The 72,089-nt window shown below is 42.1% G+C and overlaps 2 protein-coding genes across 2 annotated transcripts; both read left to right on the forward strand.

The window, feature by feature from the left end:
- The first annotated feature begins 5,775 nt into the window (after nucleotides 1–5,775).
- Nucleotides 5,776–24,612, forward strand: LOC127585768 (stanniocalcin-2-like). Its single transcript, XM_052043441.1, has 6 exons — nucleotides 5,776–5,832; nucleotides 7,088–7,141; nucleotides 20,862–21,021; nucleotides 22,102–22,247; nucleotides 22,858–23,066; nucleotides 24,085–24,612. Exons 2-6 carry the CDS (start codon nucleotides 7,136–7,138, stop codon nucleotides 24,164–24,166), a joined length of 603 nt encoding a protein of 200 aa, XP_051899401.1. The 5' UTR covers nucleotides 5,776–5,832; nucleotides 7,088–7,135; the 3' UTR covers nucleotides 24,167–24,612.
- Nucleotides 24,613–59,859: 35,247 nt separating this feature from the next.
- LOC127585752 (stanniocalcin-like) lies at nucleotides 59,860–64,507 on the forward strand. The gene is made up of 4 exons (XM_052043437.1): nucleotides 59,860–60,095; nucleotides 61,411–61,556; nucleotides 62,149–62,360; nucleotides 63,359–64,507. Exons 1-4 carry the CDS (start codon nucleotides 59,957–59,959, stop codon nucleotides 63,576–63,578), a joined length of 717 nt encoding a protein of 238 aa, XP_051899397.1. The 5' UTR covers nucleotides 59,860–59,956; the 3' UTR covers nucleotides 63,579–64,507.
- The last annotated feature ends 7,582 nt before the right edge of the window (nucleotides 64,508–72,089 follow it).

Genomic DNA, 72,089 nt, shown 5'->3' on the forward strand with positions numbered 1-72,089 from the left:
TCATGATTGAAGCCTTCCGCTGAAGTCAGACTAACTGGTAGTTTTCTGTATCTCACAGTGGGATCACGGTGAATGATGATTTGTATACAAGTGTTCAGATGTATGGCTTGGATCTGCATAATAGAATCTTCGTTTTAATACTCAGTGGTTGGGGGAAAAACACAGCATTGTTGTTTGATAATTGAGGAAACTCTTCTGCTTCCAACAGGTGAAATAAATGCCTGTCTGCACCACGTATCAGATGTGGGATGTGATACTTTTGCATGTCTGGAAAACACAACCTGTAAACTAGATGACAACTTGTATGAAATCTGCACAGACTTTCTTCAGAATGCAGTCAACTTTGATGTACAGGTAAGCTTGGAGACATTGTGATTAGTCTTTCCTTCAACTTGAATAATGAATTGGCCTTTTTTCTAGTCATGGTGAGTTACTTTGCAACTAGGTTAAACTTAATGTGAATTAGATGTCAAAATTGAGCCCTGAAAAAAATTAAGATGTAGTAAATTGTCTTATTGAAGGAAAAAAGTAATTCAGTCCCTATCCCAAGAAAGCACTAAGATGTCCTCCGTTTATCAAAAAGGGGTTCTTGCAATATACATGATGCATCTTGAATTCCAAAGTTTCTGGATAATTGGAATTGAATGTTCATTGTGAAGGCAAAAGTTCTCTGCAGATTTGTTGTGAGCTGGGTGCCTTTGGGATTAGAAGACATAACACTGCTCTGGTGCCAACCTACAGGAAGGGCCAATGTGAATGTTTGCACTCAAGACCTCAAACTCTGCTTTGGATTAACTTGGTCTGCTAGGTGGACATCAGTTTGGAGTCAATACATAAAAATTGAGCTGCTGATGTGGTTAGAATGTGCAGCTGCTTCTCTCTACACCTGTGTACAGAATAGTAACTGAACAAGAGGAAGTGGGAATACCTTGACTTGTGAACTTTGTCCCCTTCCAGGGAAAGCTATTCATCAAAGATTTCCTGAAGTGCAGTGCCATTGGGATCAAGTCCAGATTCAGCAGCAGTGTTACCAGATGTGCTGCAGTGTAAAGGATCCTTGTTCATGTGCAAGCAAAATGTTACCAGCAACATAACATCTGTGCTGCAGCAAACAGCAATATTGATGCTTTAGTGAACATGATTGATCTTAACAAAGTACTCTTAAATGGGTGAGTAAATATTGATTTTACTGTATGTATTCACTGCTATCAATCAACCAAGCACTCAATCTGTTTGTTGGAATGGGTGAACTTGTCATATTTGCCTCAACTTTATTTCCAGACATTGCCTCATTGGTACTTGGTGTCCTGTCCAGCATTTAATAGGACAGTCTGTTTTGGGGCAGGTGACAGAGTAGTATCATGAAGTGTGCTTGCTGTCAAAAGTAGACTTTTCCACCTGAATTTCAATGCATTCAGCATAATACAAAATGATTTGCTCAACTTCATCCACTGAGGTGCTTGCTTGCTGCCCTCTAGTTATCATGTATAATTTAAATGGGAATTATCCTAAAGCAATTTGTAACAGAACTTCTCCAGCAAAAGCAAAGCTCTTGCATAATAAACCAACATTACAGAACTGAACTTTGCATTCCTCATTTTTCAAATGAATGTCAGGTCTGTCTACCATAGTTCAGAACTTTAATCAAACAATCCCAGGTGACATTTGGAGTACATCCCTAGCAACTTCAATTCCTGGAGTTCTGGTGAGCCACATTTCTGATGGACAAACATTTCATTCAAATGATTCCATGCCCAATTTTGTCCCAGCTTAGTTTAACTGGAGACTCCGGCTTTGAGTCCATGAACACTTTCAGCTGAAGAAACTTGTCACACTTCAAGGAAGGACTGGATGGGGCTTTGAAGTGATTAAAATCACACATGACCTCTAGGAGCCAAATTACTGAGCTTCCACCCCCCACAATGCTTAGCTTGTGGTGCCTATGTTGCAGTCCAAACAAATTTGTGACATGGCTAATTTGAATTGAGATGAGACTCCTGGATGTTGATCTCAGGTATGGATAAGACTTTCATCTGTTTTGTTGCAGAATATATTGATCATTATCCTACTTGGTGCAACTTAAATCCTTCTAACTGCCATGAGTTGCCTGATCCAAATGTAATATATAATTCCTCTATTTAACAGGGCATACTTGGAATATGTGAGGTTCCTGTTTGACGGTGGTAATGACATTACTGTTGCCATAAGAAGTCATCTACAATCATGACTTGATTCATCTTTTAGCATTTTGAGGGAATTATTGCAAGATTCTTGTACCACAATGGTGATAACACCAGCATCTACTACTGAAGGACATGTTCTACTACATGACAATACTAAAGATGACAATTGGAAATGAGGCAACTAAGGAGCCTTTATATGGGACTCAATGTGGCATGCAGTAATGAGATGGTATTGGTGCATTTGGCTGGTGTTTACCATGAGGATCTGGTGTTAGTTAATTTGAAGGCATTCTCTCCTGCATGATCAGCTCCTGAAATTGATCCTATTTCAAATGTCACCAATCTCCCTGGATGTTTTTGGTTGCTATTATCACAATCTACCTCCAAGTTCTGATTTGCATTATTTCTGGATTTATTGTAAGAACTGGAAAAGATGTTGTACAAATGTTTGTTCATGCAACTTTATTCCATTAAACATAATGTATTGGTTCATTTCAATTCAGTGTTTTGATTCTGTTCCAGACCATTTGAATTGGTAATTTACAATTGGCAAAACTTTCAGGCTGCAACTGTGCTGGTCTTCATGGGAGGGTCATTGCAAGGGATAAGTTTGCTTTGTTTGAAAGCACATGGGTGTGGTTCACAATTCTGGCCTGCAGCCTGCTTGGAGTTCCCTGTGCATAATGGTCTGATTTGGCATCAGTCAGCTGCAGTGCATGAAGTAACATATTTTGAACAGAACAAATCCTGAACAGAACAAATCCTATTCCTTACTAATACTTGAGCACAGGAGGGGAACAGTCTCCAGCCATAAACCTGTTGGAGATGCATTCATCTCAAAAGTACATTTAGGTATTTCAATTGTTCCATTGTACATTTGTGTTGAATTAACATTTAAACATCTTTAAATCTGTCATTTATATTATTTGTTTCCAAATCTGACCATCATCTTAGTTAAGACAAATGATCAGAAGTTCATCAGTGTAATCCTTGGACAGGGTATCAATTCCCATTACTGCTCAGTACACTATGGATTGTGATGTTCACAGTTCAGCACTACAGTCATAAAATTTAGTGTAACCAAGGTGGCAAACAGGACACAGGCTGGGATCAGCACAATTTTGTCCATTGTCCAACAAAAATTCAGCATAATGCCTCAACTATTCATTATACTAGTGACTTAATGGACATGACAGTGAACCATACTCAAGTTTTCCTGTGATAAGATAAGTGGGCAGCAAGTTGTCTAAATGAGATCATAAAATGAAAATGGCCACAAAGATTGAGTAAAATTGGAGAAAACAAATTGTAATGAATGTAACTAGGAAGACATTGAAGTTGGCCCAAATAAAGAACTAGTATACTTAAATTTTGAAAACTAGAAGTGGCCTGCTCATGATCTTCAGGGGGTCATTCACATTAAAATGTTGTAGACACAAAATGTTATCAAAAATGCCAACAGAATTGTTTGTCTTCAACTGTAAGTTTAGTGCATAAAGCATTAGAGAGGTGGATGCATCATTGCAGTGAGCCAGATCTCATACAATGAGGTGGTGTACAGAAAGGAGAGAGAACCCTGTGCCATGGTGTCAGGACAACAAACTTTCCCTCAGTAGCAGTAAAACCAACAAGCTGGTTGATGATTCAGGAAGAGTTCATATCAGTGGTGCAGAGGTGGTTGAGAGGTTCAAGTTCCTTGGTATAAGTATCACCAGTAACTTGATGTGGTCCAGCAACATAGACACCATGACCAAGAAAGCACACCAGCACCTCTACTTCCTCAGAAGGCTAAGGAAATTCAGCAGATCTCCAAAGACTCAATGTTTACAGATGCACCACAGAAAGCATCTTATCCAAATGCATCACAGCTTGGTATGGCAGTGGGTTTGCCTGTTGCTGTGTGAATTCTAAGAATGTTGTGAACACAGCCTGGTCTATAATGCAAGCCAGCATGCACTCCATTGACACTGCCGACACTGATGTCATCACCCAGAGCTATTGACCTCAGAGAGGCTGATGTGCATATTAAGCTGTCTGTCATAGTTGACTTGTTTGAAACTGACCCAAGCTGTTCAGTCTGCTTCTCAAAAGGTTTCTGCCACCTGCCACATTAATCAATAAGGATAAAAGATAAACTTTCGTGTATAGAGGATTATGGAGATGGTTTACAACACCATAGTGGGTCAGATCTCAAACAACGTTGAGATAGAGTACAGGAAGTAGATATCGAACCTAGCAGCATGGTGAAAATACAGCAATGCTTCCCTCATATCAGCAAAACAAAAGAACTGGTGAATGACTTCAGGAAGCAGGGCAGAGTGCACACCCCTGTCTGTATCAATGGTGCTGATGTGGAGGTGATTTGAGAGCTTCAAGTTCTCAGTATAAATATTAATATTCAATTGACTTGGTCCAGCCACATAGACACAGGGGCCAAGAAAGCACATCAGTGACTCCACTTCCTCGGAAGGCCATGGAAATCCTGCATGTGCCCAATGAACATCACAAGTTTTTACAAAAGCACCATAGAAAGCATTCCTTCTGGATGCATCACAGCTTGGTATGGCAACTGCTCTGACCAAGACCTCCGGAAGTTGCAGAGAGCTGCGAACGCAGCCCAGTTTATCACGAACAACGGTCTCCCCTCCATTGACTCTGTCTACATTTGCCGCTGTCTCAAGAAAGCACCAAACATAATAGAAGTCCCCTCCCACCCTCGTCATTCTCGCTTCTCTCCCCTTCCATGAGGTAGAACATACAAAAGCGAGAATACATACCCAGCAGGCTCAAGAACAATTTCTATCCCACTTCGATAAGACTCTTGAACAGACCTCTTCTGCGATAAAATGAACTTTTGATCTCAGTCTACATCGTCATGGGCTTGCACCTTAACACTCTAACCGCTGCACTCGCTCTGTTACTTTCATACAGTATTCCGCATTCTGATTTTTTTTCCTTTAAGTACTACCTCTATTTATTTATACATTGATCTGTTTGATGACAGGCAAACAAACATTTTCACTGTATCTCGGTACATGTGTCAATAATAACCAATCACCAAATTGCTGCAAAACAAATACGAGTTAAACCAGATCTGAATGCCACATTTATTAGACAATCTTCACTGGTGATGCTGGCAGGAGCCGACATCTCTGTCGTTTATTTTTATTCATTTACGGGGATGTGGCAATAACCGGCATTGCCTGTATTTATTATTCATCCCTGATTGCCCAGGAACTGAGGAATCCATTGAAGAGAAACACAACGTTGCCGAAATGCGATACAAGCTGGGGCTATTCTTGGGGATCATTTAAAAAGCAGAACATTCCTGAAAGTGGCACGTGTATATTTGAATGTTCAGTTGATTTGGGGCGTGGGAAACAATTTAGGGAAAATAGTATAAAATGTCCCACCTGAGCGTTCTAGGTTACAGGTTGTTTGGGTGCTTCTCGAAGTAAAAGAGGAGTACTTTTGTTAGACATAGACTTCTGTTTTCTCTGAAGTGTTATCCTTCCGTAGAGATGGAGGCTCGCGTGTTGCTGCTACTTTTCACCCTGCGCTGTCTGCTCGCTGCTGCGGGGGCTGCTGATGTGACTGAGCCGCTCCACCGCCACGTCGGAGGAAGAGCGAATGCACCCGCAACGTGCAGGTGAGCGGAGGGTAGAGGCTCACCCGGACACGGAGTGGGTGACAGCTGGGGAATGCTGCAGGGTGTGCGGGACCTGAGGCAGGAGATGTGTTCACCTGTCTGCTTTGGGTCTTCCACATTCTAGTCTTTCTGCGAGAGGTGTTGAGACAATAGAGGCGGGTGGGGTACTTCCGAAATTAACTTGGTGCCTGTGTAATCTCATTGCCCGCCTGTTTTTATTTTGACATTTACACCGTGTGGCTCATCTATGCATGGAGACGGAGTCGCTCAAATGACGAAAAGGATAATAGCATCAGGATTGTTTAATGACGAGGGTTAAGTCGATCTGAATGTTGTTCGTTCATGGCACAAGTTCCGACTAGTGATAGTAAATTCATGTTTCAGTGTGTGCCAGGTCGAATGATTGTTTTTTATGGTGAGCAACAAAACCTGTGTATGATTACTCCTGCACGCAAGTCGTTTGGTGTGTTAATATTCATTTTAGCCTGTTCTGCTATTCGTTAATTAAAGCCGTCCATCTACCTCGGTGTCTTCCCACACTAATAACATCCTGTCCTTCTAGAAATCCACTTCATTAGTGAATGCAATACTATCTACCAGTGGTTCCTCTCTTCATCCTGGAGAGATTTTAGTTCTTGGCCACTCTCTAATCTTGTCCCTATCCCCTCTTGAAACCTCTACCTTTCCCTGACTCTCAATCCCACCAAATTTCCTATCACCAAATCTGGTGGAGGGGAACACCCGGTTATTTAGCCAAATCCTTGCAGGTTGATTGTTGCCCCCACATGTTCCTTTGCACCACCTGCCCTGGCCTCCCACTCAGATTTATCACCATTTTGCATTGTCTGAGCCACTTCTCAATCCATGTCAGTATTTCTCTTGAACTGTTCTCTAATTGTCAACTGACCACCTGTGCAGGTCACTGAAAGACAAAATTCAAATATACATCCACTCACTTCCCCTTTATCTATTCTATTAGTTGCATTGTCCAAGGATTCTAGTGGATCAGTCAAACATGATTATTCTATACTTCCTCTGCTGAATCCTGTTCTCCAAGGTTTTTCATTGTTGCAGGCTTCACTTTAGACTCCCCTCCACTGAGGTCAGCCTAACTGTTATTTCCCTGTTTTCTCCCTCACAGTCGAGTTGTGTGGAATGTGGAGCTGTACATAAGTGCTCAGATGTATGTTTTGGATCTGCATAATGTTTTAATACTCAGTCAGTGGTAGAAAAACACAGCATTGTTGTGTTCCAGATGGAAAGGATCACAGAGATTGAGTAACATTGCAGAAACCAAGTTGTAATGAATGTAAGTATGAAGACATTGGCCCAAATTTAAAAAAACTGGTATATTTAAATTTTGAAAATAAGTGGCCTGCTCAGATCTTCAGGGGGCTCATTACACTAAAATGTAGTAGACACAATGTTACCAAAATGCCAACAGAATGGTTGTCTTTAACTGTAAGGTGAGTGCATAAAGCATTGGGGAGATGGTTTACATCACTGTAGTGAGCCAGATGTCAAACCATGATGAGGTGCAGTACCAGAAGAGAATCTGGTGCCATGGTGTCAAAACATCAAGCTTTCCCTCAATATCAGGAAATTGAAAGAGCTGATCAATGATGTCAGGAACTAGGGAGGAGTACTATTTGTACCAATGGTGTTGAGGTTCAGGTTCCTTGATATAATTATCACCAGTAACTTCATGTGGTCTAGCAACATAGACACAAAGCCCAAGAAGGCACACTAGCACTTCTACTGCCTCAGAAGGCTAAGGAAATTCAGCAGATCTCCAAAGACCCTCACCAGTGTTTACAGATGCACCATGGAAAGCATCCTATCGAAATGCATCAGTTTAAGGCAACTGCTTTGCCCACAGCTGTGTAAATTCTAAAAGTTGTGAACACAGCCCATTCTATCATTTGCAGACCAGCTTGCACTCCATTGACAGTACTGCCTCTTCCACTGCCTCACGAAAGCAGCCAACATAACAAGAGTCCCCTCACCCTTGTCATATTCTTCTCCCTCTTCCATTAATCATTAGGTACAAACAGTTGAGAACATATACCACCAGGCTCAATGACAACTTCTACTCCATTGTTATAAAGTTCTTGAAGAAACTTCTTGTATGTTAGAGATCTCTCAATCTATCTTATCATGGCCCTTGCACCTTAACCACCTACCTACACAGCACTCTCAGTAACTGTAACACTATATTCTGCATTCTATTATTGCTTTCCTCATGTACTAACTCAATGTAAATATGCATAAAATGATTTGTGCATGATGTGCAAACAAAGCATCCATTGTACCTCAGTACATGTGACAACAAAAACAATTACCAATTAGATAAAGCCCTTGTTAGACCACATCTGAAGCACTGTAAGGGCCATTTGATTTGGACAGTCTTCAGTGGTGATACTGGTAGGACTGGACACTATTTATATTCACAGGGATGTGGCAATAATTGGCATTGCCTGCATTCATTACCCATTTGTATCCGCCCAAGAACTGAGGAATCCATTGAAGAGTGACAAAATGTTGCCAAAAGGTGATGCAAGCTGGGGCTATCCCTGAGAATCATTGAAAGGAATAACTCTCCTGAAATTGTATGTGTATATTTTAACACTCAATTGAAATGGAGCAGGTAAAATGTCTCACCTGGGCACTCTAGGTTATAGGTTTAGATGCTTCTAGAAGTAAAAAAACATTTGAACTTAATCTTCCAGCCTCTTGGTGTTGTCCTGCAGTGGAGATAGAAGTTCACACGTTGCTACTCTTTGCCCTGTGCTGTCTGCTTGCTGCTGCAGGGACTGCTGATGTAACTGAGCCAGAAAATGGTGATGAAATCTCAGTGGCTAGTGGGGTAGGGAAGAATAGTGTGGGGCAGCTTTCAAGCTGCATTCTTGATTTAGACAAGTGTCTAAATGTTCTTTTCCAGGTTTGTTGATACTAAACTAAATGGGATTGAGTCAGGAATGCAGAGGCTTCAATGGGATATGGACAGGTGAAGTGAGTGGCCAACAAGAACAATGCAGATGCAATACAATGTGGCAAAATCTGAAGTTATCCAATCAGGTGCACAAAAGCAGATTTTTAAGTGAAGGAATTGGCAAATATTCCAAGGATATCCTTGTACCCAAATCACACATAATGATTTTCTCCAACTATATGGTGTGGTGAAGCTTGGTGAGACAGCACTCAGAATGTTGTGTAGAGCTTTTGTCACCTTACTAAAAGAGACAGTAGCCATACCAAGTGCAGTAAAGATTCACTGGGTTGGCTGCAAGGATGATAGGTTTGCCACAGGAGGTTTGAATACACTCAGCCTTCATTCAAAAGTTTAGATTGTGGAGATAGCTCACTGAAGCTTTTGATAGGGGTCTACAGCTGCAGGGAGGATGTTTCTCCTGGATGGAAAGACTAGAACCAAGAGTAGGCCATCTAAAGCAAAATTGGAAAAATTCTGCATTCAGTGCTGATGCATTGTCTTTGTTCCAAGTGGAGCATCAGTGATTATCCATTGAATTCATTCAATGCTTTTTCAGCTCCATAGCATAGGAGGATAGAGCTGGTAGATTGGCTGCCTTGATCAATGAACTGCAGAACAGGCTCAGATTGTCAAAAAAAACTGCATGTACAGATGTCACTGAATTTTGGTGCAAACAGCATCACAGTGTTTGTTTTGTTGTATGACACTGAAGACAGCAGCAGCATTAGAAGTGGCACATATGGGGGGGGGAGAGAAAATCTACTTTTAGTAGTTGGGACTTCTGCCACACAGGAATACCATTAATCAGATTATCACCATTCATCAAGCAAGCCTGATGGAACCATCCAGCCCTTACCTGCAACAAGTCTGTATCCATACATTGATCAGCCAAATGGCATCAAGGGTGAAATAGACAGGTGGGCAGGTAGTGGTCTAACATTAACCAAGTTATCCACCCCCACTCAATCAACAGAAAAATGTAACTGTCAACATGGGAGACCTAAAGCAGACTAGTGAACAAATCTCCTACCTCATGTCCCACACTCGAGCATTTCTCAGCTATCACCCAGATCCTGTACAGGACAGCCTTTGCTCACTTGCATGTTGCATGTGCATTTGCCCTTCCCCAGAGTGGCTCTCCCTCCAGGGGAGGTAGGATGGAGTTAAAGTATGAGGAGTTGAGTTCAATGGGGCAAGAACAGCCAATGGGCCTACCAGCAGAGTCTTGTTTGTGGATCCTGCATGAGAGCTCCCAACCCTGCACTTCTGTCAAGTTGGAGATGAGATCTCTAAATACTGGACTGCTTATGTAGTCAAACTGAGACTCTCAGTTTGAGAGCCATTACTATTGCAAATTGTTAGAGCACAGGAGCATGCATTTCTGAAATAAGTGAGAAAGAATTTTATTGTATCAAACTACCTTCTGTTCCCTCAATCAAATAACCAATGCATAATTTTTAATTGAAGAGTGCTTTTGTTTCTAGTTGTACACTTCCCTGTATTACAAATTTCATATTCCTAGGTTAACCCTCTAAACAGATTTGCAATGCAGTTATAAGTACTGTAGGATAAACAGAGGAGGAAACGGGTGTTCAAATCAGATTCCTTGAGATTTATTGTTGCATTAACAACAATATCAAAGTTGTCACTCCATGTACTGCAGATCACATGTCAAATTAGACCATTAAGCACTGGAACCCTGAGCAGTTCCAGGCCAGAATTATGAACCACTCCACTGTGCTTTAAAACACAATGCAGGGGATAGTATTCAAAATGACTCTCCACTTCATGAAGACCAGCTCAGTTGCAGTCTCATTGTTTTGACAAGTGAAAATTAATTAAATTTGCCAGCTGCATGGCTTTTATTTAAAAGGTTTCACATGGTCATCCAAGACTGTCACATTATAACTTCATGTAGTTTCACTTCATCTAGTCCTGCAATCTGAATTAAACTATTGCAAATGACTTCAGCCAAACAAAATGACAAAATATCGGTTCCTTAAAATTTGAGACAAGATATTTATCTGTCACATGTACATTGAAACAGTGAAATACATCTTTGCATTGCTAAGAATGTTCTGGGGGCAGCCTGCAAGTGTTGCCATGCTTCTGGTGCCAACATAGCATGCCCACAGCTCCTAACCTGTATGTCCTTGGAATGTGGGAGGAAACCCACATGTACAAACTCCTTACAGGCAGCAGTGGGAATTGAACCCAGGTCACTGGCACTGTAATAGCTTTACACTAACAGCTATGCTAACAATCTATAAACCTAGAGTGCCCAGATGAGACACTTTACCTGTTCCATTTTGATGGTTAAAATATACACATACACTTTCAGGAATGTTATTAATAGACAAGTTGCAGAAGAAAACCTTTGTACATTTCCTGTTCTTACAATAAATCTGAAAATGGTGACATTTGTAATGAGAATCGAGTACTAACTTCAGAAGTTTTGATCATGCAAGCGAGAATGACTTCAAATTCACTAATTCCAGATGTTCATGGTAAAAAGTCAAATGCACCTGCACCATATCATTACTATATACCACAACAATATTTGAACAAACCCATTTCTAGACTCCTTTGTTTCCTCATTTCCAATTGTCATCCAGTTGAACATGTCCTTGAGAAATTGATTCTTCTGTTTTCTCCATTATGATACAAGAATCTTGCAATAATGCCCTCAATGCTGAACAATGAACCAAGTCAAGATTGTAGCCAACTTCTTATGGCAATAGTAATGCTGTTACCACAATCAAACAGGAACTTCACATACTCCAAATATGCCCTGATAAATAGAGGAATGATGCATTATTACACTTGGACCAGGCAACTAATGGCAGCTGCAATAGTTTCAAGTGGACTATGAAGGATAATTTGTGATTAATACATTCTACAACAGATCTGTTTGTCAAGTCCTATCCATGTCCAAGAAATATCCTCAAGCATTATTTCTCTCATCAGAAATCAGCTATGTCTCATTTGTTGGGCCTACAAAATAGGCACCACAACCTAAGTATTTGGGAGAGGTTGGGGGAAGAAGGGGGTGTGCTGGGCTTTGCCAGTAATGTTGCCCCCAGTGTTAATGGAGAGTAATTTTATCACTTATGGTTTGTGCACAGTCCTTCCCTAAAGCGTCACAAGTTCCCTTGCTGTCATGGACCGAACACAGCAAGAGGCTCCGGGTAAACTAAACTGGGACAGAGTTGTGCATTGTATCATTTGGAAGGATCTTGGTCTATTAGAAATGTGGCACCAGAATTCCAGGAATTAGTTCCTAGGGCTACATTTCAAACTTCACCTGTGATGCTTTGATTGAAGTTCAGAACTATGGTGAACAGACCCTCACTTAGTTGGAAAATCAGCAGCAATTGCAAAGTTCAGTCCTGAAATGTTGGTTTATGTCAGTTTTAGCAAGAGAAATTGTTCTGTTCCAAACTGCTGAAGAAATCAAGAACTCCCACTGCAGTGACACATCATTGTAACTCCCACTGCAGTGACACATCATTGTAACTCCCACTGCAGTGACACATCATTGTAACTCCCACTGCAGTGACACATCATTGTAACTCCCACTGCAGTGACACATCATTGTAACTCCCACTGCAGTGACACATCATTGTAACTCCCACTGCAGTGACACATCATTGTAACTCCCACTGCAGTGACACATCATTGTAACTCCCACTGCAGTGACACATCATTGTAACTCCCACTGCAGTGACACATCATTGTAACTCCCACTGCAGTGACACATCATTGTAACTCCCACTGCAGTGACACATCATTGTAACTCCCACTGCAGTGACACATCATTGTAACTCCCACTGCAGTGACACATCATTGTAACTCCCACTGCAGTGACACATCATTGTAACTCCCACTGCAGTGACACATCATTGTAACTCCCACTGCAGTGACACATCATTGTAACTCCCACTGCAGTGACACATCATTGTAACTCCCACTGCAGTGACACATCATTGTAACTCCCACTGCAGTGACACATCATTGTAACTCCCACTGCAGTGACACATCATTGTAACTCCCACTGCAGTGACACATCATTGTAACTCCCACTGCAGTGACACATCATTGTAACTCCCACTGCAGTGACACATCATTGTAACTCCCACTGCAGTGACACATCATTGTAACTCCCACTGCAGTGACACATCATTGTAACTCCCACTGCAGTGACACATCATTGTAACTCCCACTGCAGTGACACATCATTGTAACTCCCACTGCAGTGACACATCATTGTAACTCCCACTGCAGTGACACATCATTGTAACTCCCACTGCAGTGACACATCATTGTAACTCCCACTGCAGTGACACATCATTGTAACTCCCACTGCAGTGACACATCATTGTAACTCCCACTGCAGTGACACATCATTGTAACTCCCACTGCAGTGACACATCATTGTAACTCCCACTGCAGTGACACATCATTGTAACTCCCACTGCAGTGACACATCATTGTAACTCCCACTGCAGTGACACATCATTGTAACTCCCACTGCAGTGACACATCATTGTAACTCCCACTGCAGTGACACATCATTGTAACTCCCACTGCAGTGACACATCATTGTAACTCCCACTGCAGTGACACATCATTGTAACTCCCACTGCAGTGACACATCATTGTAACTCCCACTGCAGTGACACATCATTGTAACTCCCACTGCAGTGACACATCATTGTAACTCCCACTGCAGTGACACATCATTGTAACTCCCACTGCAGTGACACATCATTGTAACTCCCACTGCAGTGACACATCATTGTAACTCCCACTGCAGTGACACATCATTGTAACTCCCACTGCAGTGACACATCATTGTAACTCCCACTGCAGTGACACATCATTGTAACTCCCACTGCAGTGACACATCATTGTAACTCCCACTGCAGTGACACATCATTGTAACTCCCACTGCAGTGACACATCATTGTAACTCCCACTGCAGTGACACATCATTGTAACTCCCACTGCAGTGACACATCATTGTAACTCCCACTGCAGTGACACATCATTGTAACTCCCACTGCAGTGACACATCATTGTAACTCCCACTGCAGTGACACATCATTGTAACTCCCACTGCAGTGACACATCATTGTAACTCCCACTGCAGTGACACATCATTGTAACTCCCACTGCAGTGACACATCATTGTAACTCCCACTGCAGTGACACATCATTGTAACTCCCACTGCAGTGACACATCATTGTAACTCCCACTGCAGTGACACATCATTGTAACTCCCACTGCAGTGACACATCATTGTAACTCCCACTGCAGTGACACATCATTGTAACTCCCACTGCAGTGACACATCATTGTAACTCCCACTGCAGTGACACATCATTGTAACTCCCACTGCAGTGACACATCATTGTAACTCCCACTGCAGTGACACATCATTGTAACTCCCACTGCAGTGACACATCATTGTAACTCCCACTGCAGTGACACATCATTGTAACTCCCACTGCAGTGACACATCATTGTAACTCCCACTGCAGTGACACATCATTGTAACTCCCACTGCAGTGACACATCATTGTAACTCCCACTGCAGTGACACATCATTGTAACTCCCACTGCAGTGACACATCATTGTAACTCCCACTGCAGTGACACATCATTGTAACTCCCACTGCAGTGACACATCATTGTAACTCCCACTGCAGTGACACATCATTGTAACTCCCACTGCAGTGACACATCATTGTAACTCCCACTGCAGTGACACATCATTGTAACTCCCACTGCAGTGACACATCATTGTAACTCCCACTGCAGTGACACATCATTGTAACTCCCACTGCAGTGACACATCATTGTAACTCCCACTGCAGTGACACATCATTGTAACTCCCACTGCAGTGACACATCATTGTAACTCCCACTGCAGTGACACATCATTGTAACTCCCACTGCAGTGACACATCATTGTAACTCCCACTGCAGTGACACATCATTGTAACTCCCACTGCAGTGACACATCATTGTAACTCCCACTGCAGTGACACATCATTGTAACTCCCACTGCAGTGACACATCATTGTAACTCCCACTGCAGTGACACATCATTGTAACTCCCACTGCAGTGACACATCATTGTAACTCCCACTGCAGTGACACATCATTGTAACTCCCACTGCAGTGACACATCATTGTAACTCCCACTGCAGTGACACATCATTGTAACTCCCACTGCAGTGACACATCATTGTAACTCCCACTGCAGTGACACATCATTGTAACTCCCACTGCAGTGACACATCATTGTAACTCCCACTGCAGTGACACATCATTGTAACTCCCACTGCAGTGACACATCATTGTAACTCCCACTGCAGTGACACATCATTGTAACTCCCACTGCAGTGACACATCATTGTAACTCCCACTGCAGTGACACATCATTGTAACTCCCACTGCAGTGACACATCATTGTAACTCCCACTGCAGTGACACATCATTGTAACTCCCACTGCAGTGACACATCATTGTAACTCCCACTGCAGTGACACATCATTGTAACTCCCACTGCAGTGACACATCATTGTAACTCCCACTGCAGTGACACATCATTGTAACTCCCACTGCAGTGACACATCATTGTAACTCCCACTGCAGTGACACATCATTGTAACTCCCACTGCAGTGACACATCATTGTAACTCCCACTGCAGTGACACATCATTGTAACTCCCACTGCAGTGACACATCATTGTAACTCCCACTGCAGTGACACATCATTGTAACTCCCACTGCAGTGACACATCATTGTAACTCCCACTGCAGTGACACATCATTGTAACTCCCACTGCAGTGACACATCATTGTAACTCCCACTGCAGTGACACATCATTGTAACTCCCACTGCAGTGACACATCATTGTAACTCCCACTGCAGTGACACATCATTGTAACTCCCACTGCAGTGACACATCATTGTAACTCCCACTGCAGTGACACATCATTGTAACTCCCACTGCAGTGACACATCATTGTAACTCCCACTGCAGTGACACATCATTGTAACTCCCACTGCAGTGACACATCATTGTAACTCCCACTGCAGTGACACATCATTGTAACTCCCACTGCAGTGACACATCATTGTAACTCCCACTGCAGTGACACATCATTGTAACTCCCACTGCAGTGACACATCATTGTAACTCCCACTGCAGTGACACATCATTGTAACTCCCACTGCAGTGACACATCATTGTAACTCCCACTGCAGTGACACATCATTGTAACTCCCACTGCAGTGACACATCATTGTAACTCCCACTGCAGTGACACATCATTGTAACTCCCACTGCAGTGACACATCATTGTAACTCCACTGCAGTGACACATCATTGTAACTCCCACTGCAGTGACACATCATTGTAACTCCCACTGCAGTGACACATCATTGTAACTCCCACTGCAGTGACACATCATTGTAACTCCCACTGCAGTGACACATCATTGTAACTCCCACTGCAGTGACACATCATTGTAACTCCCACTGCAGTGACACATCATTGTAACTCCCACTGCAGTGACACATCATTGTAACTCGGAGGCCAGTAAGCAAGCAGCTCAGTGGTTGAAGTTACGGTATCTGAAACATCTTTCATATTATGCTGAAGGCATTCAAATTCAAGTGGAAAGGTCTGGTTTTGACAGTAAGCACTCTTCATAATACTGCTCCATCACCTGCCCCAAAACAGAATGGCTAATTAAATACATCCACATGACACCAAGTGACAATGAGGCAATTTCTGGCAACAAAGTTGAGGCAATTAGTGCAAATTTACCCACGCCAACAAACTGATTCAGTGCTTGGTTGTTTTAGTGGTGAGTACATACAAAAAAAATAACATTATAACATCTGTGCTGCAGCAAACAATATGTTCTGGTAACATTTTGCTTGCACATGTACAAGGATCCTTTGCACTGCAGCTCACCTGGGAACACTGCTGCTGAATCTGGACCTGATCCCAATGGCACTGCACTTCAGGAAATCTTTGAATCATTTTCCTTGGAAGGGAACAAAATACACAAGTCAAGGCATTCCCACTTCCTCTTGATCAGTTACTTCATACACAGGTGTGAGGAGAAGCTGCAGCACGTTCTAACCTTATCCAAATATCAGCCAAGTTACAGATATCTGCACAAGCTAAGTTTGTAATTAAGTGTTAATTCTGACCCATGCAAAAATCCCATGATTACGTGTCAATGTTACTGTTCATGGGCCCAGAAATCAATCCAGGAAAAAGACTTGAAACTATCTGGTCATATAGCTGTTGATGGACAAATTATTTACAGTGACTCACAGGCAAGACTAACCAGGCTTTGATTAAAGCCATCTCAGCCAGATGAAATCAGATAGTTGCTAGTCCAAATACAGTCAGGTTGCATGAAAATTGAGGGCTCTAAATCAAATTTCAAAAGCTAAAATCTCAACCTAAATTTGAACAGCTGCAAGTCCAATTCAGCAAAAGAGTCTGCTGCAACCAGAATATTCTGTCTGGAATGCAGCCATTGACAAATCATGCTCAACAGCAGATCTGGGTAGAAATTCAACCATAGGCTCGAGGAAGTATTTCTTATTACTGCTCAAGAATAGAAACACTGCACAAAATGCACAAGACTGCAGCCACTTACAGCAGAAGATCTTAAAGCTTATTCCTCAAGGTGCTCCTGACTAAGATTGAAATACAGGATGTGTCACTGACACAAATCAAATCAGTGGCAATGTTGCATGCTTAATCCACTGCTGTAAACACATTCCAATTAGCTTTGACAAATTCTATCAACTAGTTTCCCCAGCACTACAAATACATTTAGTTCTTGTATCCTGGCTCATACCCCATGCATAAATGTTCAGGAACATGGAAAACTGTCCATTAATTAGGATCAGACTAAAGCTCTGAATAGAGCCAAGAAGTGCTTTCAAGCAGAATATATAGTAAGAGAAAGTTCCCAAATAAGGCATAGACACCAGAGATGCATGTGCAAGAGAACAGAAAATTGAAGCACAGATCACAGGTAGGATCATGACTCATGGTGAGGTGTTTTTTAAAAAAAATCTGGAAATACTCAACACCAAATATTTCCATCAATGGTACCTGTCCTGCTGAGTGCTTCCAGCATTGTTGTTATTTCCAGCATCTGCGTTTTAATTTGAGAGAACTGAACATTCAGGTACTGCTGGACCTAAATGGTCAAATAGTATGCAACAGGATCTTTACTAGCATTTCTGATGACCAAGTGATGCAGATTAGGGGCTAATTATGGTATAGCACATCAGGTTCTTGGGTCAAGGACATAGTCAATGCAAATTGTTGATACTAAAATTCATCTGCCACTCACCTTCAAAAACCAGCTGGTTAATAAAAACAACTTCAGATATATTGAACAACTGAGTAATTTTATGTAATTGAACTGTACTATTTATAAAATAGTAAATCTCACATCATATTAGTCAGTGATAATAAACCTGATTCTTTTCATCAAGTCCAGGTCAGATGGTCAGCCTGTACCAGCAAGCATAGCATGTAAAATGAACTAAAGAACTTGGCCACATGCTCTTCCTTTACACTGCAAACTGGTCTAAACCAGTTAGATAAGGAAACCTGTGAACAGATTGAGTTACACTTCAGTTTTAAAGACAATGAAACTACAGCAATACAGAACCAAATATACTGCAAGTTACTGAAAGTTTACAGACATAGGTGTTTATGCAAACATATAAGCAAGTGTAAGGAAAGCTAAAACTACAAATAAAACAAGAAAAACAACACTATGGACCCTCATCCAACAGAATATGATAGATATAAGATCCACAAATCTGAGCTCTCCTGCCTTTGGACTCAACAACTTTCAGAACTGGGGCCTTGTCATTGTACCAGCTACACACCTGCCAGAAACAGATTCTTTATAATAGTTCTCAGCTTCCATTTCAAAGATACATCCAGATGTTTTAGTATTATATTTCATTGCATATTTATGTTTTGAATCAATGAACAGTAGTTTCATATGTCTTTAAATAAATCTATTTATTTTAGTTGATATTTTGACTATTTCCAACTTCCTCTGTTGATCAAGCTAGCAGAAGTTCATCAGGGTGATCCTTGGGCAGAGCAGTGGTTCCCACCTTATGTGGTCTAATTATTGCCAGCAATGCTCTCTGCCTTTTGGAAGGGTTGCAGTGGTGATGTTCACAACTGGGAGCCACACAGTTGCAAAATTCAGTGTAACCAAGGTGACAATTGTGACATACAGGCTGGGATCAACAATATTTTACCACTGTCCCACAACAACCCAGGATGGTGCATCAACTATTCATTTTATTAGTGACTTAAAGGATATGGCAGAGAAAGATATATTCATATTTTCCAGAGAGTTAATCATTGGTGGGTCACAAGTTGTTTATATGGGATGATAAAATGCAAGGGGTCATTGATAGATTGAGTAAAATTGTGGAAGACAAATTTAATATCACTATGAAGACATTCAAGTTGGCTAACATGAAAGGGATAACATGTAAATAGAAGTGACCTTCTCAAGAAGTTCAGGGGTTCATTCACACTAAGATTCAGTAGACACAAAGTATTCAACAATGCCAAATGAATCCTTTCCTTAAAGTGCAAGTTTAGTGAATAAAGGATTTGGGAGATGTTTTACACCACCATCGTGGGCCAAGTTTCAAACAACGATGAGAGAGTACAGAAAGGAAATGGAAAACCCAGTAGCATGGTGTCAAGACAGCAACCTGTTCCTCAATGTCAGCAAAACAGTGGAACCGGTCATTGACTTCAAGTGGCCAGAGTACCCGACCTGTCTACATCCATGGTGCTGAAATGGAGCTATTTGAGAGCTTCAAGTTCTGAGGTGTAAATAAATAACCAATAACTTGATGTGCTCCAGCCATGTAGAAACTGTAGCCAAGGAAGTGCACCAGCACCTCTACTTCCTTAGAAGGCTGTGGTAATTCTACATGTCCCCAATGAAATTCACCAATTTTTACATTTGCACCATAGAAAGCATCCTATCTGGATCCATCACAGCTTGGTATGCCAACTGCTTTGCACCAGAGCTCAAGGAGTTGCAGAGAGTTGTGACCGCAGCCCAGTCCATCATGAAAGCTGCCCCCCCCCCCCCCCCCATTGACTGTCTCCATTTGCCGCTGCCTTGGGAAAGCAGCGAATAAAGTCCCTTCCCACCCTGATCATTGTCTCTTCTCCACCCTTCCATTGGGCAGAACCTACAAATGTTTGAGAATACATACCACCAGGCTCAAGAACAGCTTCTATCCTGCTGGTATAAGACTCTTAATTGGACCACTTCTCTGATAAAGATGAATTTTTAATCTCTTAGTCTGCCTTGTCATGGTCATTGCATTTTAACTAACTGCTGTACTGTTACCATAACACTGCTTACTGATGTAATTTCCTTTAGTACTACCTTTATGTATTTATGTATGAAATGATCTGTTTGATGGCATGCAAACAAAGCTTTTCCCTGTATCTCGGTGCATGTGACAATAATAAACCAATTAATGACAATTAGATAAAACCCCAGTTAGACCACACCTGAAGCACTGTGTAAAGGGCACAGTTATTAGACAGTCTTCACTGGTGACACTGGCAGGAGCCGACATCTGTTTTTATTCATTCACGGGGATGTGGCAATAACCGGCATTGCCTGCATTTATTACCCATCCCTGATTGCCCAGGAACTGAGGAATCCGTTGAAGAGAAACACGACGGTGCCGAAATGCGATACAAGCTGGGGCTATTCTTGGGGATCACTTAAAAAGCAGAACGTTCCTGAAAGTGGCACGTGTATATTTGAATGTTCAGTTGAGTTGGGGCGTGGGAAACAATTTAGGGAAAATAGTATAAAATGTCTCACCTGGGTACTCTAGGTTACAGGTTGCTTGGGTGCTTCTCGAAGTAAAAGAGAAGTACTTTTGTTAGACATAGACTTTTGTTTTCTCTGAAGTGTTACCCTGCCGTGGAGATGGAGGCTCGCGTGTTGCTGCTACTTTTCACCCTGAGCTGTCTGCTCGCTGCTGCGGGGGCTGCTGATGTGACTGAGCCGCTGGGGGAGAGCGGCTCCGCCGCCGCCCCAGGGGAAGAGCAACTGTACCCGCAACGTGCAGGTGAGTGGAGGGCAGAGGCTGTCCCGGACACGGACTGGGTGACAGCTGGGGAATGCTGTAGGGTGTGCGGGACCTGAGGCAGGAGATGTGTTCACCGGTCTGCTTTAGGTTTTCTACGTTCTAGTTTCCCTTTGAGGAGTGGTTTAATTCAGAAATTAATTTGGTGACTATGTAATCTCTCATTGCCTGCTGTCTTTATTTTGTCACTTGCTCCAAGTGGCTTATCTCTGCGTAGGTACAGGCTTTAGGTTTTTAAACCTGTTCTGCCGTTCATTGATCAATGCAGTCCATTTACCGCGGTGCCATTTTCCCGCATTATCTGCATGCTGTCGTTCCAGAAACCTATTGAGTTGAATACAATACTATCTACCAGTTATTCTTTCTGCAGCCAGGAGAGAGATTATGGTGCTTGGCCACTCTCTAAAATTGCCCATATCCCCTTTGAAACCTCAACCTTTCCCGGACTCTCTCACGAGGTTTTGTATCCCCAAATCTGGGGTATGCCAGTGGTGGAGAGGGTGGACGTGAGGTTATTTAGCCAAATCTTTGCAGATTGATTTCTGCCCCTGCACAGTTCCTTGCACCACCAGCCCCAGCCTCCATCTCTGAGATTCATCACCATTTTGCATTTTTCTGAGTCACTTTTCAATCCATGTGGGTGTATTGTTATGAACTGTTTTCTAATTGTGTCAACCGACCACCCGTGCAGGTCCTGGAAAGACGACAAATCCAGCTATACCTCCACTGGCTCCCCCTCATCTATTCTCTTAGCAGTACTCTCCAAGGACTACAATGAATCAATCAAACACGATTATTCCATACTTCCTCTGCTGAATCCTGTTCTCCAAGGTTTTCATTGTTGTAGTCCTCACTACAGACTGCTCTCCACTGAGGTCAGACTAACTGGTGGTTTCCTGTTTTCTCTCACTCAAACAGTGGTGTTGTGTTGAATGTTGATTTGAACATAACTAAGATATTTTGGATCTGCCTGATACAATCTTTGTTTTAATACTCAGTGGTAGGGAAAAAAAACTGCTTTGTTGTTTTCAATAATTGAGGCAACTCTTCTGCTTCCAACAGTTGAAACAAATGCCTGTCTGCACCACATATCAGATGCAGGATGTGATACTTTTCAATGTCTGGAAAACACAACCTCTAAACTAGATGACCCCTTGCATGAAATCTGCACAGACTTTCTTCAGAATGCAGGCAATTTTGATATACAGGTGAGTTTGGAGGCATTATGATTTCACTCCTTACACTCAAATACTGAATCACTTTTGTTGTCATGGTGAATTATTTTGCAACTGGGTAAAATTTGAGATGGGAAATAGGTGTCAAAATTGCACCTTGATATTAAAATTAAGTTGCAGTAAAGTTCCTCAAAGGAAAATCATAATTCAGTCCCTATCCAGAATTGCTGTGCAAGTCATATTGGAGAATGCATGAAGATGTGTTCAGTTTATGGAAAAGGTGTGCTTGCAATGGTACATCATGCAAAGTTACCAGATAATTCTAATTGAATGTTCATTGACAAAAGTTCTTTTCAGCTTTGTCTTGAGCTTGTTGCCTTTTGGGATGAGAGGATGTAACACTGCTGTGGTGTTTCAGACTGCTGGAAGGGCTAATTTGAATGCTTGCACTTGAGGCCTCAATCTCTGCTATAGATTAACTTTGTCTGCTTGGTAGAGGTTTTTAAGTCAATACTGTATATGGAAGTTAAATAGCTCATGTGGTTAGAATGTGCTGCTGCTTCTCTTCACACCTGTGTATGAAGTAGTAACTGACCAAGAGGAAGTGGGAATGCCTTGATTTGTGTACTTTGTCCCCTTCCAGGGAAAACAATTCAAAGATTTCCTGAAGTGCAGTGCCATTGGGATCAAGTCCAGATTCAGCAGCAGTGTTACCAGATGTGCTGCAGTGCAAAGGATCCTTGTTCATGTGCAAGCAAAATGTTACCAGCAACATAACATCTGTGCTGCATCAAACAGCAATATTGATGCTTTAGTGAACACGATTGATCTTAACAAAATACATATGAATGGGTGAGTAAATATTGATTTTATTGCATGTAGTCACTACCATAAGACAATCAAGCTCCTGATTTGGTTGGAATGGTTTAACGTAGTATTTGCCCAAACTTTGTTGCCAGAAATGGCTTCATTGGCACTTGGTGTCCTGTCCTGCATTTAACTGGACAATCTGTTTTGGGACAGGTGAGGGAGTAGTATTATAAAGTGTGCTTACTGGCAAACCCTGACCTTAAATTTCAATGCATTCAGCACAATACCAAGAACATTTTGGATACTGAATTTCAACCACTGAGGTACTTGCTTACTGGCCTCCCAGCCTATATGTAATTCAAGTGGGAATTCTTATTTTTAAGCAATTTGTAACAGAACAGCTGCTCCAGCAAAATCAAAGCTCTGACCTAATAAATCAAAATTACAGGACTGAACTTTTCCCTAATTTATTTTTCAAATCAATGGCAAATCTGTCTACCATAGTTCAGAACTTTGAAACAATCCCAGGTGACATTTAGAGTACATCCCTTGCAACCTCAATTCCTGGAGTTCTGGTGAGCCACTTTTCTGATGGACAAACATTCATCCAAATAATTCCATGCCCAACTCTGTCCCAGTTGAGTTGAACTGGAGACTCTGGCTTTGAGTCTATGAACACTTTCTCAACTGAAGAAACTTGTCACACTTCAGGGAAGGATGGTGCACAAAGCCCTGAAGTGATAAACATCACACCATTACCAATAGGGGCTAAATTACCAGCACCACCCTCTCTTTCTCTCCGCCCCCCCCCCACCCCCCCCCCCCACCAATCCCTCTGTTTGGCTTGTGCTGCCTTCATTGCAGGCCTAATGAATTGTGACATGTGACTAATTTGTATTGAGATGAGACTTCTGGATGTTGATTTCAGACTTGGTTAAGACTTTGCTAGCAGTTTTTGTTTCAGATATATTGATCATTGTCCCATATGGTGCAACTTAAATCCTTTAACTGCCATGAGTTGCCTGATCCAAATGTAATGCATAATTCCTATATTTAACAGGGCATACTTGGAATATGTGAGGTTCCTGTTTGACTGTGGTAACAACATTACTGTTGCCATAAGAAGTCATCTGCAGTCTTGACTTGGTTCATCTTTTAGTATTCTGAGGGAATTATTGCTAGATTCTTGTACCATAATGGAGACAAACCTTCATCTATTACTGAAGGACATGTTCTACTTGATGACAATACCACTCAAGAAGACAACTGGAAATGAGGAAACAAAAGAGCCTAGATGCGGGATTAACTGTTGTGGTACACAGTAATGAGATGCTATTAGTGCATTTGACTTGCTTGCTGTGAATATCTGGTGTTGGTGAATTTTAAAGTCATTCATTCATGCATGATCAACTCTTCAAATGATACTTGATACCCATTTCAAATGCCACTAACTGCCCTGGATGTTTTTGATTGCTGTTAGCACAATATACCTCCCAATTTCTGATTGCATTATTTCCTGACATTGTAAGAACTGGAAAAGATGTTGTACAAATGTTTGCTCAAGTGACATTAAACATTGGTTCATTTCAATTTCATGTTATGTTTCTTTTTCCAAACTATTGGCATTTGTTGAGTTGGCATTCGTTGAGTTGGTAGTTTTCAGCTGGGAAAACTTTCAGGCTGCATCTGTACTGGTCTTCATGAAGAGAGTCATTGCAAGGAATAATTTTGCATTGTTTGAAAGCACAAGGGAATGTTTCATAATTCTGGACTGGAACCTGTTTGGAATTCCCTGTGGATAATGGTCTGATGTGGCATCTGTCATTTGCAGAGCATAGTGAGAGCTTTCCTGTTTTCAAGAGAATAAATTGGATATTCTTTGCTAGATACTTGAATACAGTTTTACCCCTCCCCTGTTCATCCTCCAGTACTTAGACCTGCATTACAAAGTTGTTGGGAACATAGTAAAGCTGGATGTTGTCATATAGGAAAACTTGTGTTTTGAAACAAAAGCAAGTTCTTCAATAAATATTACATGTTGAGTATTTGGTATGAGTACATGAAAGTAGTTGCTAATAGAAAATTCTTTGTGCCAGTAGTTCCAGAAAAATGCATGTGCCTGTGCTCTTATCAACTGGCCATACTGAAGGTTTTCAAACTAGTAGAAGTCTTTTAGTTCTACCACATAAACAATTCAGAATATAGATCTCATTAGACATCCAACTTAATAGAAGATGCAAGTGCAGAGTTGGGGCACTTCCTACTTACCCAAGATCAACAAACAGGACTGAGCTGGTAGACCTACTGTTTCTGCCTGCTCTTGCTCCAGTGAACAGATCTCACCCTGACTCTATTCTGCTGCCTCTGGTCCATCCAGGATGCCACATGTTCACACTTGTTGCAGTTGGTCTTTATTTGCCATGTGGTTGCAGGCTGCTCCTCAGTGGAGGCAGAATGTATCACTTCTGCTTGCCATTCATGTCACAATTCACTCTGTTGGAGTAACTGCAGCATGGACATTGGGAATGTAATAATAAGATCTGCACATTTGAGCTCTCCCTCTGCCCTTGGACTCAAATCATAACTGGGTCCTTCACCTTATTCCAGCCATACACCTGTAGGAGACACATTACACTCAATATTTTTGGGTATTTTAATAGTTTCATTCTATATTTGTTATGAATTAACTGCAGTTTCATGCCTTTAAATGAATATTATTTAGGAATGTTTCCAAATTTCTCTGATCAAGCTAGTTGACAAAATATCTGAAGTTTAAGAGGAAACTTTGAGCAGGATGTTGGTTCCCATCTCATGTTCTTATTACTGTTACCAGTACACTCTGCCTTATGGATGGATTGTGGTGGTGATGTTTGCAGTTCAGAGCTACTGTCACAAAATTCAGTGTAACCAAGGTGGCAAATGTGATATCAGGATCAGCACAATGTTACCCACTACCCACAACTGTCCTGGATGGTGCCTCAACTATTCATTACACTAGTGACTTAAAGGACACGACAGTACAACATATTCCAATTTTCCAGCAGCATAAGGATCGGTGGGTAGCAAGTTGTCTGAAGATATCAGAAAATGGAAAGAGTCATTGAAAGGTTGAGAAATTCTGGTAGATAATTATATGCGTTAAAACTTATGAAGACATTGAAGTTGGTCTAAATGAAGAGTTAACTAGCATATTTAAATTGTGAAAAAGACAAGTGGCCTTCTCAGGACCTATAGGGGTTCATTCATACTAAAATGTAGCAGGCACAAAATAATACAAAATGCCAACAGACTATTTGCCTTTAAGTGTAAGTTTGGTGCATAAAGCATTAGGGAGGTGGTATACATCACTGTTGTGAGGCACATCCTAAACAATGACAAGGTGGAGTACGGGAAGCCTCTCTGAAGTGTCAGCTTGCCGTGGAGATGGAAGGTCACGTACTGCTGCTACTTTTCACCCTGCGCTGTCTGCTTGCTGCTGCGTGGCCTGCTGATGTGACTGAGCCGCTGAGGGAGAGCGACTGCAACTTGCAGGTGAGCGGAGGGCAGAGGCTGTCCCAGACACAGACTTGGCGACAGCTGGGGAATGCTGCAGAGTGTGCGGGACCTGCGGCAGGAGATGTGTTCATTGGTCTGCTTTAGGTCTCCTATGTTCACATTCTTGTTTTCCTGCAGGTTGAGGGGGAAACAAAAGTAAGTCGATGAACATGTAATCTCTCACTGCCCACTTCTCTATGTTGTCATTTGCACCAAGTGGCTGATCTCTGCATGGCTACAGGCTTGTTGCAGATAAGGGAAGGATGGTAGCATTAGGTTTGCTTGGTGAATGGGGTTGTCGATCTGAAAGTTCCGACTATTAAAAGTAGTTTAATGTTTTGGAATGCAACTCACATCAGAGTTTCTTCATTTCATGTTTGTCAAACCTGTCATTCCTTGAATTAAATTGGTGAATCTTTGCTGCACTTGGCATGGCTAGTCTATTTCTTTATATCTCTACATAACATTCTAAATGTTGTCTCTCCGAGGCTCCCAATTTAACTGCAGTAACAAATTTTGTTCACATTCGAGAGCCAACATACAATTTGTGTTGTTTACTTGCTGACCCTGCATCTTGGCTTGTGACTTGGGTACAACAATATTCAGGTTTGTTAGAACATTAGCCAATTCTGCCATTCAAATCTGCTTTTGTACAGGCAGACTGGATAATTTTAGATTTTCTACATTATCTTGCATCTGCGATGTTCTTGCCCACTCACTTAACTTGGGTCCATATTCTCTTGAAGCCTTTATTTTTCCCTGACTCTCAGTCCCACCTAGTCTTGCATCAACAAATCTGGAAAAATAACATTTGGTCACTTAGCCAAATCATTATTGTAGATTGATAGCTGCCCCCACCCCACTACCCACAGGCTCTCAGTCTGAGATTTAGCAGTATTTTGCTTTATCTGAGCCACTTCTCCATCCATGTCAGTGTATGGCCTTCAACTGTAATTGTGTCAATTGGCTTTCTGTGCAGGTCCTTATTGAAATTCTGGAAATAGAAATATACATCCACTAGCTCCATCTTTATCTATTCCATTAGTCACATCCTCCAAGGACTCCAGTGGATCAGTCAAACATGATCATTCCATGCTTCCTCTGCTGAATCCTATTCTCCAGGGTGTTTGGTTATTGCATCCTTCTTTGTAGTGTCCTCACCACTGTCAGATAAATAGTAGTTTTCTGTGTTCACTCCCTCAGACATTGGATTCGTATTCTCCATCCCAATGTGCAGGAACAACTTCCCATTATAAATTCTCCTTTCCCTGTAATGTACCCACATTTGCCCTTATAGTCTTTTCCTTCACATAATTATGAGCTAGTCTTTTGTTCCTTCCCAGTTTGTTGTCGTATTATTTAGCTTTGTATCAACACTTTAGTCCTTTGTATCAACACATTCTGCCATGAATCCAATAGTGGAGTCTTATCCATGTCTGAGATCAACATGCAGATCTCCCATCTCTCTCAATGCAAATTTAAATTATCTACATGGCCCAAATTTGTCAGGCCAGCAACATAGGCACCACAAGCCAAACATTCAAAGCTCTGCACAGTCCTTCCCTGAAGTGTCACAGGTTTCTTCAGCTGAAAGTGTTCATGGACTGTATGAAGCCAATGAGGCTCCAGTTAAACTAAACTGGGACAGAGTTGGACATTGCATCATTGGAAGTATCTAGGTCTATTGGAAATGCTACCTCAAGATTTTGAAGAATTGAAATTCCTAGAGCTGTATTTGAAATGTCACCTGGCATGGTTTACCCAAATTGTGGTAGATATATCCTCCTCTGGTTAGAAGATCAGGGGAAAGCTGTAAAGTTAATATCTGAAATACTGATTATTCTGCAAGAGGTTTAGCTAGTGAAGTGGTTCTGTCAAAAATTGCCTAAGAGTTCAAGAATTCCCACTTAAATTACCTATTGCAGCTACGAAGCCAGTAAGCCAGCACCTCTGGTTGAAGTTGCCAGTACCTGAAATCTTTCATGTTAAGCTGAAGGCATTAAAATTCAAGTGGAAATGTCCAGTATCACCAGTAAGCACACTTCCCAAAAGTTATTTCACCTCCTCTCCCAGCCCGACTATAAATGTTTTGGGTGATCAAATGATGCAGGACAGGAAACCAGGTGCCAATGAGGCAAGTTCTGGACAGTAGAACAAATTTATCCATTCCAAGAAACTGATTCAGAGCTTGGGTGATGTATAGCTGTGAATATTTGCAATAAAAATCAATATTTACTCACCAATTTGAAAAGCATTTTGTCGAGTTCAATCATGTTTACAAAAGCATCAATATTATTGTTTGCTGCAGCACAACTTATGTTCCTGGTAACATTTTGCTTACACAGTAGAAAGGATCCCTTGTATTGCAGAACATCTGGTAACACTGCAACTGAAACTTGACTTGATTCTGACAGCATTGCACTTCAGGAAATCTTTGCAGAATTGTTTTCCTTGGAGGGGACAAAGTACACAAGTCAAGGCATTCCCCCTTCCTCTTGGTCAGTTACTACTTCATACACAGGTGTAAAGGGAGGCAGCAGCATATCCAAATATTAGCAAAGTCACAGATTCCTGTTGAGCTTGTGTCATGTGCTCAAAATTGACCCATCTCAAAAAATTACCTCACCAGAGAGCGGAGAGTGCTGGAAATTAACGAGGAGCGATTTTTTTTTTTTTCTTGCGTTCGGGATAGTGGCGAGTGACTGCGCAGGCGCGTGACGTCACTCAGAAGCACGCGGGCGATTTAAATAGCAGACCAACATATCTAGCGGGCAGCGTCAGCGGGCAGCTGAGTAAGAGGGAGCAGAGTGGGTTAGGCTTTGGCTCAATGGGCTTCGGCGAGAGCGGGAAAGAGGCGAGACTAATAGAGGGGGGTAAGTTATTAGTTTATTTGTTGAACTCAGTGGTATTCAACAAGATGCATCTAGGGTTGGTCTTATGTTTGGAGTGTCAGATGTGGGGACCCTGGGAGACTACCAGACTCCCCGATAACTACATCTGCGCAAAGTGCACCGAGATGCGGCTCCTCAAGGAACGGATTGAGAGTCTGGAGCTGCAGCTCGATGACCTTCGGTTGGTTAGGGAGAGCGAGCAGGAAATAGATAGGAGTTATAAAGAATTTGTAGACAGCACCTCTGTGGCGGTCCCCCTCAAAAACCGATATCTCATTTTAGATTCGGTTGGAGAGGATGACCTGATAGAGGAAGACCTTGGCACTGTGCCTGGTACTGTGGTCCAGCGGAGGAAGCGAAATGCAGTGGTTATTGGGGATTCTATAGTAAGGGGTACGGATAGCAGATTCTGCGATAGCAACAATGAGTCTCGGATGGTGTGTTGCCTCCCTGGTGCCAGGGTATGGGATATCATGGACTGGGTCCAGAATATTCTGAGGGGAGAGGGTGAGCAGCCAGAAGTCTTGGTACATGTAGGTACCAATGACAGGTAGAAAAAGAGAAGAGGTCCTGAAGGAGGAATACAAGGCATTGGGGAGAAGGTTGAGAAGTAGGACCTCAAGGGTAGTAATCTCAGGATTACTACCTGTGCCACATGTCAATGATAAGAAGAATAGAAAGCTCTGGCAGATGAATGCGTGGCTGAGTGACTGGTGCAGGGGGCAGGGCTTCAGATTTTTGGATAATTGGGACCTTTTTTGGGGGAGGCATGACCTATTCACTAAGGATGGGTTGCACCTAAACTCCAGAGGTTCCAATATCTTGGTGGGAATGTTGATTTAGTTGTAGGGGAGGGTTTAAACTGATCTGGCAGGGGGATGGAAACCAGGATGTTAGGTTACAAGATGCAAAGGTAAAGGAGGGAGTTTATAGAAACAAGTCCAATGAGGATGGCAAGAAGGACAGGCAGGTGAGAAGTCAGGATAATTTGCTGAATAATAGAAGTACAACAAGTCAGGATGTTAGGATACAGAATGTTAGGATAGGGGATGAGGTATATAGGAACATGTCTAAGGTAGTATGTAGTGAAGATGGTAAGAAGGATAGACAGGTGGAAAGCCATGATAATCTGCTGAACAATAGAAGTACAACAAAATTAATAGCAGATACCGGACTAAACGTACTATATTTAAATGCACGTAGCATTAGGAATAAAGTAGATGACCTAGTGGCACAACTACAGGTCAATAAATACAACATTGTGGCAATCACTGAGTCATGGCTTTATGATGGCTGTGATTGGGAACTGAATGTCCAGGGGTACACAGTGTATAGGAAGGATAGGCGGGGAGGTGTGGCCATGATGGTTAGTAGTGATATAAAATCGATAGAAAGGAAGGATATTGGGTCAGAGGAGGTGGAATCCTTGTGGGTGGAGCTAAGGAATAGCAAGGGTAAAAGGACAATAGTAGCAGTCATATATAGGCCCCCTAAAAGCAGTCAGCAAGTGGACGATAAGTTGCAGTTTGTCACTCTGGCATGCTTTTTCTATCTCAATGTGAAGATAATTATGGGGGATTTTAACATGAAGGTGGACTGGGAAATCCAGAATGGCGGTAGTACTCAGGAGAGGGAGTTTGTGGAAAATCTAAGGGATGTTTTTCTAGAGCAACTTGTTGAAGAGCCCACCAGGGGATCGGCTGTTTTGGATTGGGTGCTGTGTAATGAACCGGAGGTGATTAGGGAACTAAAGGTAAAGGAACCACTGGGAACCAGTGATCACAATACGATTGAGTTCAGTTTCAAGTTTGAGAAGGAGTAACTGATAACTGGTGTATCGATATTTCAGTGGAATAAAGGAAATTACAATGGTATGAGAGAGGAGTTGGCCCTAATTGATTGGAAGAGTAAACTGGCTGGAGGGACGGCAGAGGAGAAATGGAAGGAATTTCTACAGGAAATAAGGAAATTGCAGGATAGATATATTCCAAGAAAAAAGGTTTATAATGGATAAAAGGCACAAATGTGGATAACGAGAGAGGTGAAGGCTAAAATAAAAGCAAAAGGGGCAGCGTACAGAGAAGCAAAAATTAGTGGGAAAACAGAAGACTGGGAAGCTTTTAAAAACCTGCAGAGAGAAACTCAGAAGGTCATTAGGAAAGAAAAGATGAATTATGAAAGGAAGTTGGCGGATAACATTTGAAAGGATACTGAGAGTTTTTTTTAAATACATAAGGTGTAAAAGAGACACGGGTTGATATAGGACCAATTGATAATGGTGCGGGAGCTATTATAATGGACGATAGAGAGATGGCAAAGGAATTGAATGAATATTTTGCATCGGTCTTCACCGTGGAGGACATCAGCAATGTGGCGGTTAGTCAGGAGTGTCACGAAATGGAATTGAGTTCAGTTAAGATTACTAGGGAGAAGGTGCTAGAAAAACTAAATGGACTAAAGACTGATAAGTCTCCCGGACCGGATGAGGTGCATCCCTGGGTTCTGAAGGAGGTGGCTTTAGAGATAGCGGAGGCATTGGCGATAATTTTCCAGAAATCGATAGATTCCGGTGTGGTTCTGGAGGACTGGAGGGTCGCAAATGCAGTTCCATTGTATAAGAAAGGTGGGAGGCAGCATAAAGGAAATTACAGACCTATTAGTCTGACGTCAGTGGTGGGAAAGTTATTGGAATCTATCCTCAAAGACTGGGTTACGGAATACCTAGAGGCGCAGGGCAGGGTAGGTCCTAGCCAACATGATTTTGTGAACGGAAGATCCTGCCTGACCAACCTATTGGAGTTTTTTGAAGAAATCACAGGTAAGGTGGATAAGGGAGAGGCGGTAGATGTTGTGTATTTAGACTTTCAAAAGGCCTTTGATAAGGTGCCTCACAAGAGACTGATTAATAAGATGAGAGGTCATGGAATTACGGGTAGGATAACAGAATGGGTGGAGCATTGGCTGGTTGACAGGAAGCAGAGTGGAAATAAAAGGATCTCGTTCTGGTTGGTTACCGGTTACTAGTGGTGTGCCGCAGGGGTTCGGTGTTGGGACCGCTCCTTTTTACCTTGTACATTAACGATTTGGATGATGGAATAAATGGTTTCGTGGCTAAGTTTGCGGATGACACCAAGATAGGGGGAGGAGTAGGGAGTATTGAAGAGATAGGAAGGTTGCAGAGGGACCTAGACAGTTTAGGAGAATGGGCAAGGAAATGGCAGATGAGATTCAATGTAGGGAAATGTGCAGTTGTACACTTGGAAGCAGAAATAAGCGGGCAGATTATTATCTAGGAGGAGAGAAAATCCAAAGCACAGAAGTACAAAGGGACTTGGGGGTACTCGTGCAGGGTACCTTAAAGGTTAACCACCAGGTCGGATTGGTGGTAAAGAAGGCAAATGCTATGTTGGCATTCATTTCGAGAGGTATAGTGTATAAAAGTAAGGAAGTGTTGATGAGGCTCTATGGGGCACTAGTGAGGCCTCATTTGGAATATTGTGCGCAGTTTTGGGCCCCACCTCTTAGGAAGGATGTGTTGACGTTGGAGAGGGTTCAGAGGAGATTTACGAGGATGATTCCAGGAATGAAAGGGCTTACGTATGAGGAGCGTTTGTCGGCTCTTGGACTGTACTCGCTGGAGTACAGAAGAATGAGAGGGGACCTCATAGCGACATTTAAAATATTGATAGGAAAGGACAGAGTAAATGTGGCTAGGCTGTTTCCCTTGGTGGGTGAGTCCAGGATCAGAGGGCACAATCTTAGAATTAGAGGGTACAGTTTCAAAACAGATGAGGAAAAGTTTCTTTAGCCAGAGGGTGGTGAATTTGTGGAACTCCTTGCCACGTACAGCAGTGGAGGCTAGATCAGTGGGGGCGTTCAAGGAGGAGATAGATAGATATCTAAATAGTCAGGATATCAAGGGATATGGGGATAAGGCCGGTAATTGGGATTAGAATAGTGTTTTTTTTTTCTTCTTCCCCCATTCCCCATTTCTCATTTCTATTTCCCTTTCCTTGGAGCAGACTCGATGGGCTGAATGGCCTGCTTCTGCTCCCTTGTCTTGTGATCTTGTGATATGCATGTCTGTCGGTTTTACTTTCAATTTCTGATAAATCAATCCTGGAAAGAATTCAAGTTTTCAAATTCCCTGCTCGTTTTATAACTGTTGATGGACAGATTGTGTAAAGTGACAGGTTGGCATGACTAACCAGACTTTGATTAAAGCCATCTTAGATAGAATAAGTCAAATAGTTACCATTTCAAATACAGTCGGCAGGTTACATGAACATTGAGGGCTTGATAAATCTCAAATTTATAAAGTCAGAATCTCATGAGCTATATTTGAAGAACTGCAAGTTCAATTCAGCAACAGAGTCTGCTGCAGCTGCAGTCTTCAATCTGGAAAACAGCCATTGACAAACCATGCCCATCTGCAGATCTGGTTGGTCTGGCAGATCTGGTCAAACTACATTTACACTATTGTGAGCAGTTATGGGCCCCATGTCTAAGGAAGGATGTGCTGGTGTTGGAGAGGGTCCAGAGGAGGTTTACGAGAATGATCCCAGGTATGAAAGGGTTAACAATCGAGGAGCATTTGATGGCTCTGAGTCCAGTACTGATTGAGTTTAGAAGGATGAGGGGGGATTTCATTGAAACCTACGAAATATTGAAAGGCCTGGATAGAGTGGATGTGGAGAGGATGTTTTCAATTGTGGGAGAATGTAGGACCAGAGGGAACAGCCTTAGAATAGAAGGACGTCTCTTTAGAACAGAGATGAGGAGGAATTTCTTTTGCCAGAGGGTGGTCAATCTATGGAATTCATTGTCACATTGCTGTGGAGGCAAAGTCATTGGATATTTTTAAAACAGAGGTTGATGGGTTCTTAATTAGTAACGACATCAATGGTTACAGGGAGAAGAATGGGGTTGTGAGAGAAAAAAAAATCAGCCATGAAAGAACATTGCAGATGCATGATAATGTAGAAAAATATGAAGTTATCCAGTCTGGTGCACAAAAGCAGATTTAAGTGGCAGAATGGGCTAATGTTCTAAGCAACCTGGATATTCTTGTATCCAAGTCACAAGCCAAGATTTCTGAATGGTCCATGAATGCATGAACACACACCTCATTATTTGTCTTTTACACTCTTTACTTATTATTGTAATGTAGTAATTTTTACATCTTTATGTCTTGCACTGTACTGCTGCTGCAAAATGACAAATTTCACGACCTATGTCAGTGAAAATAAACCTGATTCTGAAAACAAACCTGGGAGCAGCAGAAAAGCTGCAACAATTAAGTGCTCCAGCCCCACCTGGACCATTTTATTGCACGTACAAGTGGATTACGTTACGCTACCAAAATGTCAAGGATACTTGGATGTACTGGTAATAGTGGACAAGTTCTCAAGGTGGGGGGAGGCTGTTCCAGCAAGAAAAGCCACTGCCACACATACAGCAAACACTCTGATTAACGATGACAACCCTAGATGGGGATTGCCATGTCGGATTGACTCTGACCAAGGGACACACTTCACTGGAAGTGTATGTCAGGAGTTATGCCAACTGATGAACATTGAACAGTCCTTCCACTGTCCACATCATCCAGAGTCATCAGCACAGGTGGAACAGATGAGTGGAAGTATCAAACAAAGACTAAGTATCACGAGGAGGGTGTACCATGGCCTACAGCCCTCCCCATGGCCTTATGCAGCATCAGCATAACCCCAAACAAGAAGATGAGATGAAGCCCCTTTGATGTGGTGACACTGATGTCATTACCCAGAGCTATTGACCTCAAAGAGGCTGATGTACATATTAAGCTGTCTGTCATAGTTGACTGTTGTGTGATATTGACCCAAGCTGTTCAGTCTGTTTCTCAACAGGTTTCTGCCACCTGCCACATTAATCAATAAAGCCAAAAGATTGTTTATCTTTAAGTGCAACTATTGTGTACAGAGGATTAGGGAGATGGTTTACAAAACCACAGAGGGTCAGATCTCAAACAAGGATGAGATAGAGTACAGCAATGCGATGTCAAACCGAGTAGCATGGTGTCAAGACAGCATCGCTTCCATCAGTATCAGCAAAACAAAAGAACCGGTCATTGACTTCAGGAAGCAGGGCAGAGCACACACCCCTGTCTGTATCAATGGTGCTGAGGTGGAGGTGGTTGAGAGCTTCAAATTCCTAATGTAAATATTAATAATAAATTGACCTGATCCAGCCATATAGACACAGGGGCCAAGAAAGCACATCAGTGACTACTTTCTCAGAAGGCCATGGAAATCCTGCATGTGCTCAATGAACATCGCCAGTTTTTACAAAAGCACCATAGAAAGCATTCCTTCTGGATGCATCACAGCTTTGTATGGCAACTGCTCTGCCTAAGACCTCGTGAAGTTGCAGAGAATTGTGAACGCAGCCCAATCTATCATGAACAACAGTCTGCCCCTCCATTGACTGCGTCTACATTGGCTGCTGTCTCCAGAACGCACTACACATAATAAAAATCGCCTCCCACCCTGATCATTCTCGCTTCTCTCCCCCTTCCATTAGGTGAAAACATTAACGAGAATACATACCAGCAGGCTCAAGAACAGCGACCCATCCCACTCCGATAAGATGCTTGAACAGACCTCTTCTACAATAAAGATAAACTTCTGATCTCTCTCTCTCCCTTGTCATGGCCCTTGCATCTTAACTGTCAAGTGCTGCAGTCGCTCTGTTACTGTAACACTGCATTCTGATGTGATTTCTTTTTGTACTACCTTCATGTATTTCTGCGTGGAATGATCTGTTTGATGGCATGCAAACAAACCTTTTCACTGTATCTCGGTACATGTGACAATCATAAACCAATTACCAATACGCCACAATTAGATAAAATCCGAGTTGGACCACATATGAAGCAGTGCGTAAAGGCAACAGTTATTGGACAGTCTTCACTGGTGATTCTAGCAGGAGCCGATATCTCTTTCGATTTTTTATATTCATTCACGAGATGTGACAATAACCGGCATTGCCTGCATTTATTCCCCATCCCTGATTGCCTGAAAGTGAGGAATCTGTTAAAGAGAAACACAACTTTACCGCAATGCGATACAAACTGGGGCTATCATTGGGGGATCATTTAAATGCAGAACATTCCTGAAAGTGGCACGTGTATATTTGAATGTTCAGTTGATTCGGGGCGTGGGAAACAATTTAGGGGAAATAGTATAAAATGTCCCACCTGGGCACTCTCGGTTACAGGTTGTTTGGGTGTTGCTCGAAGTAAAGCGATAGCACCTTTGTTAGACGTAGGCTTTGATTTTTTTTTCTCTCTGAAGTGTTACCCTGTCGTGGAGATGGGGGCTTGCGTGTTGCTGCTACTTTTCACCCTGCGGGGGCTGCTGATGTGACTGAGCCGCGCCGCCGCCACCGCCACCCCGGGGTGAGTGGAGGGCAGAGGCTGTCCTGGAGACGGACTGGGTGACAGCTGGGGGATGCTGTAGGGTGTGTGGGACCTGAGGCAGGACATGTATTCGCCGGTCTGCTTCAAGTCTTCCACTTGCCAGTCTTCCTGAAGGTGGGGTTGTTCAAAACCCGGTGAATGTGTAATCTCTCATCACCTCGTCATTTGCACCAAGTGGCTAATCTATGCATGGCTATAGGATTGTTGCAGATTCGCGAAGGGTAGTAGCGTCAGAATTGTTGGAATGGGTTTAAGTCGATCTGAATGTTATTTCACGGCGTAAGGTCCGACTATTCATAGTAAATGTATGTGCCATGTCGAATGATGTCTTTAAGGTGAGCAGCAAAACCTGCTCACTTTAATGAAAAGATTTTGCTTTTGTAAACCTGTGTATGATAACGTGCCAAAAGACTCCAGTGCAGGGGTAGTGCTTAAATTCTTTTTGAGCCTGCTCTGCGGTTCATTGATCAAGGGAGTCCTCTTTGCCTTTCTCCCGCATTATCCACGTCTTATCACTTCAGAAATCTATTGAATTCATTGTTGAATACAACACAATCTGCCAATAGTTGTTGCTTCAGCCAGGAGAGAGTTCATGGCCCTTGGCCACTCACTGAGCTCTCCCATATCCCCTTAACCTCTGACCTCTGACTCAATCCCACCGATGGGTTTTTTTTTGGGGGGGGGACACGAGGTTATTCAGCTAAATCATTACAAGTTGATAACTACCCCCTACACACCTTCCTTGCACTACCAGCCCCAGCCTCCCAATCTGATATTTATTCATCATTTGGCATTGTCTGAGCCACTTCTCAATCCATGTCAGAATATTGCTCTAAAGTGTTCTCTAATGGTCTCAACTGGCCACCTGTGCAGATTCTTGAAAGACAGAAAATCCAATGATACCTCTACTGGCTCCTCTTTTACCTATTCTATTAGTTACATTATCCAAGGATTCCAGTGGATCAGACACATGATTATTCCATATTTCCTCTGCTGAATCCTGTTCTCCAAGGTCTTTTGTTATTGCAGCCTTCATTATAGACCCCTCTCCACTGAGGTCAGACTAACTGGTAGCTTTCTGTTTTCTCTCCCTCACAGTGGAGTTGTGTTGAATGTTGGCTTGTATACAAGTGCTCAGATGTATGTCTTGGATCTGCATAATAATAATGTTTTAAATACTCATTTGGTCATTGAAAAACAATGCTGTTTTTCTATAACTGAGGAAACCCTTCTGCTTCCAACAGTTGAAATAAATGCCTGTCTGCACCATGTACCGGATGTGATACTTTTGCATGTCTGGAAAACACAACCTGTAAACTAGATGACACCTTGCATGAAATCTGCACAGACTTTCTTCAGAATGCAGGCAATTTTGATGTACAGGTAAGTTTGGAGACAATGGGATTATTCACTGCTTAAACTTGAATACTGAATCAGCTTTTTGTCGTCTTGGTGAATCATTTTGCAACTGGGTAAAATTCGAGATGGGGAGTAGATGTCAAAATAGAGCACTGATTTTAAAATTGAGGTGTAGTAAATGGTAATTCAGTCCCTATCCAGAGTTGCTATGCGAGTCATAGTGGTGAAAGCATGAATGTGTTCAGTTTATGGAAAGGGTGTGTTTGCAATGGTACATCATGCATCTTGATTCCAAAGTTACTAGATAATTCCTAATTGAATGTTCATTGGCAAAAGTTCTCTTCAGTTTTGTTTGAGCTGGGTGCCTTTGGAATTAGAAGACATAACACTGGTGTTTCATCCTGCTGGAAGGGCCAATTTGAATGTTTGGACTTGAGGCCTCAAGCTCTGCTATGGATTAACTTGGTCTGCTAGGTGGACATCCCTTTTAAGGCAATACAAATTGAGTAGCTGTGGTTAGCATGTGCTGCTGCTTCTCTTCACAACTGTATTAAGCAGTAACTCCCCAAGAGGAAGTGGGAATGCCATGACTTGTGTGCTTTATCCCCTTCCAGGGAAAGCTATTCATCAAAGATTTCCTGAAGTGCAGTGCCATTGGGATCAAGTCCCAGATTCAGCAGCAGTGTTACAGATGTGCTGCAGCACAGGATCCTTGTTCATGTGCAAGCAAAATGTTACCAGGAACATAACATCTGTGCTGCAGCAAACAGCAATATTGATGCTTTAGTGAAACATGATTGATCTTAACAAGATACTCTTGAATGAGTGAGTAATATTATTTTTATTGCATGTAGTCAGTGCTATAGTCAGCCGAGCACTGAATAGGTGAATTTGCAGTATTTGCCTGAACTTCATTCCCAGAATTGCCTCATCGGCACTTGGTGTCCTGTCCAGCATCTAACAGGACAATCTGTTTTGGGGCAAGTGAGGGAGTGGTATTATGAAGTGTGCTTGCTGTCAAAACCAGACCTTTCCACTTGAACTTCAGTGTATTCAGTATATAACAAAATATTTTGAATAGTCAACTTCAACCACTGAGATGCTTGCTTATTGGCCTCCTGGCTAAAACATGTAATTCAAGTGGGATTTCTTTTTCTGTTGAAAATCCTCAAGGACAACTTCTCCAGCGAAAGCAGAACTCTGACCTAATAAACCAAAACTACAAGACTGAACTTTGCAGTTTCCCCCTAATTGTTTTTCAAGTCAATGGCAGGTCTGTGTACCATAGTTCTGAACTGTGATCAAACAATCCCAGGTGATATTTGGCATCCAGCCCTTGCAACTTCCATTCCTGGAGCTCTGGTGAGCCTCGTTTCTGATGGACAAACATTCATCCAAATGATTCCATGCCCAACTCTGTCCCTGTTGAGTTGAACTGGAAACTCTGGCTTTGAGTCCATGAACACTTCCTCAGCTGAAGAAACTTGTCACACTTCAGGGCAGGACTGTATAAAAAGCTTTGAAGTGATTAAATAGCACCATTGCTGGGAGCCAAATTACTTGGCCCTCCCCATCCTCCTATGCTTCGCTTATGGTGCCTTTGTTGCAGATGGGGTAAGGTTTTAGCTTTTTGAATCATTGGGATCTCATCTGGGGAAGATGAGACCTGTACAGATTGGATGTTACATCTGAACTTGCAGGGGACCAATATCCTTGCAGGCAGGTTTGTTAGAGTGGTTTGGGAGGGTTTAAACTAGTTTGCAAGGGGATGGGAACTGGAGGGATAGGTCAGTGGAAGATGTGCATGGAGTAAAACCAAATCTAACAGAGGCTTTTAGGAAGGAGAAGCAGAGTATAAGGTATAAAAGTAGTCAGGTGGATGGGCTAAAGTGCATTTACTTAATGCAAAAAAAAAAAAATCAGGAATATGGGGGATGAACTGAGGTTGGATAAGTACATGAACTATGATATTGTGGCTCTTGCAGAGATTTGGCTGTCACCAGGGCAGGATGGATACTGATATTCCTGGATTTCAGTGTTTTAAAAGGATAGAGAGGGGGGTGGCATTACTGGTCAGGGATACTATTACAGCTGCAGAAAGGGTGGATAATGTAGCAGGATCCTCTCTAGAATCGGTATGGGTGGAAGTTAGGAACAAGAAAGGAGCAGTTACTCTACTGGGAGTATTCTGTAGGCTCCCCTGGTAGCAGCAAAGATACTGAGAAGCAGATTAGGAGGTAGATTTTGGAGAGGTGCAAAAACAACAGGGTTGTTATGGGAGACTTCACTTCGCCAAATGTTGTTTGGCACCTGCTTAGTACCAAAGGATTAGATGGGGCAGAGTTTGTGTCCAGGACAGATTCCTGTCACAGTATGTTGACAGGCCTACTAGAGGGGATGCCATATTAGATCTAGTATTAGGTAATGAACCAGGTCAGGTGACAGATCTCTCAGTGGTGAGCATTTGGGGGACAGTGACCACTGTTTCCCTAACCTTTAGCATTGTCATGGACAGGGATAGGAGCAAGGAGGACAAGAAAATATTTAATTGGGGAAGGGCAAATTGAGGTTAAGGTGAGAACTTGAGTGTAAATTAGGATGACATTTTTGAAGGGAAATGTACTATGGAGATGTGGTCATTGTTCAGGGATCTCTTGCAGGATGTTAGGGATAAATTTGTTCTCGTGAGGCAGAGAAAGAATGGCAAGGTGAAGGAACCATGGGTGACAGAGGTAGAACATCTAGTTAGGAGGAAGAAGGCAGCATACATAAGGTTTTGGCAGCAAGGATCAGAGGTCTCTTGAGGAATATAGGATAGCAAGGAGGGAACTTAAGGGGCTGAGGAGAGCATGAAAAGGCCTTGGTGAGTAAGGTTAAGGAAAACTAAGGTATTTTTCACTTGTATGAAGAGCAGAAGGATGACAGGAGTAAAGGCAGGACCAATTATGGATGAAAGTGGGAAGATGTGCCTGGGAGCTGTGGAAGATGGTGAGGTTATCAGTGAATACTTCAGTATTCACCAAGGAGAGGGGCCTTGATGACACTGAGGATAGTGTTGGTAAGGTTAATGTTCTAGAGCATCTTGATATCAAGAGTATGTGTTGGGGCTGTTTTTTAAAAAAAAAATTAAGACATAAGTCCCTGGGGCCTGACAGAATATTCCCCAGGCTGCTCCATAAGGTGAGGGAGGAGATTGCTAAGCCTTTGGCTAGGATCATTGAGTCCTTGTCCATGGGAATGGTACCAGAGGATTGGAGGGTAGCAAATGTCCCCTTATTCAGAAAAGTTGGTAGGGATAGTCTAGGGAATTATAGACTAGTGAGCCTTGTGTCTGTGGTGGGCAAGCTGTTGGAAAGGATTCTTAGAGATAGGATCTATTGGCATTTAGAGGATCATGGTCTGATCAGGGACAGCCAGCATGGCTTTGAAGGGCAGATCATGTTTCACAAGCCTGATAGTGTTCTTTGAGGAGGTGACCAGACAGATTGAGGGTAGTGTAGTAGATGTGGTCTACATGGATTTTAATAAAGCATTTGACAAGATTCCACATGGTAGGTTTCTTCAGAAGGTCAGAGGGCATAAGATCCAGGGAAGTTTGGCTGTGTGGATTCAGAATTGGCTTGACTGTAGAAAGCAGGGGTGTGGTGGAGTGGTGTATCCAGATTGAAGGGCTTTGACTAGCAGTGTCCCACAAGGACCAGTTCTGGGCTACTTGTGTTTTTTTTTTAAATGACTTGGATGAGTGGGTAGAAGGGTGGGTTGGCAAGTTTGCAGATGACAAAGGTTGGTGGTGTTGTGGATAGTGTGGAGCTCTGTCAGAGCTTGCAGAGGGATATTGATAGGATGCAGAGCTGGGCTGAGAAGTGGCATATTGAACTCCATCTGGAGAAGTGAGGTGGTACACTTTGGAAGGACAAACTCCAAGGCAGAGTACAAAGTTAATGGAAGGATTCTGGGTAGTGTGGAGGAGCAGAGGGATCTGAGGGTCCATATCCACTTTTCCTTAAGTTGCCTCACAGGTGGATAGGGTAGTTAGCTTATGGGGTGTTAACTTTCATAAGTCAAGGATTGCATTTAAGAGCCATAGGGTAATGATGCAGCTCTATCTAACTCTGGTTAGATGACACTTAGTCCTGTATCCAGTTATGGTCACATCATTAGAGAAAGGATGTGGAAGTGTTGGAAAGGTGCAGAGGAGATTTACCAGGATGCTGCCTGGTTTAGAGTATGGATTATGAGCAGAGACTAAGGGAGCTAGGGCTCTACTTGGTGGAGGAGGATGAGAGGAGACATGATAGAGGTATACAAAATATTAGAGGAATAGATAGACAGCTGGCACCTCTTTCCCAGGGCACCAATGCTCAATACAAGAGGGCATGGTTTTAAAGTAATGGGTGGGAAGTTCAAGGGAGATATCAGGTTTTTTTACCCAGAGCGGTTGGGGCATGGAATGCACTGCCTGCGGCAGTGGTGGAGGCAGGTACATTGGTCAAATTCAAGAGAATACTAGATAAGCATATGGAGGAACTTAAAATAGAGGGATGTGGGAGGTGGGGAAGGGGTTTGATTGTCTTGGGTGTGGTTTAAAGGTTGGCACAACATTGCAGGCTGAGAGCCTGTTCTATGTTCTAACAAATTTGTGACATGTGACTAACTATCTTTGACATCCAGGAGCCTCATCTCAATCTCAGACATGGAGAAGACTTTAATCAGGTTTGTTGCAGAATATATTAATCATTATCCTACATGGTCCAATTTAAACCCTTTAACTGCTGTGGGTTGCCTGATTTAAATGTAATGTGTAATTCCTGTATTCTAACAGGGCATACTTGGAATATGAGGTTCATTTGACTGTGGTAATAACATTACTGTTGCCATAAGAAGTCATCTGCAGTCTTGACTTAGTTCATCTTTGAGCATTTTGAGGGAATTATTACAAGATTCTTGTACCACAATGGAGATAACAACATCAGCATCTATTACTGAAGGATCTGTTCAAATCAATGATCATACCATTCAGGATGACAATTGGAAAGGAGGAAACTAAGGAGCCTAGATATAGGACTAAATGTTGTGCTATGGCAGTAATAAGATGGCATCATACATTTGACTTGCTTGCCCTAATTATTTGGTGTTAGTGAATTGAAGTCATTCTCTCCTGCATAATCACATGTGGAAATCGTATTTGATCCTCATTTCAAATGTCACTAATCTCCTTGGATGGTTTTGGCTGCTATTAGCACAATGTCCCTCCAAATTCTGATTGCAATAAACCTGCAAATAATGCAAGAACTTGGAAAGATGTTGAACAAACACTCTCTCATGCATCTTTATTCTATTAAACATAATTTATTGGTTCACTTCAATTTGGTGTTTTTTTTATTTCTTAACTATTGGCATTGAATTGGTAATTTTCAGTTGGCAAAACTTTCAGGCTGCAACTGTTTAATGGGGAGAAGTCATTACAAGGGATAACTTGTGCAGTATTTGAAGGCACACATGGGAGTGGTTTGCAATTCTGGCCTGGAACTTGCTTGGGTTACCTTTTGGAGAATGGTCTGATTTGGCACCAGTCAGTTGCAGCGCATGGAGTGAGAACTTTTTGTTGAACAGAACAAATCACATGTTCTTTGTTGGAGAGTTCTTCCCCACCGCCCCCCCCCCCTCCCCTGTTCATTCTCCAGTACTTCAACCTGCATTACAAAACTGATGGAAATACAGGAAAGCCAGATGTTGTAATGTAGGGATACTTGTCTATAAACAAAAGCAAGCTCTTCAGATAAACATTACATGAAACATGATTGCAGTGACTGAAGGTGTTTTCTAATGCAAGAGAATTCTTTGTGGCATTACTTCCAGAGATGTACATGCTCCTGTGCTCTGTCACTTAACAATACTCAAGGTTCTCAGACTAGAAGTCTCAGTTCTACTACATAAACAGTTTGGCATTTAGATCTCATCAGACCTCCAATTTGGATTCAAGTGCAGGGCCAGGGTACTTTTTTTTTCCTCCTTCAACAGCGACAAACAAGACTGCTGGTAGACCTACTGTTTCTGCCTGTTCTTGCCCCACTCATTAGCTTGACTCCATCTTGCTTTCCACCACCAACCCCCCCCCCCCCCCCCCCCCACACCCCCTCTGGTCTAATCCCTTCCCACCTACAACTAGAGCACCACATATGCCAACAGTTCTTGGAGTAGTTTATTGTTTGGCATGTGGTTGCAGGCTGCTCCTCAGATGTTCTGTCACATTTGTTTGACATTGATGTCTAATGTTATACTAATATTCTGAAGCAACAGCAGCATAGGCATGGGGAATGTAATAAAGATCAGATCCACACATCTGAACTTCCCTTCCCTTAAACTCAACAACTTTGATCAGTCATTATCTCTACTCTAGTCATAAAACTTGCACCCATCAAACTGCATTCATTATAATAGTTATCAATTTACATTTCAAAGGTATTTTAGTTTCACATTTTATTGAAATAACTGCAGCAGAGACCAGGACTGTAATACACATTCTCCCTCTCCTTCGACTCGTCTGTCTTTCCTGGGTCCTTCACTTTACTCCTGCCATGAACCTGTAGGAGACACATTCATTATCACTTGCAAACTTCTTTTTCATCTCAAAAGTATGTTCAGGTATTTCATTGTTCCATTTTACATTTGTTTTGAAATAATTAACAGCAGTTTTGTTACTTCAAAATAAATCAAACTAAATGACAGATTTAAATGTTTCCAAATCTGATAAGTGTTAGTTGATAGGACAAATAATCAAAAATTCAACATAATCCTTGGGCAGGGTGTTGATACACATCTTGTGTGGTTTTATTACTGCTAGCAGTGCACTCTGCCTTGTGGATGGATTGTGGTAATGATGTTTACAATACAGAGCTTAGCAGTCAGAAAATTCAGTGTAATCAAAGTGGCAAACATGACAGGGTGGGATCAGCATAATTTCATCCACTGTCCCACAACAATCCAGCATGGTTTCTCAACCATTCATTATATTAGTGACTGAAAGAACAGTAAACCATATGTTCAAATTTTCCAGTGAAAAGAATAAGTGGGTAGCAAGTTGTCTAACTGAGATGATAAAATGGAGAGGGTCACAGCGAGTGAGTAAAATTGTAGAAAACAAATTTTAATGAATGTAACTATGAAGACATTGGAGTTGGCCCAAATAAAGAGAACTGATATATTTAACTTTTGAAAACTAGAAGTGGCCTGCTCATGATCTGCAGGGGTTCATTCATTCTGAAATGCAGTAGACAAAATGTTTGTCTTTAACTAATTTGAGTTCATAGAGCATTAGGGAAATGGTTTATGTCACTGCAGTGAGCCTGATCTTAACGATGATGAGGTGGAGTACAGGAAGGAGATAGAGCCTCATCCCATAGCGTCAAGTCAACAAACTTTCCCTCAATGTCAGCAAAACCAAAGAGCTGGTTGATGACTTCAGGAAATAGGGAGGAGTATATACCCACGTTTGTATCTATGGTGCTGAGGCGCTTGAGAGGTTCAAGTTCTATGATATAAATATCACCAGTAACTTGATGTGGTCCAGCAACATCGACACCATGGCCAAGAAGCACACCAGCACCTCGACTTCCTCAGAAGGATCAGGAAATTCAGCAAATCTCCAAAGACCAATGTTTACAGATGCCGTACAAATTATCCTATCCAAATGCATCACAGCTTGGTATGGCAAAGGCTTTGCCTGTGGCTCTACGAATTCTAAGAAAATAGTGAACACAGCCCAGTCTATCATGCAAACCAGCTTGCACTCCATTGACACTTTCCACTGCCTTGTGAAAGCAGCAAATGTTATAAAAGTTGCCTCAGACCCTGGTCATTCTTTCTTCTCCCTCATCCATTCATCAAAAGATAAAAACACTTAAGATATACCACCAGGCTCAAGGAGTGCTGCTACTCCACTGATATAAGGTTTTTGAATGGATTTCTTGTATTATAGAGAGGAACTCTTGATTTCTCGATCTACCTTATCATAGCCCTTGCACCTTAACTGACTTTCAGGTTGCACTTTCTTAGCAACTCACATTTTGTTCTGCATTCTGCTATTGCTTTTTCTTATGTACTAACTCAATGTAAATATGTATAGAATGATCTGTTTGGGTGGCATGCAAACAAAGCAGTCATTGCACCTCAGTACATGTGGCAACAGAAAAACAATTACCAATCAGATAAAGCCCTTGTTAGACCACATCTGAAGCACTGTGTAAGGGCTACATGAATTGGACAGTCATCACCGGTGATACTGGCAGGACCTGACCATACTGTTGCTTTTTATTTATTTACAGGGATGTGGCAATAATTGGCATTGCCTGCATTTATTACCTATCCTTAATTGCCCAAGAACTAAGGAATCCATTGAAGAGAGATGCAACATTGCCAAATAGTGATGCCATCTGGGGGTATCCTAGGAGATCATTTAAAACAAATAACATTCCTGAAAGTGCCATGTGTATATTTTAACATTCAGTTAAATGGAGCGGGTAAAATGTGTCACCTGGGCACTCTAGGCTACAGGTTGTTTGGATGCTTCTTGAAGTATAAAAATACCTTTGTTGAAAACCTTCCAGCCTCTTGGTGTTACCCTGCCGTGGAGATGGAGGCTCACGTATTGCTGCTACTTTTTGCCCTGTGCTGTCTGCTCACTGCTGCGGTGGCTGCTGATGTGACTGAGCCAGAAAATCATGATAAATCTCAGTGGCTCATGGGGTACGGAAGAAGAGTATGGGACAGCGATCAATCTGCACTGATGATTTAGACAAGTGTCCAAGTGTTCTTTTTCCAGATTTGTTGATACGAAACTAAATGGGATTCAGAGTCAGGAATGCGGAGGCTTCAAGGGGATATGGACAGGTGAAGTGAGTGGCCAACAAGAACAATGTAGATGCAATTCAATGTGGGAAAAATGTGAAGTTATCCAATCAAGTGCACAAAAGCAGATGATTTTAAAGTGAAGGAATTGTCTAATATTCCAATTATATCCTTGTACCCAAGTCACAAATAATGATTTTCTCTAATTAGATGGTGTGGGAAAACATGGCGAGATAGCACTCAATGTTGTGTGGAGTTTTAGTCACCTTACTAAAAGATAAAATAGATTAGATTCACTAGGTTGGCTCCAGGGATGGCAGGTTTGCCACACAAGGATTGAATACACTCAGCCTTCATTCAAGAGGTAAGAATGTGGAATAGTTCACTGAAGCTTTTGATAGAGTGCAACAGATGCCGGGAGGATGTTTCTCAAACCAAGAGTAGGCCATCTAAAACAAAGGTCGGAAAAATTCTCCACTCAGTGCCAAAGCCTGGTCTTTCTTCCAAGTGGAGCATCAGTCATTAGCCATTGAATGAATTCAACACTTTGTCGAAACCATAGGACATGAGGATAGGGCAGGAAAATTGCACTGAGATAGATGGGCTGCCTTGAGCAATGAACAGCAGAACAGGCTCAGAATGACTGAAAAAAAACTCATCTCCAGACGTCATTTTGCAAGTCTTGGTACACACAGCATTACAATCAGTGTTATTTTTGTGGTATCACAATGACGACAGCAGTATCAATAGAAGTGGCGCACACAAAAACAATGAATACTTCTAATAGTTGGGACATTTGCAAGGCAGGAACACCAATCTGATTAACCCCATTCATCGAGCAAGCCTGATGGAACCATCCAGCCCTTACTTGCAACAAGTCTGTATCCATACATTGATCAGCCAAATGGTTTCACAGGTGAAATATAGACAAGTGGGTAAGAAGTGGTCTAACATTAACTAAGTTATCCATCCCCAATCCTCACTCCACAGAAAAACTCAACTGTCATCATGGAAGACCTAAAGCAGACCAGTGAACACATGTCCTGCCTCAGGTCCTGCACACCCTGCAGCATTCCCCAGCTGTCACCTAGTCTGTGTCCGGGACAGCCTCTGACCTCCATTGTTGATCAACTAGGTGGGATTGAGAACCAGGGAAAGATAAAGGCTTCAAGGGGTTATGGACAAGCCAAGTGAGTGGGGAAATTCATTGCAGATGCAAAATAACATAGAAAAGTGTGAAGTTATCCAGTCTGTTGCACAAAAGCAGATTTAAGTGGCAGAATTGGCTAATTCATTAAAGAACTTGCATATTCTTGTACCCAGGTTACAAGCCAAGATGCAGGTGCAGCAGGCAAATAACACAAGTGTCTTGTCAAGGGCCAACATGCCAATTTATTGCAATTATATGGGGGGGGGGTCGAATATTGAGGAGAGAAAGAGGGGACGGGTTTTGGAGACACAACACTCAATGTTGTGCAGTCACCTTATTCCGAGAAATAGACTATCCATACCAAGTGCAGTAAAAATTCAGTGCATTGTTTCCAGGGATGCTGGGTTTGCCATACAAGAAGAGAATGTATTTAACCTATATTGAACAGTTCAGAATGTGAAGAAATCTCATTGAAACTTGTGATAAGGTTCAACGGATTAGTTGCACAGAGGATCTCTTCCCTGGCTGGAGAGAGGAATAATAGGAGTAGGCCATTGAGGATTGAGGTGTGAAAAATTCATTCAGAGGTAAATTTTTGACATCCTTTCAAGAGAAGTGGAGATTCAGCCAGTGGTATTGAATGAATTCAATAGACTTCGTCACGTGCAAGAAAATTGTACTGAGGTGGATGGACAGCCTTGATCAATGAACAGCAAAACAGGCTCAAAAGCACCAAGAAAAATAATTATACTCTTGCACCGGAGTCGTTGGACGTGTTTTAATACACGGGTTCTCAAAACTAAAAGATCTTTGTTTTATTGTATGGCCACAAAAACACCAATGTTATTCGACGTGGCACACACCAAAACATGCGTTTACTTTCCATAGTCGGAACTTCTGCCATTGGCGAACATTCAGATCGACATAACCCCATTTATCAAGCAATCCTGATGCTACCATCCTTCCCGTGTTTGCAACAAGCCTGTATCCATGCACAGATTAGCCACTTGATGTAAAAGGGAAAGACACTGGCGGGCAATGGGAGATTACACGTTGGGGAAGTTAACTTCCGAACTTCCCCTCCCTGCCCCCCACCCAACCTGCGGAAAACCTAAAGCAGACCGGTGAACACATCTCCTGCCTCAGGTCCCGCACACCCTGCAGCATTCCCCAGCTGTCACCCAGTCCGTGTCCGGGACAGCCTCTGCCCTCCGCTCTCCTGCACGTTGAGGGTGCAGTCGCTCTTCCCCCGGGGCGTCGGTGGAGCGGCTCTCCCCCAGCGGCTCAGTCACATCAGCAGCCCCCGCAGCAGCGAGCAGACAGCGCAGGGTGAAAAGCGGCAGCAACATACAAGCATCCATCTCTACGGCAGGGTACAACTTCCGAGAGAATCAAAGCTTATGTTGAACAAAGGTGTTTTTCTTCGACTTCTAGAAGCATCCAAACAACCTGCAATGCCGAGGTGAGACATTTTATATTATTTTCCCCAAATTGTTACCCCGTCCCAATTCAGCTGAACATTCAAATATAAACGTGCCACTTTCAGGAATATTTTGCTTTTTAAAGGATTCCCAATAATAGCCCCAGCTTGCATCGCTTTTAGGTAACGTTGTGTTTCTCTTTAACGGATTCCTCAGTTCCTGGGCAATCAGGATGGGGAATAAATGCAGGCAATGCCGGTTATTGCCACATCCCCGTGAATGAATATAAAAAAGAGCAGAGATGCATGCCATCAAACAGATCATTCCATACATAAATACATCAAGTTTGTACGAAAGGAATAAAACAACAGACTCTAGAATATACTGTTACAGTTACAGAGAGACGGCAGTCAGTTAGGCAATTAAGATGCAAGGGCCATGACAATGTAGGTTGAGGGATTAGAAGTTCACCTTTGTCAAGTGTCTATAAGAGTGGGATAGAAGCTGTCCTTGAGCCTGCTGGTATATATTCTCACTTTTGTATATTCTACCTCATGGAAGGGGAGAGAAGTGAGAATGACCAGGGTGGGAGGGGACTTTTATTATGTTTGGTGCTTTCTTGAGCCAACACCACATATAGACAGACCCAACGGAGTGGAGGCTTTTTTTCATGATTGACTGGAGGTCTTGGTCAGAGTAGTTGCCATACCAAGTTGTGATGCATCCAAATGGAATGCTTTCTGTGGTGAGGTTCATTGGGGATGTGCAGAATTTCCATAGCCTTCCAAGGAAGTAGAGGCACTGGTGTGCTTTCTTGGCCACAGTGTCTATGAGGCTGGACCATTACACCCCAGAACTTGAAGCTCTCAACCACCTTCACCTCCGCACCATTGATACACACAGGATCTTGTACTTTGCCCTGCTTTCTGAAGTAAATGACCAGTTCTTTTGTTTTGCTGATATTGAGGGAAATTATGCTGTCTTGACACCATGCTACTAGGTTCTCTATCTCCTTCCTGCACTCTGTCTCATCGCTGTTTTGGCATTTGTAATTTAGATTGTGTCTACTGGACTTTAGTATGAATGAACCCTTAACATCTTGAGAAGGCCACTTCTAGTTTCCACAATTTAAATAATATAATAGTTCTCTTTTTTGGTCAACTGCAATGTCTTCATAGTTGTATTCATTATATTTGTCTCCCACAATTTTACTCAATCAATGATCCTTTGGATTTGTTGATGTCATTTACATAACTTGCTACTTACCAATCCTTATGTCACTGGAAAATTTGGGAAAAAATGGGTTGCTGTCGTGTCCTTTAAGTCACTCATTTAATGAATGGTTGTGGCAACATTCTGGATTGTTGTGGGACAGTGGGTAAAATTGTGCTGAATCCAGCCTGCGTGTTGTGATTGCCACCTTGGTTACACCAAATTTTGTGAGTGCGGCTCCCAACTGTGAACATCATCACCAGCGCAACCCTTCCACAAGGCAGAGTGCACTGCTAGCTGTAATGAGACCACACGACATGGGAACCAATGCCCAGCCCAAGGATTACCCTGATGAACTTCTAATAGTTTGTCTTATCAACTAGCTTAATCATCAGAGAAATTGGGAAAGAGTCAAGAAAAAAAATCAATCAACTAAAATAAATGATACATTTAATTAAAGACACATGAAACTGCAGTTCCTTCAAATATACAATGAATCAAAGCTTCTTAAGTATACTTTAAGTGGAAGAAAGAGCAGGCAGAAACAATGGGCCGACTGGCACAGTCCTGTTTGTGGATCTTGGGTGTGAGTGTGCCCAAACTCTGCACTTCATGCTTCTATGTTGGGTGTTCCAATCAATATTCGTTGCTAAATACTCATGTGTATTAAGTCAAATTTAGTCACTGTTTTCATGCACTGCTCACTGATACCAAATTAGCTCATTAAGCACAGGGAACTCAGCAGATTCCAGGACAGAATTATGAACGATTCAAGTGTATGCTTCAAAAAGCATACAAAAATTATCCCTTCCAATATGTCTCCCCTTCTTGAAGAAGAGCCCAAGCTTAAACCGAAAAAGTTGATAACTGAAAACAACTGCAATTTGCCACTGGAATGGGAAGTTTTAGTTTGTTTTGTCATTTAAGACAGTATCCTATTCCAATCTTCTTGGAGTAAGGTGACTTCCTAATCTACTCCTTCAATCCCCAATTAAATCCAAACAAACAGTGTTGAAACAAAACACCAAATTGGAAAGGGAATGATACATTGAGATTACTACCTTAAAGTTGTACAAATGTTTGCTTACATGTCTTTTCCTGACAATAAATCTGGAAGTAATGGAATCAGAATGAGGTATGTTGTGATAATAGTCACCACATTCTATCCAGGGAGATTAGTCCTTGATCCTCATTTCAAATGTCACTTGTTTCAGGAATTGTGATCATGCAAGAGAACACCAGACATTTATGGTAAACACAAGTGAAGTGCACTTATACAGTAATGATTTGGTGTATTTAAACAAACTGATATCTCAGCTGCTTAGTTTCCTTATTTCGAATAGTGATCTTGAGTGGTATTGTCATCGTAGATAAATCCTGCAGTTATAGATGCTGGAGTTGTTTTCTCCATGATACAAGAATCTCTCATTAATTGCCTCAAAAATGATGAGGAATGAACCAAGGTGAGATTGTAGATTACTTCTTATGGCATCGGTAATGTTGTTATTACAGTCAAATAAGACCTTCACATATTCCAAGTGTGCCCTGTTAAAACAGGAATTATGCATCATTACATTTTGATCAGGCAAATACTGTCTATCACAATGGCTTCAAGTTGGAGCATGTAGGCTAACTTATGATCAATACATTCTGCAACAAACCTGATAGAGAAGTCTTTTCCATGTCTACAATCAACATCCAGAACTCCCATTTCTCTCCATGCAAATACAAAGTAGCCACATGAGCCACATTTGCGAGGCCTGCAACATATGCACAGAAGCCAAGCATTGAGAGTAATTTTATTACTTCCAAGTTGTGCACAGTCTTTCCCTAAAGTGTCACAATTTAAGATGAAAATTTTTTCACAGACTGAATAAGCCAGGATGGTCTAAACTGGGACAGTTGAGCATTGCATGATTTGGAAGGATCTTGGTCTACTGGAAATGTTACTCAGACAGGATGTATTGCAAATATCACCTGCGATGGTTTGATCAGAGTTCTGAACAATGGAACACATACTCCATTGGTTGGAAAAAAATCAGGGGGGAACTGCAATGTTTAGTTCCAAAATGCTGGCTGATTCTTATGTCCGAGTTTCAGTAGTGAAATTGTCCTGTTACAAATTCGCAGAATTCAACAACTCCCACTTCAATTACACATTACAGCTAGGAGGCTAGTAAGCAACCACCTCAGTGGCTGAAGTTCACTCTATTTGAAGTATCTGGAACATTTTTCATATTATGCCAAAGCCATTAAAATTCAAGAGTTAATGTCTGGTATCACCAGTAAGCACACTTACAAAAATTCTCCCCCTCCCCCACCCATCGCTTCTTCCTCCACCTGCCCCAAAACAGTTTGTCCTGTTAAATGATGCAAGACAGGACAGTGCCAATGAGGCAAGTTCTGGCAAGAAAGTTGAATCCAAGAATACAAATTTACCCATTACAGCAAACTGATTCAGTACTTGGTTGATTTATAGCGGTGAATACATGCAATAACATCAATGCCTGGCTTTGCCAGCAAGCATAAGTTGTAATATAGTTCAAATATTGCATCAATAAAGCATCAATATTGCTGTTTGCTGCAGCACAGATGTTATGTTGCTGGTAACATTTTGCCTGCACATGAACAAGGATCCTTTGCACTGCAGCACATCTGGTAACACTGCTGCTGAATCGGGACTTGATCCCAATGGCACTGCACTTCAGGAAATCTTTGATGAATCGTTTTCCTGGAAGGGGACAAAGTACACAAGTCAAGGCATTCCCACCTCCTCTTGGTCAGTTACTACTTCATACACAGGTGTAAGGAGAAACAGCAGCACATTCTAACCATATCCAAACATCAGCCAAGTCACAGTTGCCTGCACAAGCTAAGTTTGTAATTGTGCTAATTCTGACCCATGCAAAAATCTCATGATCACATATGTGCCAATTTTACTGTTCATTCATTCCAGGAAAGCATTCAAGATTTGAAACTGACTGATCATGTTATAACTGTTGATGGACAAATTCTTTAAAGTGACAGGTAGGCAAGACTAACCAGGCTTTGATTAAAGCCATCTCAGCCAAATGAAATCAGATAGTTATTAGTCCTAATACAGTCAGCAGATTACATGAAAATTATGGGCTTGATAAATCAAATTTCAAAAGCTAAAATCTCAACCTAAATTTGAGGAGCTCCAAGTCCAATTCAGCAAGAGAGTCTGCTGCAGCCAGAATATTCCGTCTGGAATGCAGCCATTGCCATACCATGCTCAACAGTAGATCTGGTTGGAAATTAAACCATTGGCTCTGGAGGTTCTGGAAATATTTCTTATTACTGCTCAAGATTAAAAACGCTGCACAAAATACAAAATGCACAAGACTGCACCCACTTACAGCAGAACATCTTACAGCTTATTCCTCAAGGTGCTCCTGACCAAGATTGAAATACAGGATGTGTCAATGACACAGATCAAATCAGTGGCAATGTTGCATGCTTAATCCAGAGCTGGAAACACATTCCAATTAGCTTTGACAAATTCTATCTACTAGTTTCCAAAGCACTACAAAGTATTCACAAATACACTTGGTTCTTGTACTCTGGCTTATACCACATGCAACAATGTTCAAGAACATGGAAGATTGTCCATTAATTGGGATCAGACTAAAGCTCAAGTAGAGCCAAAAGGAGCTTTCGAGCAGAATACATGGTAAGGGAGAAAGTTCCCAAAAAAGGCAATAGACACCAAAGATGCATGTGCAAGAGAACAGAACAAGGATTGCTGAAGCACAGATCACAGGTTGGATCAAGACTCATGGTGGGGTGTAAAACAAAATAAAATCTGGAAATACTCAGAACACCAACTTTTTCCGTCAATGGTACCTGACCTACTGAGTGCTTCCAGCATTGTTGTTATTTCCAGCATCTGCATTTTAATTTAAGAGAACTGAACATTCAGCTACTGCTGGACCATTGTGGTCAAATAGTGTGCAACAGGATATTTACCATTATTTCCGCTGACCAAATGATGCAGATTGGAGCCTAATCATGGTATACCACATCAGGTTCTTAGGTCAAGGACACAGTCAATGCACGTTATTGATATTGAAATTCATCTGCCCCCCACCTTCAAAAAGCAAATGGTTAATTTAAAACAACTTCAAATCTATTGAACAACCAAGTCCACGTCTGGATTGTAAAGATACAGGGTGTTCAGTTATTAATGAGAGAGTTGTTTGTTGCAATCAGATAGCAATCAAATTCCAATCATGAAATTTCCTTGTATGGGTCCTGCACAAGGAATTTTAATTTAGCTTCAATGTGTTTGCTGTCCAAAAATCAATTTCCTACTTGCCCAGCTGCTAGACAGCAGGAATTCCTTTGAATGGCAGCTGACAGCAGCAGCCCAAAAACAATTATCTCAGATAGTAAATTCGAGAGAAACACTTGCCACTGAGGATAAAAAATTCAGCTGCTCAATTTCCATAAATTGACTTAAAACTAATGTCCACATCGCAGAGCAAGTTAGTCCATGGCGAGATCCAGGCCTTGAGTGCAAACAGTGGTGTTTCCTCTAATCCCAAAGGCTCAGAGCTCAAGACAAATCTGTGGAGAACTTTGGCCTTCACAATGAAGATTTCTTTAGATTCAATTACATTTATCCAGAGGCTTGAAAGTGCAAGATACAGGTTATATCATTGCAAGAACCTCTGTTCAATAAACTGAAAATCTCAATGTTTTTCCAACTATGACTTGCAATTGCAGCTCTAGGCAGCGAAGGAATTGCCATTTTCCTCCGATTAGTCAATTTACTACACCTCAGTTTTAATTTTTAAAAAATTTAAAACTGAGCTGTTAAATGAGAACTGAGAAATTTTAAATCTTTTGCATGTTTGGAAAACACAGGTTGTGTTTTCCAAACATGCAGAAGTATCACATCCCACATCTGGTACACAGCGCAGACAGACATTTATTTCAACTGTTTGAAGCAGAATAGTTTTCTCAATTATTGAAAAACAATACTCGGGGGTAGAAAAACTGAGCTTTAGAACATTGCTTATGATTCTATTATGTGGATCTAAAATAGCATTTCAACAGTTAGGTACAATTCAGCATGCAACCAGGATCATACACTAATCATGGTGGGGCAAATTCAACTGGAGATGACAAACTGACAGTAACAGATGCAAGACAAATTCATGTATAAATTTGAAAAGCTACTCAAGACTTTTTGGCAAGGATTAATTGAGAGTCTTATCGTAAAGTGACCTTGAGAGATACAGAACAGAAACAGACATTGGACTCACTGAGTCCATTTACACTAATCCTAACCACTTCATAGCATTATACATGAATGTTGAAAATGATGTTGTTCAATTCAGAACCAAAAGAAACTAGTAAGGTATGAGGGGAAGCTGGCTGTGGTCGATTAGGAGAATTACAGAGGGTATGACAGCAAAGTTTTCCTTATAGAACCCAACATGAAAAATGACTCTCTACTCTCTCTACTCTCATGAATGTTTGGCTAGGTACAGCTCAAGCACCATCTATAAATTCATCGATGACATCAATGTTGTTGGCAGAACTTCAGATGGCAACGAGGAGGCATACAGGTGTGACATTGATTGGCTGGTTGAGTGGTGTTGCAACAACAACCTTGCTCTCAACATCAGCAAGACCAAGGAATTGATTGTGGACTTAAGGAAGGGGAAGTTGGGAGAACACACATCAGTCTTCATTGAGTAGTCAGCAGTGGAAAGGGTGAGCAGCTTCAAGTTCCTTGGTGTCAACATCTCAGAGTACCTACCTTGGGCCCAACACTGATGCAATCACGAAGAAGGCATGGCAGCAGCTCTTAGGAGTTCATTAGGAGTTTGAGATTTGATACGTCACCAATGTGCAGGATCAAAAGAGGCTGCAGATGGTTGTGGAGTCAGCCAGCTCCAACATGGGCACAACCCTTCCCACCATCGAGGACATCTTCAAGAGCTGGCACCTCAAAAAGGCAGCATTCACATTAAGGGCGCTCACCATCCACAGCATGCCCTCTTCACGTTACTATCATTGGGGAGGAGGTACAGGAGCCTGAAGACCCACACTCAACATTTCAGGAACAGCTTCTTCCCCTCCACCATTAAACTTCTGAATGGTCCATGAACACATGAACACTACCTCGTTATTCCTCTTTTGCACTGTCAATTTATTTTGGTAACTTATTGTAATTTTTATGTCTTTATGCCTTGCACTGTACTGCTGCTGCAAAACAACAAATTTCATGACCTATCTCAGTGATAATAAACCTGATTCTGAAAACAAACCCGGGAGCAGTGGAAAAGCTGCAACAATTAAGTGCTCCAGCCTCACCTGGACTATTTTATTTCACCTACAAGTGGATTACGTTACGCTACCAAATTGCCAAGGATACTCGGATGTACTGGTAATAGTGGACAAGTTCTCAAGGTGGGGGGAAGCTGTTCCAGCAAGAAAACCCACTGCCACACATACAGCAAAAACTCTGATCAAGGACTACAGCCTGAGATGGGGATTGCCGTGTCGCATGGACTCTGACCAAGGGACACACTTCACTGGAATGTCAGGAGTTATGCCGACTGATGAACATTGAACAGTCTGTCCACTGTCCACATCATCCACAGTCGTGAGCACAGGCGGAACAGATGAGTGGAACTATCAAACAAAGCCTGACTAAGTATCACGAGGAGGGTGTACCATGGCTTACAGCCCTCCCCGTGGTCTTATGCAGCATCAGCATAACCCCAAACAAGAAGACTAGACGAAGCCTCTTTGAAGTGGTGATACCGATGTCATCTCCCGGAGCTATTGACCTCAAAGTGGCTGATGTACACATTAAGCTGTCTGTCATAGTTGACTGTTGTGTGATACTGACCCAAGCTGTTCAGTCTGCTTCTCAACAGGTTTCTGCCACCTGCCACATTAATCAATAATGGCAAAAGAATGTTCATCAATAAGTAATACACACAAAGTGCTGGAGGAACTCAGCAGGTCAGACAGCATTGATGGAGGAAATATACAAATTTCTGGCTGAGACCCTTCATTAGGACTGGAATGGAAGAGGGCAGAAGCCAGAATAAGGAAGTAGGGGAGGGGGAGGAGCACAGGCTGGCAGGTGATAGGTGAGTCCAGGTGGGAGGGGGAAGGTAGGTGGGTGGGGGAGGGGGGAACATGTAATAAGCTGAGAGGTGATAAGTAGAAGAGGCAAAGGGCTGAAGAAGAAGGAATCCAGTAGGAGAGGGCAGTGGACCATGGAATAAAGGATGGAGAAGAGGAGGAGTGGAGATGGGCAGGTCATCAAGGTGGTGGAAGGGAGCCACAGGAATAAGGGAAGACAAAGGAGTGAGGGGAGGGGGGTGAAGAAAAAGAAGGGGTTGGGTTACCTGAATTTAGAGAAATCGATGTTGAGGCCATCAAGTTGGAGACTCCTAAGACGGAATATGTGTTGCTCCTCCAATTTGCATCTGGTCTCAACGTGGCAGTAGTGGAGGCTATGGATAGACTTGTCAGTGTGGGAGTGGGATGTGGAATTGAAATGGTTGGCCACCAGGGGGTCCTGGCTGTTGTGGTGGACAAAGTGAAGGTGCTCGACGAAGTGGTCACCCAATCTGCATCGAATCTCACAGATGTACAGGAGGCCGCACCAGGATCACCGGATGCAATAAATTACACCCTCAAACTACATTAGTGTACAGAGGATTAGGGAGATGGTTTACAACACGATAGCGGGTCAGACCTCAAACAAGGATGAGATTAACTCCAGGAAGGAGATATTGAACCCAGTAGTATGGTGTCAAAACAACATTGTTTACCTCAAAATCAGCAAGATAAAAGAACTGGTCAATGACTTCAGGAAGCAGGGCAGGGTGCACGCCCCTGTCTGAATCAATGCTGCTGATGTGGAGGTGGCTGAGAGCTTCAAGTTCCTAGTGTAAATATCACCAAGGAATTGACCTGGTCCAGCCACATAGACACTGGGGCCAAGAAAGCACATCAGTGACTCCACTTCCTCGGAAGGCCATGGAGATCCTGCATGTGCCCAATGAACATCACCGGTTTTTAACCAAAGCACCATAGAAAGCATTTCTGCTGGATGCATCACAACTTGGTATGGCGGCTGCTCTAATCAAGACCTCCAGAAGCTGTAGAGAGTTGTGAACACAGCCCAGTCTATCACCAACAACGGTTTCCCCTCCATTGACTCCATCTACACTTGTCGCTGCCGCGAGTCTCCTCCCACCCTGTCGTTTCTCATTTCTCTCCCCTTCCATTAGGCAGAAAACATTAGCGAGAATACATACCAGCAGGCTCAAGAACAGCTTCTATCCCACTCTTATAAGACTCTTGAACAGACCTTTTATACAATGAAGATGAAATTTTGATCTCTCGGTCTCCCTCGTCATGGTCCTTGCATCTTAACTCTCCAACTACTGCAGTTTCTCTGTTACTTAACACTGCATTCTGATGTGTTTTCCTTTTGATGTATTTATGCATTGAATGATCTGTTTGATGACATGCAAACAAACCTTTTCACTGTATCTCGGTCTATTTGACAATAATAAACCCATTACCAATAAGCTACAATTAGATAGGGCCCTAGTTTGACCACATCTGAAACACTGTGTGAAGGGCACTTTTATTAGACAATCTTCACTGGTGATACTGGCAGGAGCCGACATCTCTGTTTTTTTTATTCATTCACGGGAATTTGGCAATAACCGGCATTGCCTGCATTTATTACCCATCCCTGATTGCCCAAGATCTGAGGAATCCGTTAAAGAGAGAAACAACCTTACCGAAATGCGATACAAGCTGGGGCTGTTCTTGGGATCATTTAAAAAGCAGAACATTCCTGAAAGTGGCACGTGTATAGTTGAATGTTCAGTTGATTTGGGGCGGGGGAAACAATTGAGGAAAAAGAGTATAAAATGTGTCTAGGTTACACTCTAGATTACAGGTTGTTTGGGTGTTTCTCGGGATTTTAAAAAAATTATACTTTTTCAAATTTAATCTTTGATTTTTCTCTGACGTGTCACCCTGCTGTGGAGATGGAGGCTCGTGTTTTGCTGCTACTTTTCACCCTGCGCTGTCTGCTCGCTGCTGCGGGGGCTGCTGATGTGACTGAGCCGCCGGGGGAGAGCGGCTCTGCCGCCGCCCCAGAAGAGCGACTGCACCCGCAACGTGCAGGTGAGCGGAGGGCAGAGGCTGTCCCGGACACGGACTGGGCAACAGCTGGGGAATGCTGCAGGGTGTACGGGACCTGAGGCAGGAGATGTGTTCACCGGTCTGCTTTGGATCTTCCACGTTGACATTCTAATTTTCATACAGGAGGTATAGAGGTGAGGGAGGTGGGTGGTGGGGTGAGGTAGTTCGGAAACTAACTTGGTGAATGTGTAATCTCCCACTGCCCGCCTGTCTTTATTTTGTCATTTGCACCAAGCGGCTCATCTATGCATGGAGGCGGGTTCGTTGAAATACGAGAAGGATAGTCGCATTAGGGCTGTTTGAACAGGGTTAAGTCAATCTGAACGTTCTTCATTCATAGCATAAATTCTGATTATTGATAGTAAATGCACGATTCGGTGTGTGCCGTGTCGAATGATGGTGTCTTTATGGTGCGCAAGAAAATCTGTGTATGATAACACACAACTACCTGAGTGCAGGAGTAGTGGTTTAAGGTTCATTTTTAGCCTGTCCTGCCATTCATTATTTAAAGCAGTCGATCTACCTCGGTGCCTTTTTTTTTTTCTCCACACTATCCACATCCTATCGTTCTAGAAATCCGTTGACTTCATTATTCAATAGCATACTATCTACCAGTGGCTCTTCTCTCCTCAGCCAGGAGAGATTTTAGTTCTTGGCCACTCACTAATCTTGTCCATATCCCCTTTGAAACCTTTATCTTTCCCTGACTCTCAATCCCAGCCGATTTTGTATCCCCCAAATCTGGTGGAGGAGGGGAACACCAGGTTATTTAGCCAAATCCTTGCAGGTTGATAGCTGCCCCCATATGTTCCTTTACACTACCAGCTCCAGCCTCCCACTCTGAGATTCATCACCATTTTCCATTGTCTGAGGCACTTCTCAATCCATGTCAATGTATTGCCCTAACCTGTTCTCTAACTATGTCAACTGGCCACCTGTGCAGGTCACTGAAAGACAGAAAATCCAAATGTACATCTACTGGCTTCCCCCTTATCTATTCTGTTAGTCACATCGTCCAAGGATTCCTGTGGATCAGTCGGACATGAATATTCCATACTTCCTCTGCTAAATCCTGTTCTCCAAGGTTTTATCATTATTGCAGCTTTCACTGTAGACTATACTCCACTGAGGTCAGACCAACTGGTGGTTTGTTTTCTCTCCTCAGACAATGGATTCATGTTGAATGCTGATTTGTATATAAGTGCTTAGATAGGTTGTATCTGCAAAATAAAATCTTAATCTTTGTGGTAGAAAAAAAACACAGCATTGATGGTTGAGGCAACTCTTCTTCCAACAGGTGAAATAAATGCCTGTCTGCACCATGTACCAGATGTGGGATGTGATACTTTTGCATGTCTGGAAAACACAACCTGTCATCTAGATGACAACTTGTATGAAATCTGCACAGACTTTCTTCAGAATGCAGACAACTTTGATGTACAGGTAAGTTTGGAGACATCGTGATTTTGCCACTGCTTGGACAAACACTGAATTGGTGTTTCTTTTTTGGCATCATAGTGAATTACTTTGCAACTGGGTAAAATTTGAGATATGGAATAGATGTCAACATTAAAGTGTGGTAAATTGACTTGATCAATGAAAATGGTAATTCAGTCCCTGTTCAGAGTTGCTGTTGCAAGTCATTGTGGAGAAAGCAGTAAGATGCGTTCAGTTTAATGGAAAGGGGTGCTTCCAATGGTACATCCTGCAATTTGCATTCCAAAGTTTTGAGGTAATTGTTCATTGTGTTTGCCAGTGTTCACTACAGCTTGGCTGCCTTCCTTTGGGATGAGAAGACTGCTGTAGTGCTTCAACCTGCTGGAAGAGCCAATATGAATGTTTGCACTTGAGGCCTCTCTCTGCTATGGAGTAACCTGGTCTGCTAAGTGGACATAAATTTTAAATTGGCTTATGGAAACTGAGTAGCTGATATGGTTAGAATGTGCTGCTGCTTCTCTTCACACCTGTGTATGAAGTAGTAACTGGCCAAGAGGAAGTGGGAATGCCTTGACTTGTGTACTTTGTCCCCTTGCAGGGAAAACAATTCATCAAAGATTTCCTGAAGTGCAGTGCCATTGGGATCAAGTCCAGATTCAGCAGCAGTGTTACCAGATGTGCTGCAGTGCAAAGGATCCTTGTTCATGTGCAAGCAAAATGTTACCAGCAACATAACATCTGTGCTGTAGCAAACAGCAATATTGATGCTTTGGCGAACATGATTGATCTTAACAAAATACATTTGAATGGGTGAGTAAATATTGATTTCATTGCATGTTGTCACTGCTATAAATCAACCAAGCACTTAATCAGTTTGTTGGAATGGGTGAACTTGCAGTATTTGTCTCAACTGTTGCCAGAATTTGCCTCCATTGGAACTTGGTGTCCTATCCACCATTTAACAGGACAATCTGTTTTGGGGCAGGTGAGGGAGAATATTATGAAGTCTGCTTGCTGTCAAAACCAGACCTCTCCACTTGAATTTGAATGCCTTCTGCATAATACAAAATGCTTCAAATTGTCAACTGCAACCACTGAGGTGCTTGCTTACTGGCCTTCTAGTTATAATGTGTAATTCAAGTGGGAATTCTTAAGCAATTTTCAACAGAACAAAACTGCTCCAGCAAAAGCAAAGCTCTGATATAATAAACCAACATTACAGGACTGAAGTTTGCAGTTTCCTCCAGTTTATTTCAATTCAATGCAGGTCTGTTCTAACAAAGTTCAGAACTTTGATCAAACAATCCCAGGGGACATTGTAGTATATGCATAGCAACTTCAATTTCTAGAATTCTGGTGAGCCACATTTCTGATAAACAAAGATCCTAAATGATTCCATACCCAACTCTCCACTTTAGTTTAACTGGAGCCTCTGGCTTTGGCTTTGAATCCATGATCACTTTCAGCTGAAGAAACTTGTCACACTTCAGGGAAGGACTGTGCAGGGCTTTGAAGTAATAGAATCATACCATTACCACCACACCATTACCATGAGGGGCCAAATCACTTAGCCCTCCCCATCCCCTATGCTTGGCTTGTGGTGCCTATGTTGCAGGCCTAACAAAGTTGTGACGTAGCTAATTTGCACTGAGATGAGAATTGAGTGTTGATCTCAGACATGGATAAAACTTTGCTCTCAGGTTTGTTGCAGAACATATTGATCATTATCCTACGTGATCCAGCTTAAATCCTTTAGCTGCCATGAGTTGCCTGATCCAAATGCAATGTACAATTCCTATATTTAACAGGGCATACTTGGAATATGTGAGGTTCCTGTTTGACTGTGATAATGACATTACTGTTGCCATAAGAAGTCATCTACAATCTCGACTTGGTTCATCTTTGAGCATCTTGAGGGAATTATTGCAAGATTCTTGTACCATAATGGAGAAAACAACACCAGCGTCTATTACTGAAGGTCATGTTCTACCAGATGATGATACCACTCAAGATAATAATTGGAAGTGAGGAAACTAAGGAGCCTAGATATGGGACTAAATGTTGTGCTATGCAGTAATGAGATGGTATTGATGCATTTGACTTGTTTGCCATAAATATCTGAGTGAATTTGAAGTCATTATCTCCTGTATAATCAACTCCAGAAATTATAATGATCCCCATTTGAAATGCCACTAAATCTCCTTGGATGTTTTTGCTATTAGCACAATGTACCTCCAAGTTCTTATTGCATTATTTCCAGTTCTTTCAATAAATCTGGAACTAATGTTGTACAAATGTTTGCTTATGCAACTTCAGTCCATTAAAAAAAGTATTGGTTCACTTCAATTCAGTGTTTTCTTTTCTAAACTATTGGTAGTTGTCAGCTGGCAAAGCTTCAAGGCTGCAACTGTGCTGGTGGTCTTGGGGAGAGTCATTACAATGAAAATTTTGCTTTGTCTGAAAGCACAGATGGGAGTAGCTCTCAATTCTGGCCTGGAACCTGCTTGGAGTTTCCTGTGGGTAATGGTCTGATTTAGCATCAGTCAATTGCAGTGCATGGAGTGACACTTGTTTTAAATAGATCTGAATTTTCCCTATTCTTGGACTCCATAACAATAACTTTCAGGTCTTTACCTCTACCCCAGTCATAAACTCTTGTACCTATCAGAACTACATTCATTCTAAGCTGTCAACTTCCATTTCAAAAGTACTTCATTTTTGCATTTTCTTATTGAAATAACTGTGGCAGAGATATAAGGAATGTAACAGATCAGTTCCCCACATTCTCCCTCTGCTTGGACTCATATCCTTCTTGGGTCCTTCACTTTAATCCAACCATGAACCTGTAGGAGACACATTCATTATCATTGTTACAAACTTACCTAAATGTATTTATGAATTTCAATTGTTCCTTTATACATTGCTTTTGAATTGATTAAAAGCAGTTTTGTCTCTTTAAATCTGTCATTTATTTTAGTTTGATTTATTTCAAATGTTTCTAAATCTCAATAATAATGTTAGTTGGACACCGTTCAGAGCTAGTCACAAAATTCAGTGTAATCATGGTGGTAAACATGACACACAGGTTGGGATCAGCACAATTTCACCCACCATCCCCAGAAATCCAGTATGGTTGCTCAATCATTTATTACTAGTGACTCAAACATGTGAACCAGTTTTTCCAGTGATAAGTATGTTGTCCAAATGATATGATAAAATGGAGAGGGTCACAGCAATTGTGTAAAATCATAGAAAACAAATTTTAATGAATGTAACTATGAAGTTATTGAAGTTGGCTCAATAAGGAAGAACAAGTATATTTAAATTTTGAAAACTAGAAGTGGCCTGCTCATGATCTTCAGGGGTTCATTCACAATGAAATGTAGTCAACACAAAATGTTACCAAAATTGCAAATAGAATGTTTGTCTTTAACTGCAAGTTAAGTGCATAAAGCATTAGGGAGATAGTTTACATCACTGCAGTGAGCCAGATCATCAACAAGGATGAGGTGGAGTACAGAAAGGAAATATAGAGCCTGTTGTCAAGACAACAAGCTTTCCCTCAAAATCAGCAAAACCAAAGAGCTGGTTGATGACTTCAGGAAGTAGGGAGGAGTACATACCCCTGTTTGTATCAATGGTGGAGAGGTGGTTGAGAGGGTCAAGTCCCTTGATATAAATATCACCAGTAACTTGATGTGGTCCAGCGACATAGACACCATGACCAAGAAAGCACACCAGCACCTTGACTCCCTCAGAAGGTGAAGGAAATTCAGCAGATCTCCAAAGACTCTCACCATTGTTTACAGATACACCACAAAAAAGCATCCTATCCAAATCCATCACAGCTTGGTGTGGCAATGGCTTTGCCTGTGGCTGTGTAAATTCTAGAAGTTGTGAACACAGCGCAGTCTATCATGCAAATCAGTTTGCCCTCCAACTTCCCACTGCCTCATGAAATCAGCCAACTTAATAAAAGTCACCTCACAGCCTGGTCATTCTCTCCTCTCCATCTTCCATTAGTCAGAAGATATAAAAGCTTGAGCACATGTACCACCAGGCTCAAGGATAGCTTCTATGCCACTTTTATAAGGTTCTTGAATGAACTTCTTGTATTTATAGAGAGAACTCCTGATCTCTCAATCTTCCTCATCATGGCCCTTGCATTTTCTCATTAAATGTGACACTTCATTCTGCATTCTGTTATTACTTTTCCTTATTTACTAACTCAATGTACATATGTATGGAATTATCTGTTTGGGTGGCATGCAAACAAAGCAGTCATTGTATCTATCTCAGTACATAGGACAACAGAAAAACAATTACCAATTAGATAAAGCCCTCCTTAGACCACATCTGAAGCACTGTGTAAGGGCTAGTTGAATTGGACAATCATCACAGGCGATACTGGCAGGACCCGACATCACTGTTCCTTTTTATTTATTTATGGGTATGTGACAATAACTGGCAATGTCTGCATTTATTACCCATCCCTAATTACCCAACAACTGACGAATCCGTTAAGGAGAGACATAACGTTGCCAAAAAGCGATAAAAGCTGGGGCTATCCTCGGGGATCATTTAAAACAAATAACATTCCTGAAAGTGGCACGTGTATATTTTAACATTCAGTTGAAATTCAGTGGGTAAAATGTTTCACTTGTGCACTCTAGGTTACAGGTTCCTTCGATGCTTCTTGAAGTAAAAAAAAATCACCTGTGTTGACCTTAACCTTCCAGCTTCTCTGAAGTGTGCCCCTGCCATGGAGATGGAAGCTCGCGTGTTGCTGCCACTTTTGGCCTTGTGCCGTCTGCTCACTGCTGCAGGGGCTGCTGATGTGACTGAGCCAGAAAATGGCCATAAGTCTCAGTGGTTATTGGAGTAGGGAAGAAAAGAATGTTGAGCAGCTTTCAATCTCGAAGAATTATTTAGCCAAGTGTCCTTTTTCCAGATTTGTTGATACGAAACTAAATGGGATTGAGAGTCGGAATGCAAAGGTTTCAAGGGGATATGGACAAGTGACGTGAGTGGCCAACAAGAACAATGCATATGTAATACAATGTGGAAAAATGTGAAGTTATCCTATCAGGTGCACAAAAGCAGATGATTTTTAAGTGGAGGAATTGGCTAATATTCCAATGATATCCTTGCATCCAAGTCACAAATAATGATATTCCCTAATTATATGGTGTGGTGAAGCTTGGTGAGACAGTACTTAGAATGCTGTATGGAGCTTTAGTCACCTTACTAAAAGAGAAAATAGAGTAGCCATACCACGTGCAGCAAAGATTCACTGAGTTGGCTCCAGGGATGGCAGGTTTGCCACACAAGGATTGAATGCACTCAGCCTTTATTCAAGAGGTAAGAATGTGGAGATAGCTCACTGAAGCTTTTGATAGGGCTCAGATGCCGGGAGGATGTTTCTCCTGGATGAAAAGACTCAAACCAGAGTAGACCATCTGAAACAAAGATCAGAAAAATTCTCCACTCAGTGCCAAAGCCTTGACTTTCTTCCAAGTGGAGCATCAGTCATCCATTGAATTCATTCAACACATTGTTGGAACCGTAGGATACGAGGACAGAGCTGGAAAATTGCACTGAGGTAGATGGGCTGCCTTGATCAATGAACTACAGAACAGGCTCAGAAGGACCAAAAACCTCATGTACAGGTGTGATTGTGCTAGTTTTTGTACACACAGCATTACAATCATTCGTTTTGTTGTATCACAATAAGGACAGCAGCATCATTAGAAGTGGCGCACACAACAACAAGTGAATACTTTTAATTGTCAGGACTTTTGCCACGCAGGAACATCATTAATCAGATTAAGGCCATTCATCAAGCAAGTCTGATGGAACCATCCAGCCCTAACTTGCAATAGGTCTGTATCCATACATCAGCCAAATGGTGTCAAGGGTGAAATATAGACAGGTGGGCAAATTGCAGTCTAACATTAACCAAGTTATCTACCCCCACTCCTCAATCTGCAGAAAAACTCAACTTTCAACATGGAAGACCTAAAGCAGACTGCTGAACACATCCTGCTTCAGGTCCTCCACACTCTGCAGCATTCCCCAGCTGTCGCCCAGTCCATGTCCGGGACAGCATCTGCTCTCTGCTCACCTGCACATTGCGTGTGCATTCACTCTTCCCCCATGGTGGTGGAGCGGCTCTCCCCAAAAGGAAGGGAAGGTGGAGTCAAAGTATGCAGAGGCAATTTCAGTGGTTCAAGAACAGCCAGTAACAATGGGCCTACCAGCAGAGTCTTGTTTGAGGATCCTGGGCAAGATAGTGCCCCAACCCTGCACTTGCTTCTTCTATCAAATTGGAGATGTGATGAGATCTCTGTAAATGCTGAACTGCTTATATAGTAGAACTGAAAGACTTCCACAGTTTGAGAGCTATAACTATTGCAAATTGTTAGAGCTTCCTTGGGATCAGTGCCAGAAAGAATTTTGGTATTCATTGAGGACCTCACCCACTTCCACAGCTTCCAGGACATCTTCCCACCTTTATCCCTAATCGGTCCTACCTTTAGTTCCGTCATCCTTCTGCTCTTCACAGAAGTGAAAAATGCCTTGGGGTTTTCTTTAACCCTACTCGCCAAGGCCTTTTCATGTCCCCTTCTCGCTCTTCTCAGCCCATTCTTAAGTTCCTTCCTTGCTACCCTATATTACTCAAGAGGCCTATCTGATCCTTGCTTCCTAAACCTTATGTATGCTGCCTTCTTCCTCCTAACTAGATATTCCACCTCTCTTGTCAACCATGGTTCTTTCACCCTGCCATGCTTTCTCTGCCTCAACGGGACAAATTTATTCCTAACATCCTGCAAGAGATCCCCGAACAACAACCACATCTCTATAGGACATTTCCCTTCAAAAATGTCATCCCAATTCACACTCATAGGTTCTAGCCTTATAGCCTCATAATTTGCCCTTCCCTAATTTAATATTTTCCTGTCCTCTTTGCTCCTATCCCTGTCCATGACAAGGCTAAAGGATAGGGAGTGGTGGTCACTGTCCCCCAAATGCTCACCCACTGAGAGATCTGTCACCTGACCCGGTTCATTACCTAATACTAGATCTAATATGGCATTCCCTCTAGTCGGCCTGTCAACATACTGTGACAGGAATCCGTCCTGAATACACTTAACAAAACTCTGCCCCGTCTAAACCTTTGTTACTAAGCAGGTGCCAATCAATATTTGGGAAGTTGAAGTCTCCCACGATAACAACCCTATTACTTTTGCACCTTTCCAAAATCTGCCTCCTGATCTGCTCTTCAGTATCCTTGCTGCTACCAGGGGACCTATAGAATACTCCCAGTAGAGTAACTGCTTCTTTCTTGTTTCTAACTTCCACCCATACTGACTCTAGAGGATCTTGCTACATTATCCACCCTTTCTGCCACTGTAACTGTATCGCTGACCAGTACTCAACTCCATGTACCTATCTAACAGCCTCTTGAAAGACCCTATCGTATCCGCCTCCACCACTGTTTCTGGCAGCCCATTCCAATGCACTCACCACATGCAGGGGTGACCAGTAATGCCACCACTCCTCCTCTTCCACCCCCCCATTCCTTTTAAAACACCGAAATCCAGGAATATTCAGTATCCATTCCTGCCCTGGTGACAGCCAAGTCTCTGCAAGTGCCACAATATCATAGTTCCATGTATTTATCCAAGCTCTCAGTTCATCACCCTTATTCCTGATGCTTCTTGCATTTAAGTAAATGCACCTTAGCCCATCCACCTGACTACTTTTATACCGTATTCTCTGCTTCTCCTTCCTCAAACCCTCTCTATATGTTAGATCTGGCTATACTCCATGCACTTCTTCCACTGACCTATCCCTCCGGTTCCTATGCCCCTTGCAAACTAGTTTAAACCCTCCTGAACCACACTAGCAAACCTGCCTGCAAGGATACTGGTCCCTGTTACAAATTGGGTTACTATTGGTGAATGTCCCTTTAAGATAGAGTGTTGTGTGTGTGTTGGCGTGGTTACGACAACAGAAGGTAAAGGACGTAATGGCGTTTTTGGGGGGAGAGAGAGAGGGAGAGAGAGAGAGAGAGAGAGAGAGAGAGCAGCCTGCTAGTCTCTATCGATGGATGAAAGACTGTAACTGTGTCTGTCACTACAATCCACATATGGATCTCCGGTGTAATCCGGTGGAATCCACTTTGTCGTTAACGTGTAGAGGGAAACAGGTATTTTCCCTCTCGGATTACACATCTCGGATGCTTTTCGGGGTGGCAGATACTTTGGAACAAAGCAGTGGAGTTAACTGTTGTTGTTGACCTGTAGAAGGAAACAGGTATTTGTGTGGACGGCCACAATTCGAGGGCCTTTCGGGGTGAGGAAGATGCGGTGGAGTAGTCACCGCTGAGTAAACACTGAGGTGTCATATGGGTTCCATTGTGGAACATTTGGATTTTGTAATTACTCTATTTTCTCTGTACACCTACGTTTTGTCTTCAGTCAACGGTGGTTGTTGAAGAAGCTTTTGATCACGTTTCACCATATGGCTTGCTGAACTGAACTTTAAGAACCATTCCTGGACTTGGAGTTTGGGAATTTGCCACACACACACACACAAACACTATGAGTTTAGTTTTTGGGGTTAATGTTTAATATTTAACATTTTTACTTCTAACAATCTAATATTTTTACTTTTATTTTTCTTATTATCGTAAGTAGTTATTAATAAAGTAGTTTTTAAACACTTATACATGACTCAGTGTGTTTCTTTTGTTGCTGGTTTGTAACAAAATTGGGGGCTCGTCCAGGATCCAACCCAAGAGTAACAATGTCATCTGGGATCCAATGCAAGATTAACAAGTGTCAACCAGGATAGTTCCCCAGATTAACAAGTGTCATCTGGGTTCCAATCCAAAGATTAATGAGATTCGTTCAGGATAGTTCCCAAAGTTAACAAGATTGGTCCGGGATCGATCCCAAGATTGACAAGGGTGGTCTGAAGTCGAACTCAAGACTGGTACTAGAGGTCTGAGTTTGAACAAATTGGGGTCTTAGTGGACGACTGATTGTGGTCAGTCTGATAAAATTCTTTTTAATTGGTTTGAGTGTGGAAACCAGCAACAATGGATATGTTTTTGAAAAAAAACAACTCCTGGGAGGAAACCAGTTTTCAGAGGCCCAGGTGCAGTAAGCAAAGATAGCATTAGAACACAGGAAACAGGAGTTAGAGGCTGAACAGGGAAAAAACTCAGATGAAGTTTGAGGCTGAGGCAGAGCAAAGGAAGATAAATGCCCAGATAGAAATGAAAAGGATGGAGTTAGAAATGAAGCAGATAGAGGATAAGTTAGCAATGAAACAAAGGAGTTTTGTTAGAGCTAGTGCTAAAGAATTAGTCAAGGTCAATAGCCCTGTGCAGCCTGATGTTGTTCCCTGTGACAGCCCTAAACAGGAGGCAAATTATGATGACTTGTCTGAGACTTTTGTGTCTTCATTGGAGGATCAAAATCCTTGTATTGAGTCTGAATATAAGGATTTGTCTTTGTCCAGAAAAGAATTTATAGTGGAACAGACTAAAGACCCTGAGAGTACTGAATTGAGAGAAAAGGCTCTCTCAAGTGATGAGATGGTAGAGAAACCGAATCAGAGTTCCTTTGTGGTTCCTTTGAAGCCAATTCCTGTTTTTGGTGAACCTTTTTCGAAGGTGGTTGTGGACTGTGTTACACCATTGCCAGAGGTTTGGGATGAAGGAGATCATTTGCTTTTGTTTGCAGTGAGACAGTTGGTGCAGGAAACCTTAGGTTTTGAATTTGTGTCTGGACATCGAGAAAGAGAAACTTTAAACTTGCCAGGAGAACAATAGGTTAATTTGCTGGACTTTGTTCAGAAATTTAAAAACCTGCAGAAAGCCTGCCAGATTGAGAGCTTTTGTTTTGTGAAAAAAACAGCTGTGGCCAATTCCATGGACATTAAAGTGTCTGAAAATTCGAAGGTTAAAGCTTATGGCAGTCTAAACATTGTATTAGTGAAATTTGTAAACATTGAATTGAGAAACCTTAAAACAAAATTGGACCAGTTCCAATTGCAACAAGGTCAACACGTGAGAGAATTAATTTTGTTTGAAAATGGATAAAGTGAAAGTATGAACACATGATGTCACATGGAAGGCAATCAGCCATGACTTTCCCAATGTTAAATGGGAGACCTGTATCTTTACCAATCTGATATTCTATTATTCTGTAGAATGGTAATTATTAACATTACTAACTGTATGCACATATAAATTTTTTTTGAAATAATTCTTTTTAGATGGGAGGTGTATTACAAACTGGGTTACTATTGGAGTGAGACAGACTGTGGAAAAACAATCCACGTATGGATTTTTGGAGTAATCCAGTGGAGTCCACTTTGTCATTAACCTGTAGATGGAAACAGGTATTTGTGTGGACGGCCATGATTCGAGTGCCTTTTGGGGTGAGGCAGAAGCGGTGGAGTAGTCACTGCTGAGTAAACACTGAGGTGTTGTTTGGGTTCCATCGTGGAACATTTGGATTTCAT

The sequence above is a fragment of the Pristis pectinata genome, chromosome 2, assembly GCF_009764475.1.
Source record: "Pristis pectinata isolate sPriPec2 chromosome 2, sPriPec2.1.pri, whole genome shotgun sequence".
Taxonomy (NCBI): domain Eukaryota; kingdom Metazoa; phylum Chordata; class Chondrichthyes; order Rhinopristiformes; family Pristidae; genus Pristis; species Pristis pectinata.

Bases quoted from the DNA above. Each gene is read 5' to 3' on its own strand.
- LOC127585752 (XM_052043437.1), top strand. From the start codon at position 59,957: ATGGAGGCTCGTGTTTTGCTGCTACTTTTCACCCTGCGCTGTCTGCTC. The intron at 60,096-61,410 runs GTGAGCGGAGGG...TTCTTCCAACAG, and splicing joins ACTGCACCCGCAACGTGCAG to GTGAAATAAATGCCTGTCTG. The intron at 62,361-63,358 runs GTGAGTAAATAT...TATATTTAACAG, and splicing joins AACAAAATACATTTGAATGG to GGCATACTTGGAATATGTGA.
- LOC127585768 (XM_052043441.1), top strand. The intron at 22,248-22,857 runs GTGAGTTTGGAG...GTCCCCTTCCAG, and splicing joins CAGGCAATTTTGATATACAG to GGAAAACAATTCAAAGATTT. The intron at 23,067-24,084 runs GTGAGTAAATAT...TATATTTAACAG, and splicing joins AACAAAATACATATGAATGG to GGCATACTTGGAATATGTGA.